The 71,492-nt window shown below is 45.9% G+C and overlaps 1 protein-coding gene and 1 long non-coding RNA gene across 4 annotated transcripts; both read right to left on the reverse strand.

Moving 5' to 3' along the window:
• Positions 1-18,648: 18,648 nt before the first annotated feature.
• LOC148006550 (uncharacterized) lies at positions 18,649-47,260 on the reverse strand. The gene is made up of 3 exons (XR_015684688.1): positions 47,153-47,260; positions 28,776-28,990; positions 18,649-21,080 (listed from the first exon to the last, which is right to left on the reverse strand). It is a non-coding gene; the product is annotated as an uncharacterized LOC148006550 (long non-coding RNA).
• On the reverse strand, positions 36,525-48,216 carry Nkx2-2 (NK2 homeobox 2). 3 transcript variants are annotated; one of them, XM_087653634.1, is made up of 3 exons: positions 48,038-48,216; positions 38,965-39,653; positions 36,525-37,992 (listed from the first exon to the last, which is right to left on the reverse strand). In XM_087653634.1, exons 2-3 carry the CDS (start codon positions 39,221-39,223, stop codon positions 37,430-37,432), a joined length of 822 nt encoding a protein of 273 aa, XP_087509760.1. In that variant the 5' UTR covers positions 39,224-39,653; positions 48,038-48,216; the 3' UTR covers positions 36,525-37,429.
• Positions 48,217-71,492: the final 23,276 nt, after the last annotated feature.

Consider the following 71,492-nt stretch of genomic DNA (forward strand, 5'->3'; position numbering starts at 1 on the left):
GTTTATTTAGGACCTTTGATATAAGCTTATTCTCTCTCTCCCTGGGGAACGCCCTGCATCAGCTTAAATACCTAACGCTAACCAACTTCAGCGTGCCATGTAGGTCATGCAGACAGGCTGTCACTATGCGGAAGCTAGCAGGCAAGGCAGGCATAGCCAAGTAAGGACTTGTTTATTACAAGGAGCGCTCACCGTCGGGAGGGTGGAAGACGGAAGCCAGCGCAGCTCCCTACAGATCACAAATATTATTCTGAAGGGTTTTTGCCCATATGCATAAGAACTGCCTAAAACATCCTCTTTATGGAATCTAGGCCTCACCACCACTATGCTTTGATGAATTCACAAATATGTTGTAACCTGTAGTTTCCCTGTTGCTTTCTGGCTCTTCTCATGATAGGCTCTGCATTCCTGACAAGAATTAGAACAGCTACTGCTGCTGGAACTACCATACCCACCTTGGTTTTGTGACTTAACAAATATTGGCCGTCACCAAAATAAGGGCTAGAACTTTTGCCTTCACAGTTTCTTCTCTTCATTGCTCCAAAAATTGAAAACTGTTAGTTGTAATTTCACAAATCACTAGTTTCTAACATCTCCAAAATCGCTTCCATTATTACCATTCATAATACCATCCTCATTGTCACAATATACTCTATCACCACAGCTGCAACCAAAGACATCATGGCCACTCAAGACCACTATGATCAAAATTGTCACTGCCACCAAAACCACTTGCAAGGCAACTACCAAAGTTTCTGGACCCACTTTGACCTCTTTGGCTGGATGAAGCGCTAGTTATCTCTTGCTTCAAAAGGCCATTTCTTACTTCATGGCTATAGCCATTTACAATATTGTATTTCTGAATGACAGTCTCATTCACTGAGCCATGGCCATGAAAAGTGCAACAATGTCAGAAGTCTCATGTTCTTTGGTGTCTTCTCCAGTACCAACAATGATCTTTTTCACAGTTAGGTTGACACCTGGTCTTTGAGAGTCTTTTCTTGTTACAGGCTCTCTCTCGTTCCACAACTCTTCATCCCATTTTGTGTGGTCTTGCATTCATATCTGCATCCACCCTCATTGTCACTGTGTAGGTGACAAATCCGAAGCCTCTGGAGTGCTTGGTATTTGAATCTCTCATTACTGCAGAGTTGGTGAGTTTCCCATTGCTTAAATGACTCCTCAGAGACTCACCAGTTGTTTTGAAGCTTGGCTCTCTGATGAAGAGCTTCAGCAGCTGTTCTGGTTCCTTAGGAGACTCTGACTTAGATGTGACAGCAGGAATGAGAGCCTTTAGTGATGCTTCTTCCCTCACCGTATCACAGGCAGAAAGCTGAATTGGTGATTTTCAAGTTATATTTATGTATACCTATTTTAATCCTCATTCAAAATAGAATCTCTAATTTCAAATTGTATAACCATTCTAACCCAGCCTGGTTTATGCTCCTTACAGGGAACTCACTCCAGCTTTCCTGTCACAAACTGGCACAGCTGCTTGAAAAGGCCTATTCCTAGAGGGCTCCACTAGCGGCAGAAGGGTGAAATTTGCAGCCATAATCTCATAATACTGTGATTCAACCTGATAGTGGGATATGCCCCAGCATCTTCACTGGCACCAGAATGCTAATGAAGGACACAAATCCCCATCCAGAGCAGGGCATAAGCAGCAGAACCTTGCTAAATGGCTGTAATGAATGTAAACTGTAGCATAGCAGCTGAACCTTGGGATATGCTTAATTGCATATTGGGTGGCTTAGTCTTCAGCCCTGCCAGTTGCAGGAGGATTACTTGTCTTTGGTGAACTCAGTGGAGAGTTGAAAGTAAATTTGCTCAAACGATAGTAGACTTTAGAATAAGCATAACAGAAGAATCATAAATAACCACCAAGGAGAGTAAACCACAACCTAGCCTAAGCCTGCTCTTTGCTAACCACGGACTGGGCTCTTAGTGAGGGAACCACTGTCTCTTGATTTATGGTTTTATTAAAGTTTAAATCATGAAGAGAACAATTGAGCTCTATTTAAGATAAGAGGTATGTTCAGTGTTCAGTGCTGTAGAATATAAGCATAGCAGGATGCTAAAATTGTACCTTCAGTGCCTCAATAGGTGCCCACCCCACACATCTTCAAAAGGTCAGGAATGAATGGGACAGACTACAGCTTTTAAGCTTTTACTGAGCCAAGTTTTCCAGTCCTGCTTCTTTCCCAGTGAATAGAAATGATGTAGCCTTAGTTCTTAATCAGATGACAGTTTTTTCTTTATAATATTTTGTTTAGGTTGGCAAGGTGGCTTAGTTAGGGCACTTGCCACCAAGCTTCAATGAGTTCAACCCCAGGAGCCACATGAAAGAAGGTAAATAACTCCCACAAGTTGTGCTCTGATCTCCACATGTGCACTGTAGTGCGCCTCCCAATAATTGTTTAAAAAATGTAAGAGGTTGGGGATGTAACCGGTTGGTAGACAGCTTGCCTGGCATGTGCAAAGCCCCGGGTTCTATTGTCAGGTGTGGTAGTATATGCCTGCAATCTTAGTACTAAGGATGTGGAGGCAGGAGGACCATAAGTTCAGAGTCATCCTCTACTGTATGTAAGTTTAATGTGGGCTGTTAGGACCCAATCTCAAAAAAGAGGTGACACAAAGAGATAGTAAACTTTATTGAAAATAATAGAATTTTCAAAAATAGGCCTGCTCTTGGGACTCCTCCTTGTATTTTCTTGCCCAACCTCAATATGAGGGGTTTTGCCTTATCTTGTTTTGTCTTGTTTGGTTGCTGTCTTTTGAAGGCCTGCTCTTTTCTGAAGGGAAGCAGAGGGGAAGTGGGTTGCGGGAAAGAAGGATGTGGGGAAAGCTGGGAGGCGTGGAGGGAGGGGAAACTGTGGCTGGAATGTACTATATGAGAGAAGAATCTATTTTCTTTTTTTAGAATTTCTTTATTTATTGTATATAAAGTGCACTGTAGCTGTCTTCAGACACAGCAGAAGAGGGCATCAGATCTCATTACAGACGGTTGTGAGCCACCACATGGTTGCTTGGAATTGAACTCAGGACCTCTGGAAGAGCAGTCAGTGCTCTTAATGGCTGAGCCATCTCTCCAGCTTGAGAAGAATCTATTTTCAATATAAATAAAATGATAGGAAAACAATGAAAATAAAGCTTTCCTTCCTCATGTGTGGTTTACCCTTAATTCCTCAACTCACCTAAAGTAACCAGGATGCTCTGCTTTTGTGATAAAAATTATCCAAAATTTTTTGAGAAATGGATAATTTTCTGCACTGTTTGATCTTTTTTCTTTTTAAATTATCTTTAATCTCTCTCTTTTTTTATTAACTTGAGTATTTCTTATATACATTTCGAGTGTTATTCCCTTTCCCGGTTTCCGGGCAAACATCCCCCTCCCCCCTCCCCTTCGTTATGGGTGTTCCCCTCCCAACCCTCCCCCCATTGCCGCCCTCCCCCCATAGTCTAGTTCACTGGGGGTTCAGTCTTAGCAGGACCCAGGGCTTCCCCTTCCACTGGTGCTCTTACTAGGATATTCATTGCTACCTATGAGGTCAGAGTCCAGGGTGAGTCCATGTATAGTCTTTAGGTAGTGGCTTAGTCCCTGGAAGCTCTGGTTGGTTAGCATTGTTGTACATATGGGGTCTCGAGCCCCTTCAAGCTCTTCCAGTTCTTTCTCTGATTCCATCAGTGGGGGTCCTGTTCTCAGTTCAGTGGTTTGCTGCTGGCATTCGCCTCTGTATTTGCTGTATTCTGGCTGTGTCTCTCAGGAGCGATCTACATCCGGCTCCTGTCGGCCTGCACTTCTTTGCTTCATCCATCTTGTCTAATTGGATGGCTGTATATCTGTGGGCCACATGTGGGGCAGGCTCTGAATGGGTGTTCCTTCTGTGTCTGTTTTAATCTTTGCCTCTCTATTCCCTGCCACGGGTATTCTTGTTCCCCTTTTAAAGAAGGAGTGAAGCATTCACATTTTGATCATACGTCTTGAGTTTCATTTGTTCTAGGGATCTAGGGTAATTCAAGCATTTGGGCTAATAGCCACTTATCAATGAGTGCATACCATGTGTGTTTTTCTGTGATTGGGTTACCTCACTTAGGATGATATTTTCCAGTTCCAACCATTTGCCTACGAATTTCATAAAGTCATTGTTTTTGATAGCTGAGTAATATTCCATTGTGTAGATGTACCACATTTTCTGTATCCATTCCTCTGTTGAAGGGCATCTGGGTTCTTTCCAGCTTCTGGCTATTATAAATAAGGCTGCGATGAACATAGTGGAGCACGTGTCTTTTTTATATGTTGGGGCATCTTGTGGGTATATGCCCAAGAGAGGTATAGCTGGATCCTCAGGCAGTTCAATGTCCAATTTTCTGAGGAACCTCCAGACTGTTTTCCAGAATGGTTGTACCAGTCTGCAATCCCACCAACAATGGAGGAGTATTCCTCTTTCTCCACATCCTCGCCAGCATCTGCTGTCACCTGAGTTTTTGATCTTAGCCATTCTCACTTGTGTGAGGTGAAATCTCAGGGTTGTTTTGATCTGCATTTCCCTTATGACTAAAGATGTTGAACATTTCTTTAGGTGTTTCTCAGCCATTCGGCATTCCTCAGCTGTGAATTCTTTGTTTAGCTCTGAACCCCATTTTTTAATAGGGTTATTTGTTTCCCTGCGGTCTAACTTCTTGAGTTCTTTGTATATTTTGGATATAAGGCCTCTATCTGTTGTAGGATTGGTAAAGATCTTTGCGCAATCTGTTGGTTGCCGTTTTGTCCTAACCACAGTGTCCTTTGCCTTACAGAAGCTTTGCAGTTTTATGAGATCCATTTGTCGATTCTTGATCTTAGAGCATAAGCCATTGGTGTTTTGTTCAGGAAATTTTTTCCAGTGCCCATGTGTTCCAGATGCTTCCCTAGTTTTTCTTCTATTAGTTTGAGTGTATCTGGTTTGATGTGGAGGTCCTTGATCCACTTGGACCTAAGCTTTGTACAGGGTGATAAGCATGGATCGATCTGCATTCTTCTACATGTTGACCTCCAGTTGAACCAGCACCATTTGCTGAAAATGCTGTCTTTTTTCCATTTGATGGTTTTGGCTCCTTTGTCAAAAATCAAGTGCCCATAGGTGTGTGGGTTCATTTCTGGGTCTTCAATTCTGTTCCATTGGTCTGTCTGTCTGTCTCTGTACCAATACCACGCAGTTTTTATCACTATTGCTTTGTAATACTGCTTGAGTTCAGGGATAGTGATTCCCCCTGAAGTCCTTTTATTGTTTGAGGATAGTTTTAGCTATCCTGGGTTTTTTTGTTATTCCAGATGAATTTGCAAATTGTTCTGTCTAGCTCTTTGAAGAATTGGATTGGTATTTTGATGGGGATTGCATTGAATCTGTAGATCGCTTTTGGTAAAATGGTCATTTTTACTATATTAATCCTGCCAATCCATGAGCAAGGGAGATCTTTCCATCTTCTGAGGTCTTCTTCAATTTCTTTCTTCAGAGTCTTGAAGTTCTTATTGTACAAATCTTTTACTTGCTTGGTTAAAGTCACACCGAGGTACTTTATATTATTTGGGTCTGTTATGAAGGGTGTCGTTTCCCTAATTTCTTTCTCGGCTTGTTTCTCTTTTGTGTAGAGGAAGGCTACTGATTTATTTGAGTTAATTTTATACCCAGCCACTTTGCTGAAGTTGTTTATCAGCTTTAGTAGTTCTCTGGTGGAACTTTTGGGATCACTTAAATATACTATCATATCATCTGCAAATAGTGATATTTTGACTTCTTCTTTTCCGATCTGTATCCCCTTGACCTCCTTTTGTTGTCTGATTGCTCTGGCTAGAACTTCAAGAACTATATTGAATAAGTAGGGAGAGAGTGGGCAGCCTTGTCTAGTCCCTGATTTTAGTGGGATTGCTTCAAGTTTCTCTCCATTTAGTTTAATGTTAGCAACTGGTTTGCTGTATATGGCTTTTACTATGTTTAGGTATGGGCCTTGAATTCCTATTCTTTCCAGGACTTTTATCATGAAGGGGTGTTGAATTTTGTCAAATGCTTTCTCAGCATCTAATGAAACGATCATGTGGTTTTGTTCTTTCACTTTGTTTATATAATGGATCACATTGATGGTTTTCCATATATTAAATCATCCCTGCATGCCTGGGATGAAGCCTACTTGACCATGGTGGATGATTGTTTTGATGTGCTCTTGGATTCGGTTTGCCAGAATTTTATTGAGTATTTTTGCGTCGATATTCATAAGGGAAATTGGTCTGAAGTTCTCTTTCTTTGTTGGGTCTTTGTGTGGTTTAGGTATAAGAGTAATTGTGGCTTCATAGAAGGAATTCGGTAGTGCTCCATCTGTTTCAATTTTGTGGAATAGTTTGGATAATATTGGTATGAGGCCTTCTATGAAGGTCTGATAGAATTCGGCACTAAACCCGTCTGGACCTGGGCTCTTTTTGGTTGGGAGACCTTTAATGACTGCTTCTATTTCCTTAGGAGTTATGGGGTTGTTTAACTGGTTTATCTGTTCCTGATTTAACTTCGGTACCTGGTATCTGTCTAGGAAATTGTCCATTTCCTGCAGATTTTCAAGTTTTGTTGAATATAGGCTTTTATAGTAAGATCTGATGATTTTTTGAATTTCCTCTGAATCTGTAATTATGTCTCCCTTTTCATTTCTGATTTTGTTAATTTGGACACACTCTCTGTGTCCTCTCGTTAGTCTGGCTAAGGGTTTATCTATCTTGTTGATTTTCTCAAAGAACCAACTTTTGGTTCTGTTGATTCTTTCTATGGTCCTTTTTGTTTCTACTTGGTTGATTTCAGCTCTGAGTTTGATTATTTCCTGCCTTCTACTCCTCCTGGGTGTATTTGCTTCCTTTTGCTCTAGAGCTTTTAGGTGTGCTGTCAAGCTGCTGACATATGCTCTTTCCTGTTTCTTTCTGCAGGCACTCAGCGCTATGAGTTTTCCTCTTAGCACAGCTTTCATTGTGTCCCATAAGTTTGGGTATGTTGTACCTTCATTTTCATTAAATTCTAAAAAGTCTTTAATTTCTTTCTTTATTTCTTTCTTGACCAGGTTATCATTGAGTAGAGCATTGTTCAATTTCCACGTATATGTGGGCATTCTTCCCTTATTATTATTGAAGACCAGTTTTAGGCCGTGGTGGTCTGATAGCACGCATGGGATTATTTCTATCTTTCTGTACCTGTTGAGGCCCGTTTTTTGACCAATTATATGGTCAATTTTGGAGAAAGTACCATGAGGAGCTGAGAAGAAGGTATATCCTTTTGCTTTAGGATAGAATGTTCTATAAATATCTGTTAAGTCCATTTGGCTCATGACTTCTCTTAGTCTGTCTACGTCTTCGTTTAATTTCTGTTTCCATGATCTGTCCATTGATGAGAGTGGGGTGTTGAAATCTCCTACTATTATTGTGTGAGGTGCAATGTGTGTTTTGAGCTTTAGTAAGGTTTCTTTTACGTATGTAGGTGCCCTTGTATTTGGGGCATAGATATTTAGGATTGAGAGTTCATCTTGGTGGATTTTTCCTTTGATGAATATGAAGTGTCCTTCCTTATCTTTTGTGATGAATTTTAGTTGAAAATTGATTTTATTTGATATTAGAATGGCTACTCCAGCTTGCTTATTCCGACCATTTGTTTTCTGACCTTCCGACCAAGGTTGTTTTCCAGCCTTTCACTCTGAGGTCGTGTCTGGCTTTGTCTCTGAGGTGTGTTTCCTGTAGGCAGCAGCATTTAGGGTCCTCGTTGCGTATCCAGTTTGTTAATCTATGTCTTTTTATTGGGGAGTTGAGGCCATTGATGTTGAGAGATATTAAGGAATAGTGATTATTGCTTCCCGTTATATTCATATTTGGATGTGAGGTTATGTTTGTGTGCTTTCATTCTCTTTGTTTTGTTGCCAAGACGATTAGTTTCTTGCTTCTTCTAGGGTATAGCTTGCCTCCTTATGTTGGGCTTTACCATTTATTATCCTTTGTAGTGCTGGACTTGTAGAAAGATATTGTGTAAATTTGGTTTTGTCATGGAATATCTTGGTTTCTCCATCTTTGTTAATTGAGAGTTTTGCAGGATACAGTAACCTGGGCTGGCATTTGTGTTCTCTTAGGGTCTGTATGACATCAGTCCAGGATCTTCTGGCCTTCATAGTTTCTGGCGAGAAGTCTGGTGTGATTCTGATAGGTCTGCCTTTATATGTTACTTGACCTTTTTCCCTTACTGCTTTTAATATTCTTTCTTTATTTTGTGCGTTTGGTGTTTTGACAATTATGTGACGGGAGGTGTTTCTTTTCTGGTCCAATCTATTTGGAGTTCTGTACGTTTCTTGTATGCCTATGGGTATCTCTTTTTTTAGGTTAGGGAAGTTTTCTTCTATGATTTTGTTGAAGATATTTACTGGTCCTTTGAGCTGGGAGTCTTCACTCTCTTCTATACCTATTATCCTTAGGTTTGGTCTTCTCATTGAGTCCTGGATTTCCTGTATGTTTTGGACCAGTAGCTTTTTCCGCTTTACATTATCTTTGACAGTTGAGTCAATGATTTCTATGGAATCTTCTGCTCCTGAGATTCTCTCTTCCATCTCTTGTATTCTGTTGGTGAAGCTTGTATCTACAGCTCCTTGTCTCTTCTTTTGGTTTTCTATATCCAGGGTTGTTTCCATGTGTTCTTTCTTGATTGCTTCTATTTCCATTTTTAATTCCTTCAACTGTTTGATTGTGTTTTCCTGGAATTCTTTCAGGGATTTTTGTCACTCCTCTTTATGGGCTTCTACTTGTTTATTTATGTTTTCCTGGAATCCTTTCAGGGATTTTTGCGATTCCTCTCTGTAGGCTTCTACTTGTTCTCTAAGGGAGTTCTTCACGTCTTTCTTGAAGTCCTCCAGCATCATGATCAAATATGATTTTGAAACTAGATCTTGCTTTTCTGGTGTGTTTGGATATTCTGTGTTTGCTTTGGTGGGAGAATTGGGCTCCGATGATGCCATGTAGTCTTGGTTTCTGTTGCTTGGGTTCCTGCGCTTGCCTCTCGCCATCAGATTATCTCTAGTGTTACTTTGTTCTGCTATTTCTGACAGTGGCTTGACTGTACTATAAGCCTGTGTGTCAGGAGTGCTGTATACCTGTTTTCCTGTTTTCTTTCAGCCAGTTATGGGGACAGAGTGTTCTGCTTTCGGGCGTGTAGTTTTTCCTATCTACAGGTCTTCAGCTGTTCCTGTGGGCCTGTGTCTTGAGTTCACCAGGCAGGTCACTTGCAGCAGAAAAGTTGGTCTTACCTGTGGTCCCGAGGCTCAAGTTTGCTCGTGGGGTGCTGCCTACGAGCTCTCCGCGGCGGCAGCAACCAGGAAGATCTGCACCGCCCTTTCCGGGAGCTTCCGTGCACCTGGGTTCCAGATGGCATTTGGTGTTTTCCTCTGGCGTCAGAGATGTGTGCAAAGTGCAGTCTCTTCTGGTTTCCCAGGCGTGTCTGCCTCTCTGAAGGTTTAGCTCTCCCTCCCACGGGATTTGGGCGCAGAGAACTGTCCTTTAATCTCTTTTTATGGTCCAGTTATTACCCCTCCCGCTCTGCCCTCCAACAGGTCCTCATCCTACTCTTTCTCCTCAGTTTCCAAGAGGATGTCCCCACACCCACAATCCCACACATACCCCAGCAGGCCTCTCCATTCCTTGGAGCCTCAAGTTTCTCAAGGGTCAGGTGCATCTTGTCTCATTTAGGCCAGACCAGGCAGACCTTTGCTGTATATTTGTCGGGAGCCTTGGACCAGCTCGTGTATGCTGCCTGGTTGGTGGCTTAGTGTCTGAGAAATCTTGGGGGTCCAGGTTTCTTGAGACTCCTGGTCTTCCTCTATGGTTACCTTACTCTTTAATTTCTTCCAGCCTTTCCCTAATTCCACCAGAGGGGTCCCCGACTTCAGACCATTGGTTGGGTGCAAGTATCTGCTTTTGTCTCAGTCAGCTGCTTATTGGGCTTCTCAGATGGTAGCCATTCTAGACTTCAGTCTGTAAGTATATCATAGAATCAGTAATAGTGTCAGACCTTGGAGCATCCCCTTGAGATGTGTCCCAAGATGGACAGGTCACTGGACCTCCTTTCCCTGAGTCTCTTCTCCATTTTTGTCCTTGCAGTTCTTTTAGACAGGAACAATTCTGGGTCAGAGTTTTTGACCGTGGGATGGCAAGCCCTCCCCACTTTCTACTGGAGGTAGATTCTACATGTTCCCTCTCCCCACTGTTGGGAATTTCATCTAAGGTTCCTCCCTTTGAGTCTTGAGATTCTCTCACCTCCCAGGTCTCTGGTACATTCTAGAGGGTTCTCTCACTTCCCACCTCTTGAGATTATATATTTCCATTCATTCTGCTGGCCTTTGGGGCTTTACTCCTGGTCCTCACCCCCAATATCTGATCATGTTCCCTCTTTCCCATGCCCCTTCTTTTTCCCTCTCCCACCCAGTTCCCTCCCTCTCTCTGCCTTCTGGTTTCTTCTCCCTCCCAAGTGGGACTGAAGAATTCTCACTTGGGTCCTTTGGCTTGTTAAGCTTTCTGAGTTCTGTGGATTGTATCCTGGATATTATGTACTTTTTGGCTAATATCCACTTATTAGTGAGAACATACATGCATGTTCTTTTGGATTTGAGATACCTCATTCAGGATATTTTCTAGTTCCATCCATTTGCCTGCAAAACTCATGATGTCCTCGTTCTTAATAGCTGAATAGTATTCCACCATGTAAATGAACCACATTTTCTGTATCTATTCTTTCATTGTAGGACATCTGGGTTGTTTGCAGCTTCTGGCTATCACAAATAATAGTGGAGCATATGCCCTTGTGGCATGATGGGGCATCTTTTGTGTATAGTTGGTTCTTCAGGTGGATCTATTTCCTATTTTCTGAGGAACCTCCAGATTGAGTTCCAGGGTGGTTGTATGAGCTTGCAGTACCACCAGCAATGGGGGAGTGACCCTCTTTCTCTGCATTCTCAACAACCTGTACAGTCACCTGAGTTTTTGAACTTAGCCATTCTGATTGGTATAAGGTAGAATCTCAGGGTTGTTTTGGTTTGCATTTCCCTGATCACTACAAATTTTGAACATTTCTTTATGTGCTTCTTGGCCATCGGAGAGTCCTCTCCGATGTTGTGAATTCTCTGTTTAGTTCTTAACCCATTTTTTATTGGGTTGTTTGGCTTTGGGAGGTTAGCTTCTTGAGTTCTTTATACATTTTTGGATATTAGCCCTCTATCAGATGTAGGGTTAGTGAAGTTTTTTCCCAATATGTAGATTGCCGATTTGTCCTATTGACTATGTCCTTTGTCTTACAGAAGCTTTTCAGTTTCACGAGGTCCCATTTATCAATTCTTGATCTTAGAGCCTGGGCCATTGGCATTCTAGCATAAAGAGCCAGTCACTTTCTTGATAATAAAGATCGTTGTCTTTATTATCTGCCTAGCTTCAATTCTACAGAGTGGAAAAAAATACCTTTTCCAAATGTAAATGACCACAAAGACCTTTATAAGTTATATGCAACTTTCCATTAATAATAAATCTGTCATGTAGAGGAAATGGATAAAGGTTTGTCTAGTGGTGGCAGAACAGATGGCTTCAGAGATCCAGATTCCTGGTGAGTTTATAGAACTATTTTGCTGTTTCTAGACTGTCTACCTTCAAATATATGTTGTAAGAATGAAAATAAGTTTCAAGTTTCTCTAATGTATTAACAATCTGAGAGAAGGAAGTAGTCCTACAATCTGTCACATGTAATCTGGAGTCATAACTATAAGTCCTGGTCAAAGGCTATTCCTGAAAACCAGGAAAGCCAATATTCTAGGGCAGGAGAAAGTCAGCATTCTAAGTCAGACAGAAGCAAATTTCTCCCCCTTGTTCTGTGCTGTCCCTCTACAGATTGGATGATACTCAAAAGTTCAAGTGCTGCCAATTGACAGGCAGGATTGAGAAGTGAAGTGTTTAAAGAAGTGGTCAGACCTTGAGGCTTCATTCCTTTTTGATGGAATTAAATCTCTTAAAATAGCTTTGTGTTGCTATTTTGTTCTCTTGCCTATTTATTTTCTGCCATGTCTGGGGATGCAGCTAGATGTATAGCAAGTCAAACACCACACCCTGGTACCTGGATCTTGGATTGTCTCCAAAATGGTAAGAAAATGAACTCCTCTTCTTTCTAAGATACTGTATACTGCCTTGAGTATTCTGTAATAGCATGAAATGGACACACCCTTCATTCCATCACTGTGTCCTTCCAGGCAACCAACACCTCACATCTCTGAGAATTAGAGTTTACACTTGTAGCTGTTCTCATAGACAAAACTCTTTTCTTACTCACTTTCAGAATTTTGATTTAAGACTTATTTATTCAGCCTAAGAATAAGTATGCCACCATATCCATACAACAGGGTGGAGAGTACTGTAAAACAACCCTTTAATTTTCTAAATTGTGTGGGGATAGTAAGAGTGTTTGTGCAATGTAAAGTGCAGGTATGTGCATAACTTTCTCTTTAAACATGCCTTGGCTGTGGAGTGACATCACATCACATTACTGCAAGTTTGATATGGCAAATACACAGACATTGTACAGACACTGCACAAATAGCAGTGTTTATTTATGTGATCTGTAACTTTGTTTTTTAAAAGTAGTTATGTGTTTTAATAGAAAATAGTGTATCATGAATAGGAATAGAAAACCTGTCTTGCAAACCATATGAAATCTTGGATGTTTTGCAAATTGATTCTAAAGGAATCTCTTATTTTATTTTAAAACAGCATTCTCATACCTGGCACTATTCATCTGCTTAGTCTCTGTGGTGGACACTCTGGTTGCTCTTACCCACACTCCTATTCAGAACATCGTCACACATGTTATGTGTAGGATGATCAAGCTAAGTATGGGAACACACACCACTAGCTGTTCGGGGGTCTGCGGCAAGATTAGATTTTGACACTGGCGTAGGCTATATAGTATGACCTCTGATTCAAACACTGACAGCCCTCAGCCCCAGTAAGGTGCACAAATATCAAATGAATGTCAAATGAATATCTAGAACTCAGGAAACTCCTGAGTCAAGAGGCAAAGACTTTGGTAATGAGGTAGATTATCTGTGCAAAATGCCAGGTTCTTGGTCTTTAATGGACCAAAAAGTTTGTCATATAAAAGTTTAAATAATATTTGAACTGAATTTTAAATTTTGGTTGGGCAGAGAGCTCTTTCCAACTCAGCTATGTCCCTGTATCAAGTAATTACAAAACAAACTGAAAGTCAAAACCAAGGTTTGAAGGGACAGATAGAGCATTAAAGTAAAGCTTCAGTCTATTGAGATGTCAGAATTACCAGATCAGGAATCCAAGCAGCTATGATTAATAAATTAAAGGCTCTAGTGAGGTAGGTAAAAATATAAGAGTAGACAATATAAAATAGAGAAGGAAAATCTCAAAAGAGGGCAGAAAGGGATGTTTGTGCTAGAAGGTTTTTAAAAAAGTAACAGAATAAACTTTTTGGTGGTTCAATGCATAAACTGCATATGACTAAGTAAAGAATGTTTGAACTTGAAGATATTTAAATAGAAATATCCAAAACTAAAGAAAACAATGTTAGATGATGCCTAAAGAAATGTAAAAACTTGGGGTTGGGGATTTAGCTCAGTGGTAGAGCGCTTGCCTAGCAAGCACAAGGCCCTGGGTTCAGTCCCCAGCTCCAAAAAAAAAAAAAAAAAAAAAAAGAAAAAAAAAGAAAAAGAAAAAAAAACAGTATACCTAAGAACTAGAAAACAGCTACAAATGGTGTCACACACATGGGATGCATGAAACGGAAAGACAGAGAGAATAGACAGTCTTGAGAATATTACATCTGGGATTTTATGCAAATTAACACCAGACACCAAACCATAGATTCTGGAAGTTCAGATGATGCCAAGTTTGACATACTAGAGTACCAACAGACATAATTTATTACTTTTAAATTATAGAAAAATCAGGCTGGAGAGATGAATCAGTGGTTAAGAGCACTGGCTGCTCTTCCAGAGGTCCTGAGTTCAATTCCCAGCAGCCACGTGGTGCTCACAACTGTCTAAACCTGTATAACTGTAGTACCCCTGTAGGACCCAATTTCGTCTTCTGGTGTGCAGACACACGTGCAAACAAAACACCCATATACATAAAACAAATCTTTTGTTAAAAAAATTAAAAGAAAAATCAAAGATAAATGAGTCTTGATACAAGCGTAACAGGGGTGAAGAACACAGTACTTATAAAGGAGTAATGATAAAATCACACATGATGTTTCAGGGACCATATCCGCTGTCAGAAAGAGGAATGAAACATTTAAAGTTTTGATTCTCAAATTTCCACCAGTATACAATTCCGTACCTCATGAAACTATATTTAAAAGTTAAAAGAGCAATACTCTGTCAGAAAAACAAAAATTGAGGGAATTTGTTACAACTAGACATGCCTTGTAAGGAATATTAAAAGATGTCCTTTAAAGAGAAGGAGCAGTGGTATGGAAACTCAGACCTGCAGAAAAAGAGAGCACCAAGGAGGAGCGAGCAGGGGATGGAGACTTTGTTTTATCTTCAGCATCAACATACGCCCAATTAGAATAACAGTAGTAATAATGTAGTCAATTATGTATGTCTCCCTATGTCTACCCACACTTACACATGTTTATATACAAAATGAAAGGGAACAATAGTAGTAAAGTGTGTGGGGGGGTTAGGATCCCTCGCTCCTGTAGATAGACTAACTAGGAAGCCATGGAGTGTTTTATGAAAATGGACTTGGATCATTATTGACGTATATATATATTATAAACTTATATACATTATAAACAGTATAGAGCAGCCCCCGACAAAAGCAAAGAAGAACTAAAACTGATTATTAATTAGAGAAAATAGAATTATCTGGGATGTTCAATAAAGAGCAAAAGAGGCAGAAAAAGAGCAGAAAACAAAAATGACAAAGAACAAGAACAGTGTTTTAGTCAGTATTCTGTGAAGAAATAGCCAGTAGGCTGTCGGGCAGACAGACAGGCAGGCATAAGTATGGCAATTGGTCCATGTGATTATAAACTGGGAATTTCCAGCATGTGCCATCTTTAAACTAGAGAACCAGAGAAACTGGTAATTGAACCTGAGACCCAAGTCCTCAGGAACTAGGGTTTAGTGGCATAGTCCTGGTATTCAAAGACCTAGAGTTTTCATGTCTGAGGGGAGGGGAAAATAGGTATTCTCATTCCAGAAGGAAGTAAATCTACCTTTCTTCTGCTGTTTGCTTTTTTGTTAAAAAAAAAAAGCATTTGGGCTGTCAGTATATTAGTAAGGTCACATCTGGCTTAATCTATAGACTAGTGCCAATTTCTTTAGAAATACCCAAACAGAAATACCTAGAACTGATGCTTTACCAGAGAGTTATTCCTTAAAGAAGTTAACACTTAAATTAACCATCACAGACAATACAAGAGTGAAAGTATGTAGATATTAATTCAATTATATCAGTCAACTTTGGATATTAATGGGCCACATGCAGCAGTTGGAAGATAGAATCGGAGTGGATCAGAAGAATACGCCACATGTAAGAAACCAACCTTGAATGTAAAGACACATGTAGATTAAAACTGAAGAGCTGAAAGAGAAACACCATGCTAACTCTGACAGAAAGAAACTGACAATAGTTACACGGATTTCAGACAGAGAAATTTCAGAATAAGAAATGTTATGTAATTTGCACCAATTTGTAATCCCACCAGCAATGGAGGGGTGTTCCTCTTTTTCCACACCCTTGCCAACATGTGCTGTCACCTGAGGTTTTGATCTTAGCCATTTTGACTGGTGTGAGGTGGAATCTCAGGGTTGTTTTGATTTGCATTTCCCTGATCACTAAGGACTTTGAACATTTCTTTGGGTGCTTATCAGCCACTGGAGATTCCTCTGTTGTGAATTCTCGGTTTAGTTCTTCACCCCATTTTTCGATTGGGTTGTTTAGTTTTTTTTGGTGGTAAGCTTCTTGAGTTCTTTATATATTTTGGATATTAGCCCTCTAGGAGATATAGGGTTAGTGAAGATTTTTTTCCCAATCTGTAGGATGCTGATTTGTCTTATTGACTATGTCTTTCACCTTACAGAGACTTTGCAGTTTCATGAGGTCCCACTTACAAATTCTTGATCTTAGAGCGTGAGCCATTGGAGTTCTGTTTAGGAAATTTCCCCGTGTCAATGAGTTCAAAGCTCTTTCCCACTTTCTCTTCTATTAGATTCAGTGTATCTGACTTTATGTTGAGGTCCTTGATCCACTTGTACTTGAGTTTTGTGCATGGTGAAAAATATGGGTCTATTTTCATTTTTCTACATACAGACAACCAGTTAGACCAGCACCATTTATTGAAGATGCTTTCTTTTTTCCATTGTATATTTTGGCTCCTTTGTCAAAGATCAAGTGTGCATAAGTGTGTGGTTCTATTTCTGGGTCTTCAATTCTATTCCACTGGTCTACCTGCCTGTCTCTGTACCATGCAGTGTTTATGACTATTGCTCTGTAGTAAAGCTTGAGGTCAGGGATGGTGATTCCCCCAGAAGTTCTTTTCTTGCTAAGAATTGTTTTCATTATTCTGGGTTTTAGCCACCCTGGAAATCAATTTGGAGGTTCGACCGGAAATTGGAAATAGACCTACCTAAAGATCCAGAAATACCTCTCTTGGGAATAAACCCCAAAGATGCCCCACCATGCCACAGGGGCACATGTTCCACTATGTTCATAGAGACCTTATTTATGATAGCCAGAAGCTGGAAACAAACCAGATGTCCCACTACAGAAGAATGGATTCAGAAAATGTGGTTCACTTACATAATTACTCAGCTGTTAATCATGAGGACATTCTGAGTTTTGCAGGCCAAATGGATGGAACTAGAAAGTGTCATCCTGAGTGAGGTAACTTGGACCCAAAAGGACATGCACGGTATGGTCTCACTAATAAGTGGATATTAGCCACAGATCTCAAAAAGGTCAACAAGCTGAAGGGCCCAAGTGAGGACGCCTCAGTTCCACTTGGGAGAGAGAAGAAAGCTACCACAAGGGGAGGAGGGAGGGGAGGACAGGGGAGGGAATGGGAATAGGTTGGGGGGAAGAGGAGAACATGATCTGGTATTAGGTGGGGGTAAAGGACTGAAGCCCTGAGGGCCAGCAGAAAGAATGGAAACAGGTGACCTCGGGAGGAAGGAGGTTGGGAAGACCCTCTAGAATGTACTAGAGACCTGGGGAGTGAGAGACTCTCAGGACTCAAAGGGGGAAATCCTAGATGAAAGGCCCTACAGTGGGGAGAGGGAACTTATTGAATCCACCTCCAGCAGAAAGACAGGGCATCATGTGAGGGATGGGGTTGCTCTCCCACAGCCAAAACTCTGACCCATAATTCTTCCTGTCTGAAAGAAATGCAGGGATGAAATGGAGAAGAGCCTGAGGAAAAGAAGGTCCAGTGAGAGACCCAAAGTGGGATCCAGCTCAAGAGGAGGCCTCAAGACTTGACATCATTACTGAAGTTATGGGGTGTTCACAAAAAGGGACCTACCATGACTGCTCTCCAAAAGACCCAACAAGCAGCTGAAAGAGTCAGATGCAGATATGTGCACCCAACCAATGAACAGAAGCTGCTGACCCCTCTGGTTGAATTAGAGAAAAGCTGGAGGAAGCTAAGGAGGAGGGCAACCCTGTAGAAGGACCAGCAGTCTCAATAAGCCTGGACCCCTGAGATCTCTTAGACACTGGATCACCAGTCAGGCAGCAGACCCTCTGAACTGGTCCGGGTTCACAGAAGATGTACCTAACTCTCAAGAGACTGGAGGCCCCAGGAAGTTTAGAGGTCTGGTGGGGTGGGCACTTCCTTGTGGAGACAGGGGTGTGGGGGGAGTGCAGGGGAGTGGGGAGGAGGTATGAGATGTGGAACCCTTGGCGGTGGGTGGACCAGGAGGGGAATAAAATCTGGAGTATAAAAATAAATGAATGAATATTATCTAGGATTTGGACTGGGGAGGTGGCTCAGTGATTAAGAGCACTGGCTGACCCTCTCAAGGATGGGTTTGGTTCCCAGTATCTACATGGTATCTCACAACTGTCTGAAACTCCAGTTTCCAGTACCTTACACCTTTCTGGTCTCCATGGGCACCAGGCATGCCATGTGGTACAGTTCTACATGAAAACAAACACATAAAGTAAGAATAAACCTTTGAAGAAGAAGAACATTATGAAATTACATAGAGGTCAATTCCGTAAGCAGACATAGGAATCCTTAGCATACATGTGCCTCACAAGGTTGTCAAATGCCGTGGAACAACAGCTAGTAAGTTTGCAGAAACAGAGGAGCACACCAGCATAGCTGGGTACTTCAGGAGTTATCTCAGAACTGGACGGCTTTAATGGACAGAAAACCAATAGGATATAGCTGAACTAAACATGTCAACCAGCTGGGTCTAATGGACATAACTGGTCACTCCAACCTCAACCGAATATGCACATTCCTCTCAAGCTCACATGCAATGCTCACTAAGACAGGTCACATTCTTGTCCATAAAACATAGACTGCTCCCAAACTCCCAAAGTTAGTGAAAGTAAAATTTGCACATAAAGTAGACAGGCAACCCAGAAGAAACTTCAGGCTTTAATTTAGAAATCTGTTTGCTTTTTTTGAGAAAAATGATGTGAATGTCATAAACCATATTTGGCACAATGGCTAATGTTTTAGGAACTTTATATTTTTAAAGCAACCTTTTTTTTCTGAGATAGGATCTCACGCTGTAGGTCACAGTAGCCTGGAATACACAGCAATTCCCCCTGCTCAAGCTAAAATTTAAAATATATTCTATTGCATATGTGACATTTTAATCACTCACAAATTCCTCTGGAATTTTAGAAATGTAGCAGCTCCACTCACATATATACCACCTGAATTATGCACTGTCTAACAAAGCACATAAGCTAGACTATTCACAAAGTGATGATATTCATAGTAGATTTGAGATATAACAAATAAGTATTTTGTACTTGTATGTAGTTCCTGGCATAGAGTTTAGTTTAAAACTTTGGAATTTGCAGAGTGGCAGGGGTGAGAGGTGCATTTTTTGTTATCCACAATGAACCTCTTTCCTCCATACCCAAGTTGGTGTGAATCTTAAGGAACCCAGAGAGCTTCAGAATGAGAGTCAGTTGTTTGCTCTGTGTCTTCCGGTCCCTTCAGGAGTCATTCTCTTCAGAAATATTGACAAATGTGTCCAAGACCCTTATAAAACATTCTTTCCTCTCATTGTTTTCCTTCACACTCCTTGGAGATTTGTACGTTATACAAAACTCTCTCTGGTGATCATTTGACGTTGCTTGCATGGAGTTTCATTAATCCTCTCTACCTCATTTTTGTTTCTCCATATATGACAAGTCTGCTTTTTTCTAAAGACGGGGCCCAGAATAATTAATTTCTTCTCCAAAGCAACACAACTAACTTAAATCCTTACCAAGTATTTGGGATGAAACTCAAGCAAACTTCTGCATGCTAGGTAACCTCTCTACCACTGAGCCACCTGCCCAGGTGCACTGAGAGAAAAACCTTTGTGAAGGAGAGAAGTTGAAGATACGAATGAGGTTAAGCGCCTTCCAGGACACCAGACCATTAACCTTCCACATGTAGTTATCTGGCATTAATTCTAACGATCCTTACATCTCACTCTCTACCAATGATGGATCCTCATTTCTATGTTTTCAGAGTCCCAAGTTCCAGGACGTGAAAGACTAACGTCAGCCTTAATAATCTTAGGGGCAGCATCTCTAGTGCTGGATTACTTTTGTGTTGTTGTGATGAAGTTGCAACAGGAACCATTTAAGGAGGGAAGAGTGTATTCGGGCTCGTGGCTTGAGGTACAGTTGATTATTGTGCAGAAGTCATGCCGGTAGTGAGGTGGCTAGTAGCACTGTGCCTAGGAAGGGAGATGAGTACTGGTACCCCACTTGTTTTCTCATCAAACCTCTCTAGCGATGTCCCCAGAGACACGTTCAAATCCTTGTCTCCTAGGTGATTCTACGTTCTCTCTAGTTGACAATTAAGAATAACCATTAGAAGCCTACCCCTTGTCAACTTGGCACCAATTATATCATTTTATATGATAACATTACACTCCTGGTCCCAAAGCCTTATTTTCATTTCATAATGAAAAATACACTTAGTCCATCTCTGAAAGTCCTCAGAATGTTAACAGCTCCAAATTGTTCAGAAATGTAAGTACTGGTTCAAAAATGTAAAACGATCTGGAGTTAAGAGTTAAGAGCACTTTTTGTTCTTGTGTAGGACCCAGGTTCAATTCCTAACAGCCACATAGTGCCTCACAATCATCTGTAACTCCAGGATCCAACACCCTCTTCTGACCTCCACAGGCACCAGGCACATGCACGATACATATGCATGCATACAGGCACACACTCATACACACAAAATAATGCAAAGCTTTAAAATTTTAAGTGTTTTAAGTTATAGAGTATCTTCTGAGACTCAAAACTCTCAACTGTGAATCTAACCCATTTTAAACAAAAAAAAAAAACAAGTTATATGCTTCCAGTGTGAAATGGTCCAGATGGAGCACTCCTTTCCAATAGTGAAACCAAGGACATTGCAAGGAAAGACCAGATTTGAGCAAGACTGAACCCATAAAGGGCAACTACAAAGTTCCATAGAATGTCTCTGTCTAGGTGACTTGATGGGATCCTGTAGGCTCCAATGGCCATGGGATGTCCATCTTTCCACTGGTGCTACCTGTAGTGGATATTACTTTCTCTTCATCTGGCTCCACTTTGTGACTGGAGCTTTCTTCTGCAGAAACCCCATGGTTCCATCATCTCCAACATCCTGGTCTCTTGTTGTAACTCAAACGCCACTTTTGGTGGCTGGAGAGATGGTTCAGAGGTTAAGAATACTGACTGCTCTTCCGGAAGTCCTGAGTTCAATTCTCAGCAACCACATGGTGATTCACAACCATCCATGAGATCCGGTGCCCTCTTCTGACCCGCTGGCACACATGCAGGCAGAACACTGTATATATAATAAATAAGTAAATAAATCTTTTTTTTTTAAAGACTTCACTTTCACAGTTCTATGAAAGACCTCTTGGGACCTCTATGCAAGGAATCTGACTCTGAGAGACACTGCCTGGTGTGATGGCTAGATTTTTGTAAACTTGACACAAGCTAGAGTCATCCAGGAAGAACGAGCCTCAACTGAGAAAGTGCTTCCATCGGACTGATCTGTAGAAATTTCTGTGAGAAATTTTCTTTTTAAAAATACTTTTATGTATTTTTGTATTATGTATTTTATGTATATGAGTGTTTTGCATATGTGTGTGTGTGTGTGTGTGTGTGTGTGTGTGTGTGTGTGTGTACCACTGAAGGGCTAGAGTTTGGATTCCAGGCACCCACAAGAATGCTGGTGAGTATGGCAGCCTGCTTACAAGGCTTAGAAGACAGGCAGTGGATCACCAGAGCAAGCTTGTGAGCTAGTCTAGCTGTATTGGCGAGGTTTGGGTTCAACTGGGAGGCCCTGCCTCAATAAGGTGGAGAGATGTTCAAGACTCCCTCTGTCAACCTCAGCCCTCCATGTACATGACAGAAGCATGCATACACATATTTATTATGTACATACATTTACAAGTATATGCACACACATTTATTGTGCACACACACACATACACACACACACACACACACACAGTAAAGGAAACTAATAACAAACACACTGAGCTGGGGGTAGAGGACTGGCAGTCACTAGGTCAGGAGAGAGATGTGTGGGCAGAGGGGTGGGGTGGTGTGTGTGTGTGTGTGTGTGTGTGTGTGTGTGTGTGTTACAAGCTCTCCAGTGGGTCCTAAGTACCCTAGGTTTAAGAACAATTTGAATATATCCAGAGCATCATCTACATGGCTATCTGGAAAATTGTCATGGGAAATAAACATGTGGCAGAAGTAGGCTTCAGTTTCTGGAAAGCAACCCATTATGGCTGCTTTATAAGTGACCAGAAATCACTTATATATCCTTCAGTTTGGATTCTGTAACCAAGCCCATGACTGAGTCATTTTTACGAAGAATCAATTAGTTTCTCTCCGTTCTAGCTGGGAAGTCCAAAGTGAAGACATTCTAAAGTTAGTATCTGCACTTGTCTATGCTTGTAAGATGGAGTTTTGTTGCTGTGTCCTCCAGACGTTAACAGTAACCATGTCCCCTGACGTGGAAGAGTATAAAACTTTATAAAGCCCTCTTGTGAGGACCAATCACAGAGGCCTCGTGGCTTAGTCAACTCCTAAAATGCCACACCTTAATACTGTCATGTGGCATGTTTTATTCCAAGATACAAAATTTGGGGGACATATTCAGACTGTGAAATGTGGGCCTGTCATGTACCCTTGAGTCAGGACAAACTCTGGCTTCTTTGATAGAGTGTGACAGAAGCAGTGCATTGTGGCCTGCAAGGCAGAATGCCCACTCACAAAGCACCATCTTCCCACACTGCCCACTCACAAAGCACCATCTTCCCACACTGCCCACTCATAAAGCATCATCTTCTCTTGCGAATACTTGATCTTGTACCCCTAAACTTACCATTAGAAGTCTAATTCTGACGTTACCATGAGGGCAAAGCCACACTTGGGCAGGCATTTAGTTGATGTTTTGTTGATAGGCTGAGTGTTTTACAGATAATATACGACCCAAATCAACATGGTGAGTGGTGTAATAAAGCCCCTAAAACAGTAGTGTCCAGAGACACAGAGCTTGCTCTGTTGTGTGATGTTATGGTCTAACATATTACAACCTTGAATAGAATCCATCAAAATTAAACTCTTCATTTTCTCTCTGAAATGCCAAGACCTCGGAGGGTTGATATCACAGATTCTTACATTTAAATTAACTAAATGACACCATTCTTCCTGACATCTCAGAGATTTCTTGGGGAAATGAGAAATATGAAAGAAACAGGAGTAGAAATCTAGATGAGAATTTTATGTGCTTTAAAGGACATGATAAGTCATTCGGTCCCCCATATTGGCTCTCTAGTCCTCTCCTTTTTTAGTTTTTGTTTTGTTTTGTTTTGTTTTGTTTGTGTAACTCTGTGTTCTGAAATCTGCTCTGCAGACCAGACTGCCTCAAACTCAGAGATCTGCCTGCTTCTGTGTCCCAAATGTTGGAATTAAAGGTGTATGTCACCACACCAAGCTCCCTCTCTCAAAAACATTTGCCTTCTCTCAAGGAAGAGTCCAGTCCCAATTCTTCCTTTCTTGTAAATTCTAGTGGCTCTTCATGAAATGTTGGTGGGCCTTTCTTTTTTAAAAAAGTTTAGCACATGGGGGCAGCACAGTGTTAGTGGGGCATGTGGTGAGGACCACCCTCCCCTTTCAACTGCAACAGTGATGCCACGGCTTGGAGCATCTACCCAGGCTGAGAGCTGTCTGTTCACTTCACTTATTGACAGGCAGCTTTCTGGGTGTTTGATGTTGGTAGTTCTTTCTATACACTGTACATTAATTCCCTGCCTGAAGTCCAGTTGGCAGAGACTTTCTTCTGTTTTGAAGGTTGTCGCTTCACTCTATCAGTAGTTTTCATTCTGTTTTTGCTTTGCAGAGGCTTTTGAAATTACAATCAGGTCAGTTTGTCAGTTCTTGGGGCCTATTTCCTTTGCTACTTAATCCTATTCAGAAAGTTCTGACCTGAACTTTCACTGTGAGGTATACTCTCTCTTTTCCCTTGGAATGTTCAACATTTTGCATTAAGCTATCTGATCCACTTTGTATATATTTTTATGGAGGATGGAGATATGGGTCTAATTTCACTATGCAGGTAGGTATTCAGGTTGGTCAGCACTGTTGGCTAAGTTGTCTAGTGTGTGGTTTTGATACCTTTGTCAAAAGTTAGGTGGCCATCACTGTATAGTGTTACTTCTGGGCCTTATGTTCTGTTGGTCCCAATGTCTTCTTTTGTGCTCATACATGCGGTAGGCCACTGTGGTTCTGCAGAAGTTCAAGGTCAGTGCTCTCCTGCTTAGGACTGCCTTGCCAGAATATCCGTGGTCTTTTGGGCTTTCATAAGTAAGTTAGGGGTGCTTTCCTCTAGTTCTGTGAAGAACATCACAGGAACTTAATGGAGATGGAGTTGACCTGTAGATTCTTTTGGTAGTATAGCCACTTTCACAAGATCAGTTCTGACTGGGGACATGAGAGATCTTTCCATCTCCTGTGTCTTCTTAAATTTCTGTTTTCAATGTCTTAAAACTCATTGCGGAATCTTTCACTTCCCTGGTTAGATTTCCTTTAAGTAATTTTTTGAAGCTGTTGCAAACAGATGCTTTCTTTTTGTTAACAAATGGCTCAAGGTCAACTATTTAGATGGGTGCTGGAGATTAGAACTCAGGTCCTCACAGTCGCACAGCAAGTGCTCTTTCCCATGGAAGCAACACTACAGCCCCTGCTCCAATCACCAGGAAACCATTGGGCAGCTCTGCCTTCACTGCTTTCCCTCCTCATAGGTCAGAGCAGAAGCCTCCAACTTTGCCATCATTAAAAGAGAGGTGCAGAGGGGTGCAAATCACCTTCCGCAGTTCGCATCCCCTGCATTTGAACTTGCTGGGCTTTTGCTGCAAGGTGGATTTTTTTTATCATGTTTGCCCGTTTGATTAATTAACCCAGCGGTGGTAATTGTTTCAACATCCACTCCCCAACACCCCCACACAGGCTGCCTCTCCAGCCTGAGGGACCAAGTCTCCATTAGAGCTTTTCATTGTATCAGCAGGGCGAGGAAGGGCGCTTGATGATGGCGTTCATAATTGCTTTGTCTAATTGCATGAGATCAGGGTGGGAAACTTTAAAAGCATGTCTGCATCGAGTGGCGTTTCAATTTGTCTTGTTAAATTATTTTCTCCTGTTGCTGATATCATGCCTGATTTTATGAAATGTCATTCTGCCCACAGAAGGGAATGAACGGGGAGTAGGGAAGGGTTAATCTAAGAGCAAATGCTGTAGTCCATCTTTGCCCCTAATCCTGGCCCGTATGCCCATTAAACTAATGCACTACCTCAGGCAAACACTGTTCTACTGTTTCACCATGCTGCATGCAGCCTACAGGGACTTCTGATATTATAGCTCCTCGAACGTAGAAGGCATCCTTGCCTTCCAAAATCATGCCTTCTAAGGAGATCCTAGGACATACCCAGTGAAGTTTCTTTTCTAAATCATTCCTGAGTTGGCAGAAGGGGTAGGAAGCAGGAGAGAGTCTGGTCTGGGCCTATTTCTCTGGCTGTCTCTTGCCTTCTGCTCTAACTTATGTCTAAGTGTTAGACCTAGCGCACATTCATCTCATCCAATTAATGGCCACAAAGGGTGGATCTCTCCTTCTCTGTTTGAGTCGGGTGGGGGTGTCTCACTACCCAGCTTAGCCTTTGTGTGGTTTGAATGTGCTTGGCTCATGGAAAGTGTGCCTTATTGGAGAAGTATGTCACTGTAGGGGTGGGTTTTGAGGTCTCCTCCTACACTCAGGCTCTGCCCAGTGTGGAGAAGAGCCTCCTTCCGGATGCCTGAGGAAGACAGAGGCTCCTGGCTGCCTTTGGATGTAGAACTCTTAGTTCCTGTTCCAGCACCATGTCTCCCTGCATACCGCCATGCTTCCTGCCATGATGATAATGGACTGAACCTCCGAACTATAAGACAGCCCCCAATTAAATGTCTTCCCTTGTGTTAATGTTGCCTTGGTCAGGATGTCTCTTCACAGCAATAAAACCCTAAGTTAGACAGCCTTGCACTCACAATTCTCCTGCCTTGGTCTCCCGAGTGCTGAGATAACAGGTACATGCCACCATATCACAGAGCCTTAGGTTTTGTTTGTGAACCAGAGGGGCCCTAGTTTCAGAGTGTAACTAACTAACTTGTCCAAAGTTACACATGGATGGTGGCATCTTCTGTTGTCAGAATGGGCTTCTGGTGCTTTGTGCTCTCTTAAGTATTCATGACAGTGACCTGTTCTTAGTGTTGGGGACGCCAAGGTAACTCATGTGGTGTGCCTGGCAGATATCCCTGTGAGAACGTCATTGAGAGGAGAGCAAAGAAGCCCAGCTATCAGACTCCCCTCTCCTGGGCACAGATGGTTTCCCTCTCAAGGCTTCAGTCTCTCATCTGAAAAATCAAAGAAAGTCATTATAAACGATGCTACAACCCCTAGATTTACTTCAAGTTGGCAGGTTTGAGATTACTTTTCACTCATATGGTTCTCAGCTTACTTCCCAACTGGAGGGAGGGTTGTAGTTAAGCACCTGAGCAGACGTCCTACTGATAGCTTCACAAGAGGCTGCCCTGACAAGAACCCCAGAGTTGAGTCTAGGCCCTTGACCTAGAGTCCAGCTCTACCTACGCGCCAGCAGCACCAGCACTCTGCAGGATCAGAATAAACACAGGATTTGAGAGCTATAAACATGGAATCTTCCCTGTAAGAATGCCAAGTGATTATTGATACTCTCAAGTTTGAGAAACTGTGATTTGGGGCCCGGAGAGGCAAGAATGGATACAGACTCACCTATGTGTAAACTAGTAGCCCAAAGGAGGCTCTTCTCCACACTGGGCAGAGCCTGAGTGTAGGAGGAGACCTCAAAGCCCGCCCCCACAGTGACATACTTCTCCAACAAGGCACACTTCCCATGAGCCAAACACATCCAAACCAACACAAAGGCTAAGCTGGGTAGTGAGACCACGACTCAAACAGAGAAAGAAGACCCACCCGTGTGGCCACTAATTGGATGAGGTAAGGTGTGGGTAGGTCTAACACTTAGACATAAGTTAGAACAGAAGGCAAAAGAGAGAGCCAGAGAAATAGGAGGAGGATGTCACAGATGGGGTGATAGCACAGCCTACTCCCCGCCCCCAGCCATCAGGGACACACCTGTGCCTCCAGGCTTTTCCAGTTGGAATTTAATCTCCTTCCATGGGCACAGTTTCATTCTTTCCTGTCTCAAAAGCATGAGGTTTTGAGGAGAACACCTGACTCTGGAGTACACCAGATACCTGATGATAGACTTAGGGACTCATGGAAGCCTCTTCCTCCGCCTCTCCAGTTGCAACCCTTGGCTCACAGCAGCTGCTTCATGGAATACCCAAGGCACATACTGTTAGGAGCTAGCACTGGGATTCTGAGAATACCTGGGCTAGATGGGCTTTGGGCAGGGTGGCTGAATGACTCAAAGGGATGCTAGCTTGTTATCTCCAGAGTCCATGGTGTGGAGAAACGCTGAAGTGAGAAGGAAGAAGAGGACATCAGAGAACTTGGGAAGCGATCGTTTCCCAAGAAGTCAGGGGAAGGAACAGGGAATCCTGGTGTGAAAGCCTAAGGCACCTGTTCCCAAGGCACAAAATCAAGCTACCCAGGTGGACTGGGATGTTCGACAGGTTTCTGTGTGCTCCCATCTGCTCCTGAAGTCCACTGATGCGTCCCAGCCCTGGGGAAAGAAAAGGTGTGGGGAGCTCTTACAGTAGGATGGAAGCTGGTGGCTGGGCCTGGACTTTGCCATAATCTCACAGGCAAACTCACCGGAGTAGGCGGACTGGTGCCGCACTGCTCAGAAATGCTCTTCACAGTGAGGGCAACGGTTCCATACTTAGCAGAGCCCAAAACAGGGTTTCTGCAGGCGAAGCCCTGGTGCCCTGAAGAGCCACCTGGGCAGCTGAAGTGGCCCACCTCCATCTTGGCAAGCTTCTCAAGGTCGCTGGCAAGAGCTCTCAATGGACTTCCTCCGTGTGGTATTTTGGAGCTGTACATTTGAGCAGAACTGCTTGACTGAGCCCCCAAATCGGTAGGCTTTCCTGGTGCTTTGGGAGTTCTGGAGAGAAGAGATAACCTGCTTCTTCTGGATGCCCAGAAGCAGCAGGCTAGCCCTGCAGCAGTAAGAGCATGTGTTCCTTGGGTACAAAGGAGGGAGGATATAGACGGGGAGAGAGGTCATGGAGGAGGCAAGTCAATAGGGCAGAGGTGAGAGAATATGGAGGAAGTGTCAAAGATTATGTAGAAAATAAGATATGGACGAGGCCAGGGGCTAAGTAGGGCAGCAGGTATGGAGGAAGTGAGGATTTGGAGGCAGTCAGAAGATTCAGACAGACAACCTTGCTCTGTGGGTCTCAGTCCATGTTTCCTCCACCAGGCTACCGCCTCTCCCTTTCCAACAAACAGTGTGCAGGTAAAGAAAAAAAAACATCTAAGGTACTAAGTTGCCCGTGACCCAGTAAATAATCCCACACCCACGAACATGCAAGCCACCCTAATGAAACTCACCCTAATGAATCCTTTTTTTTAAAACTGTGAAAGTAAATGAGAGATGTGTTGAGGAGGTTTCTGAAGGCAGGGAAAGGGGGTGGGAGGAAAAGAGGTGTGTGTAAATAAGACCATATGTATCATATAGGTTATAAAATCATCGAAGATAAGTGCAAAATTATTTTAAAAACAAAAACAACACAAGGAAGTCTGAGGTAGATAAGGCAGATCCATGGGCAGGGCAGATCTGCAGGAACTCCCGTGTAGGGTTCATGAGGGCTGGAGCATGAAGACCAGGTGCTTTTGTGAAGAAAATGATTTCTCGCTCTGTGGAGGCTGCAAGCCTGGGATCAAAGTCCCAGGGACTTTCCCAAGCTGGTAGATAGTGTCTCCTCTCCTGGGCTCCCTCCTGCCCATGCGACCTCATGCCCAACAGATGACCAGTCTTAGCCAACTTACCTCATCAAGGTCTCTCTTTCCAGGGCCTGGAGATATTTTCAGTGGTTAGGAGCGCTTGTCGCTCTTGCAGAGGACCCAGATTCAGTTCCCAGGGCCCACGTGGTAGGTCACAAGCATCCTCAACTCCAGTTCCAGGGATACTTGAAGAACTCTTCTGACTTCTGTGAGCACTGGGCATGCACACAGTGCACAAACACACACGCACAGGCAAAACACTAACACAGATGAGACAAAATAAATACTTAAAAGATTATACACACCCTTTCTATGTCTTTTTATAGTCCCCCCTCTCTCTTTTTTTTATAGTCACTCACATTGTTAAGATTCCATAGGTTAATTCTTCAAGACCTTACTAATGTGGAGTGCACAGCTCTTCTGAGGAGCGAAGTTGCCTTTCTGGTTGCTATCAAAAGTGACCACCCAGGGCAGTCTTAGAGATGTCACCTGCACATCAGGTGTTCTGATGACCAGTGGTGCGTGCCCTGCAGACTAGAGGGTGCCTGCAGACCCACTCACAGCCTCTCTCTTGGGAGAAAGGTATAGGAGCTGAGGGCATTGGAGAAGCCGGGAGCTGATGACTGAACAAACAGGTCACTGGTCTCGAGGGAACAAGACCCTGATTTTACATCTGCACAAGACTGGCTGAGTGCAGGACACTAGAGAGACCAACCAGCAGCTTGTCTCTATTCCCCTCATCACATTTGCCTGGGATTACCATTCCCTCACTTCCCAGCCTCTAACACATGTGGTGGATGCCCACTCCGCAGGAGAATATGGCAATAGGCTACAATGAGTTACAGCTAGCTAATGGCCCCTGAGAGGCCAGCATCAAGCCCACAGTGAAGGTAAAAGAGACAAGGAAGCAGACCATGGAAGGAAGAGTATAAGTTTATACACACAGCGTCACAAACAGACTGCCTCTGCTGCTGGGGTCCATGCCACTCGGGACTTCTGTGGCACATGGCTCACAGTCATTTACAAGGGACAAGAATGCTGGGCTTTTGATTCAATACTAGTACCTGCAATTGGCTGGAATTGGTGCACTTTTTGGCACTGGCCCGTGCCCCGGAGATAGATAGCCCCCTTTGCTCTTTTGTAAGGCACAGACTTAGAGGTGCTGGTAGTGGGAAGCTAATCCTCCCCCCCTCCCGGGATGTGGCAGACACTTGTTCTCATCCAGAACATTCTCCCTGTGCCTCTCAGAGTTTTAGGTACCTGGGGTACCTCTACAAAACTCTTCCTTACAAACCTCGCTCCCCTATGATGTCCATTCTACAGAAATGATCCAGCTTCTGGCATATACAGATGGGGCCATTCCTCTGATGTATGGTCAGCACAATTATACCCCAAAGAACATGTTACCTTTTCTCTTTACCTCACTAAATAAAAGATAAGCATTTAATTAGAGAGAGAGAGAGAGAGAGAGAGAGAGAGAGAGAGAGAGAGAGAAGGAGGAGGAGGAAGAGAAGAAGGAGGAGGAGGAGGAGAGAGAGAGAGAAGAAGAAGGAGGAGGAGGAGAAAGAGAGAGAGGGAGGAGGAGGAGAGAGAGAAGAAGAAGGAGGAGGAGGAGGAAGAGAGAGAGAGAGGAGGAGGAGGAAGAGGAGGAGGAGGAGGAAGAGAGAGAGAAGAAGAAGGAGGAGGAGGAGGAGCAAGAGAGAGAGAGGAGGAGAGGGGGGGGAGACCTTGCTGGTGTTGAAAAGTCTGTTTATGATACTTCTGTTACTCTGGGAATGAAGATGAGGAGGTTGTTAGTGTCAAAGACAGCAAGATGGAAGGTCATGGGACCAAAACAGCTCAGGGTGTGACCCTTGGAGAGAGCCCTTAGCCCCTCCTCCGTTAAAGTTTGGTGTCCGTGTTTTGGGGACTGACGTCCATCCGCCTTTACTGGTCCAGATTGTGCTACCCACACCCCATTAATGGGGCTTGAGAAATTGTTCCAGATGATATCCAAAGGACTCTGGGACCTGTGTGTGTCTGCTAGCAAGAGTCTGGCTGATGACTCTAAGACAATTCTGCAGAACAGAAGGAGCTTTTCTCCCCAGTCTTGCCCAGGCTTCACTGGAAATGGGGTGGAAAGCTTCTGAAGTTGTGTCCTCCGCCCCCAGGGCTTTTTTTCTTGGTTCATGTGTGTTGGAAGCATAACCTCTCTGAAACCCAGTGCTCACATCAGATGAGGTGATGTCGGAGAGGTACCTGGGGGGTTGGCTTCGCAAGAGGTAGACGGTGGTGACACCAGAGACCTGCTGTTTGCTCTTAGCACTTTATGAAGGCTCCAAATCACCACAGATAAAGAAAAACGGAGAGGAAGAGATCCCTTCTATTGGCTTCCAGTTGATTACCAACAAGTGTCAGGTTATTTTTTATTAGAATAAATTACATTTTCCCGGCACAGGAAACATTTTGGAGAGGTGGGAATATATGTCTTCATTGTGGTGGTGAGAGTAACAAGAGACGTTTGACATCCACAAAGCGGATGAAAGAAAAAGGCTGGATGCCATCAGCCTCTAAATCACACTCCAGGGGACAAGCATAAAGCCAAAGAATTGCAATTCTTTCTTTGGCACTGCAGTCCTACTGTAAAGGGACTCTACCCAGACATCCCTCAAATCCACAGATGTCCAAATTGTGCTCCCAGGACTGAGTCTGTCGGCCGACCCGAAAGTCTTTTCTTATCCAATTGCGCCACCCTGCGGACACTACGGGTACCGCAGCCTCGATAAGAGATCAGTGTCTGGAGCTACAAGGTGGGTTGATTTCATGTTTGTTTGTTTGTTCGCTTGTTTTGTTTTGTTTTGTTTGTTTGAGGGGGCAGTGATTTTCAATGATTGGGGAGAAGCTGAGGAATATAATCTTCTTGGCTCCCAGTCTACTGCTGTACTTCCAACTTCTTGGAAAGGCACCCGGGTGTGGGCGAAGGTGGAAGGCATCCAGACTCCTTCCTAGACCTCTTTAATTTTGAATTCCCCCTCCCACCGCTGCCTCTGTGAAATTTAGGTCCTGGCACGGAGTTGGAGTACTTTTAGAGGATGGGGTGTTCCTGCCTCCCGTTTAAAACCCCCCCTAAGCGTCCATGAGGCGTGTCCCCCTGGTGGTAAAACCCGCTCCTGTAGTATGCAAGGCCAGGCTTTGACCAAGGAGCGTCTCTAAAAGCCTTTCTGGACTGTAAGATGCGCCACAACTTAACTGGATTTGAAAGATGAACAGGAGCAGCTGGAGGGCAAATTATACGCTGGCCAAAAGATGGTTTCTTCGTTCTAATACCTCCCGCGAAAGGGGTAAGGTTGGACCGAAGTCAGAATTTCTCTGGACTCTCCAAAAACTTGGACACCATCCATTACACTCTTAATGAGCCGCCTTCCCCGCAGTCATCTAAAATGGCCCGAGACAGTTCAGGATCGTGGGGATGGCGCCTGGGTGGTATAAATGGGAATTCCTAAGGCTCAGCACACTCCTGGCTCAAGGGACCACTTTGCTGAGGTCTGTGAGGGTGGGGACTGCAAAGAGCGCGGAAATGGAGGGACAGGAGGACAATAACCTAGGAAAAGCAGGGTGCTCAATGGTGCTGTTCCCTCAATGGTGAGGACGCCAGACCACCCGGATATGCAGTAGATAGAACACCTGCTCCCATGGTCGGACACTAACCCTAGTTTCGAGCCTGACTTCCCGTAGTAGCTGGCAGACGGAGGCCTATGGGAATATCACTGCATCCGGGTGCGTTCCAGGGACAGAGGGACTCGGTGGGTCGCTTAAAGAGAAAAGCGCTCGGGCGCCTCCTAGCGGCCTCACACAAAAAATTCTAGTTTTCCCCACCCCACGTGGTTCGCTAAGCAGAGGAAACGTTCACTTGCAAGACCGCTTTTCCGCATTTGCTCTGATGGCGGCGCTGAGACCTATTCGCCTCTTTTAATAATGATGTCCTGGGAGGGAAAAAATAGAGGCTTTTAAAATCCAGAGTCCGTGCTCCGTGTGTGTGTGTGTGTGTGTGTGTGTGTGTGTGTGTGTGTGTGTGTGTGTGTTGGGGTGATGGTGAAAGCAATAAAACTCAGATCGCTTCCTCAGCGAGATAGCAGCTATAATGCTCCGAGGAGATCAGGGTTTATTTGCAGATCCTGGATAAAAGATGATATATCGACGAGGTTTAGAGTGTCACTGTGCCTGGCCTCTCGGGAAGCCACAAGTACATATTTCCTGAAATACCACCCAACACAACGTCTAATCCAATGCCACTTAAGACTGGGAAAGGGACGCCAGCAGCCCTCAAGTTTGCACCCAGCTCTAAGTTCAAAGTGGAGAGGAACCAGCCCTCCCTGGAGGGGGTCTAGGACACCTTAAGGTTCCTTCCGGGAACACCCTTGCCTTCCGTCCAAGTGATCACTCAACGATGAGCCCTAATAAATACGTTTGAGAAATGTCCTTACTCTTGGCAAATATTGGATTAGCTTTTCAATGACCAGGCTCTTGAAAGGGCTGGAGAAATCCATGCCAGGTCTCAACTAAGCCCAACAGTCAATAGGTAAGGAAAATAAGTTATTTCCCTGGCCGGCATGGGGACTATTGGAAGGGAGTGTTCACTCTATGGAGTCATCTACATGATGGCATTTCAAAACACCAAAGGGGACAGAATTGGAGGTAACTGGACATTTTCACCAGTTTGGCGGCGCTCGCTCACAGTGGTCCCGCTTTCTGTAGAGAACCAGATCTAGCTTCTATTTCATTTCCACAAGGCAGTCTGAACACTTTTTGGTTAGAAAACGTGTTGCTTGCATGGGTGGTGTTTGGAGAGGTTGCACTCAGACTGCTTAGGGAGGGCCACACCGGGTGCATTCTAAGCATTACTCTCTGAAGGAGACATTGAGAATTATGGAAGAAGTCTCTTCAGGTGAAGGGTGAGGGCTGTGGGATAAGTTTCTGAACTGGTTTTCCCTGGCACTAAGATGCCAGCTGTAGTTCAAGTAAGGATTGCCCCCCCTCGCCCCCAGCTAGCTTTGGTAATCAAGTGATTCTCTGCCTGGTGCAAGGTGCCTGAGACTGGCTGTGGCTACAGTCTAGCTAGGCTGAGCAGCCCGCTGGTTTCTTATCCTCTTGGGCCTTTCCAGAAGTATATAGACGGTCCCTTTGACTATCGGTTCATGGGTGCATGAGCATATATGGTTTACATATATCCCGAAGCCCATAAGCCCTAGAAGAACCAGGGTATCAACCAGCTCCTGAGCACCCCGGGGCCTGTCCAGTGGCTTCAGCACCGGACACCCTGGCAGCAGAACCTAGCCCAGGAACCTAAACCGTGTGTGTGTGTGTGTGTGGAGAGAGAGAGAGAGAGAGAGAGAGAGAGAGAGAGAGAGAGAGAGAGAGAGAGAGACTGACTCTGTGTCATGGGGCCTAGGCGGGGCAAGCGCCCTCTGAAACCATCAAAGACAGGGTGGCTTTTTTCCCCCTCCTCCATCCTCCTCCCCAATAGATATAGCACGAATTTTTAATGCGTCTTCCTTTCACAGACAACAATACAGGGTTTGAAAGCCGGACACAATTTGGGTTTTGTGCGGGTCCCTCCTCGCGCTCCCTCGGCCCAGCTGGCCATATGGAATCCAGCATGGAGTCCGCGGATCACAAAGGGACCCAGTGACAGGCTCAACAAAACCCCAAGGAGACTTCTGCCTGACTCCGGGATTCACTGCCCGTGATAAGCGCGCTGAATGGTGCGGGTGGGGGGCTGGGGGGGGCTTCTCTCTCTTCCCCTCTCTGTCCCCTGCGATCTTTTCTCTGTCCCTTTTTAATATGCACGCCTCTAACATCTCCAGCTCCCAGCTTTCCCATTGTGCGGTTTTGTGCGGCCCTCTGTAGATTGGGCGAAGATAGACTGCCTAAGCGGACCCTGCGCGGGGTGCGCTCCCAGGGCGCTAGGGTTAGGGCCACACAGGGCTCCACGGGCGCTTTTATTGACTCCTTGGGGACCCGAGGACAGAGAAGGGCAGGCGCACAGCCCACCTCCAAGGACTCCTGAGCAGACATACTGAGAGTGCGGTCCTGTGCACAGGCCTCAACCTGCCAGGCAGTGGAAACCTGCAAGAGTTTGGGCCTTAACACTCCCGTAAAGGTCTGAGATCTCTTGTGATTGTTTGTGGCAGGAAGCCTGAACCCTGAACACCGGACACTCATCCTTCCTGGGCTGCCTAACAGACCTCCCGACAGCCACAGAGGCCTGGGGCTTAGGAGAAGTTGCACATAGGATAGAGAGTGGTTGGTTCCAGGGCAGGTTGGGCATCTGCCTTTTGTATTGCACAGCAAACATAGGCAGTGAATTCTCTGGCTTTTACAAACAGCAAAACAAAAACCCACAGTTTCCAAGCTTGTGGGCAGAACAAAGGGAGACTTTTCAGTATTTAGGGAAAACTGTCCCCTTCCCAGAGTTGATGGGAAAGGACCTGTAGGGGGGCATTAGAAAGACTCAGTGCCCTCAGTGATGGGGTGTGTGTGCAAAGGTTAATCACGGTCCTGGGTGTGTTGTCCCAATTTGGTCACAAGGATAATCATGTTTGCTTTAGATATTGAATTAAATCTGATCACTAACTGGATGGGAGAGAAAATCAACTGGAATGGCTCCTTTTGCCCGGCCAGCTGCCTCCTTACCTTCTATCCTCAATGCTGGACCTCTGGAGGACACAGACATTAGATACAAATAGACTGGCTTCCAACCTCCTGGCATCTTAGAGATTGCTGGGCTCTGACTCACTAAGCAACGGTGAGACGGAATAGAAAGGCCTGTGCCCCCTGAGATGCTAGCCCGCAGGACCGACCTGTGTGCTCCAGCTTCAAGCCACAAGTCAGATCTCAGTGGAGGAGGGAAAGATTGCAATCTCTGTGGACTGTGTGCCTTTGCCTGTCCTCCTACCTGGGCCCTGGTGGCGGGAGTTACACTGGACTCCCAGCTTCTACTTTCTAAACATTCACCCAGAGCCATGACCAAGAAACCAAGAACTGTACAGCTCCACAGGACCCACTGCCAGGCCAGAGGGGTGGAAAAGATGGGGCATCAGTAATGGGAAGGCTGGCTTGCCTAGGATAACCAGTACCTCTACTTCCTGACCCCTGGAGGAAGGACCAGCAAAATCTGCTTCTGTGCCCAGGACCCAGCTAGTTTCTATCGACAGGCAAACCCCCAGAAACCCTAATGTTAGCTCTCCCACCCTTCATCCTGGCGCTCAGGCCTTGAAAGAGATCAACTAGGCCTCAACTTGGTACGCAGATATTGAGAAAGTGGTGCAAAGAGAAAGCCATCAGACTCAACCTCAGACGACGCGTCCCCCACCCCCCAATCCCCTCAGCCAGAGGTAAATTAAGTGATAGCTATCAAGTGTAGTGGTTTCAACAGCTTTTCAGACTGAAGGAGCCACTCGTAGATTTGGGCGAGTGAGGGGGGCTTGCTCTCCTTGTTTGGAGTTACCCAAAGTCACTTTCCCTCCCCCTGTTGAGGATTCAGAGAGCTCACAGAAGCCCGAGAACTCCAGGGCCAACAAGGACCTCTGACTGGCAGGCTGAAGGCCAAGCTGCCCCTGCTCCTGCACTGACTCTGACAGGTCTGCCCGCCTGAGGCCTATCCCGTGCGCTCCTCCACGGACCGGTAACCCGTGGCCACTGGGCTGAGAGAGGAAACGCCAGCACTAGCCCCGAGTACAGGCGGCCCAGGCTCCAAACTTAAAGTTGACCGACCCCGGCAGGGAGATAAAGTAACAAACGGAAGAACTGGGCTTGTTTTTGTGTTTGTTTGTTTGTTTTTTTAAACACAGGATTTTTATTAAAATTCTTATTTAAAAAAATCGAAAGCTTTCAGCGCCCGGCGCTCTTGGGGAAACCACACGGAACTGCTGAGTTCCAAGCTCCGGGGCCCAGAATACGGAAGGGGGTCCGGGGGTCCTTTCCCTACACATATTTCCCTTTTTCATAGTGGAAAAAATGTTTGCACTGAACAAATTAAAAATAAAATAAAAATTAAAAAACCGATGCAACTCAAACATAACCCACCCAAAACAAACGACAGAGAGAGTCAGGCCGGACGGCGACACAGGCCCATCCAGAACGTCATTTGGCAACGATGATCACTAGCGATATTTACAACGAAGAGCGAGATTTGCCACCAGTTGTCAGAACGTGTACATGGCCATAAATATTTAGCATTTTCTTATAAAAAAAGAAATCCTCTATATTTTAAAGTGTTCTCCACTTGCTTTAGAAGGCTGACAATATCGCTACTCACACAAACATAGTTTACAAAATTCACGAAAGCAGTGCGGGGTGGGTGAGGGTGGGGGCTGGCTGGTCCTTTCTCTTTTCAAGTGACAACGTTAACGTTGGGATGGTTTGGTCCCCTCAGGGAGAGGCAAAGAAGCGAAGCTGCACAAACATTCTGTAAACACGGCTTAGAGTTCTACCCTCTCCAAAAGTTCAAAGGAGAGAGCGGTGGGGCAGAGTCGATGGAATCTGCCACTCGAGGAGGCACAGGCAACCTCCCGGTGCCTCCTCAACCGAGCCGAGAGTCCGACTCTATAATAATTATAATAATAATAATAACAACCGTGGTAAGGATCGAGTCCTCCTCGCCACCGCCGCCGCTGGGGTGGGGCCAGGGCCTAAGGCCTCCAGTCTTGGAGGGGCGGCGCTCACCAAGTCCACTGCTGGGCCTGGACCAGGGGGTGTGCTGTCGGGTACTGGGGGGTGCTGGCCGAGCTGTACTGGGCGTTGTATTGCATGTGCTGCAGCGACTGCGCGCTGTAGGCGGAAAAGGGGATGCCTGCCTGGAAGGTGGCAGCTGCCAGGTCCTGGGCTTTGAGCGCGTGGCACGGTTTGCCGTCCCTGACCAAGACCGGCACTGCCACACGGCGCGGCGAGGGTAGAGGCGTCACCTCCATACCTTTCTCAGCCCGGGCACGTTTCATCTTGTAGCGATGGTTTTGGAACCAGATCTTGACCTGCGTGGGCGTGAGGCGGATGAGGCTGGCCAGGTGCTCGCGCTCGGGCGCCGACAGGTACCGCTGCTGCCGGAAGCGCCGCTCCAGCTCGTAGGTCTGCGCTTTGGAGAAGAGCACTCGGCGCTTCCGCTTCTTGCCTGCGTCCCCCCCGCCGCCCTGGGTCTCCTTGTCATTGTCCGGTGACTCGTCAGCCGAGGGCTCTGGGGACTTGGAGCTCGAGTCTTGGGGGGGAGCGCTCGCCGCCAGTCCGTGCACTGAGTAGAGGGGGTGAGGGGAGAGAAGCGCATCAGGCGCCTGGAGGCCAAGTGCCACCTGGGCCACCCGGAGTCCCAGGGATCTTCCGTGGGCCCTTGGCCCGCTGGACCAGCCCAGACCCTCTGCCTTTGCAGTAATCCCCGCCCGAGTTCGCCGCCGGGGTCCTCTAGGGTTCAGAGGAGAGTCTGCACAGCGGGGGCTCCGAGGCACAAGTTTCTAGGGGTTCCCACTATTCGGGAGAATTTAGTGAGAAGAAGAGTGTGGACGGTCATTGAGGGTTAAGGGCGCTGGCCCCCTTAAACCGTTTCCTCTCTGGAGAGACGTGGGCAGATTTTTAAAAGGAAAACCTCACAATCCCAGCATTGATGGGCTTGGCGGGGTAAAGCAGGTTTGGGGGGCTTTCGCTTTTGCTTTCGGGCTTTCTGGCCGGACACACACACACACACACACACACACACACACACGCACACACGCACACTCACAGGCGCCGCGAACAGCACACACAGTTATGTTGTTGTTGTTGTTGTTGTTTACAATCATGCAGGGGCAGGGATCAACTATTATTATACCCAAAGCCTCCTCCACCCTCTACTGCTAGCCGAACTCTGACCGGGGATCCCTGCTCCAGGGAGCAAAGCTAATTCCTCTGGGCCATCCAAGTCCAGGGTACTCTGCCCGGAGCCGTAAGTCCGGTTGACATCTCTAACCAGCTTTTGGAAAGCGTCTCTCTTGTTCTTTCCTTTAATTTCTCCCGTGGAAAATACATGACATCAAGTATTTTTCAGGGACTGGGGAGGGATATCTATCGAGGAGGGGAAAGGACATGCTAAGCAAATGTTTCAAAATCTAGGGATCCGGAGTGGGATTTGGACATTAAATGGCTTCTTCCCCTTAACTCCCAGCGTCCACCCGGGTTACGGCCTCAGCAATGAACGCAGCCACAACCGTTGTGGCCAAGTTTCGCTACTTACGGGAGTATTGGAGGCCCTCGGTGCTGGCCAGCCAGCGAGTGTAGGGGTTGTCGCTGCTGTCGTAGAAAGGACTCTTAAGGGGCAGGCTCTGCACAGCATCCAAGGCGCTCTGCCCTAGCGGCCCGGCCCTCTTGGCCGGCTCCGGCCCTTCGTTCTCCTCCTCCGGCCCTTCGGCCACCGAGCCTTCTTCATCGTTGGTGTCCGGAAGGTCCAAGATGTCCTTGACTGAAAACCCCGTCTTTGTGTTGGTCAGCGACATGGTTCCGGACCCCGCAATTTATGCCACAAAGTTGTAGCCTCACTTGGTCAATTCGTGGCTCTCCCCAGCCCCGGCGGGGGGGGGGAGGGGTTAAGGGAAGGAATAGGGGAGGGAGGGGGATGGGTTTTAATTATTGGGATAATTATTATTTAAAATGAGAGGACACTGTGGGAAAAGGGAAGAGGGAAAAATAATAAAGCCCACCCGGCGCCTCTCTCTTCTCGGAAAGCACGCAGAAATGTAGGCTGTGACTGGCGGCCTGCGGGCCCAGCGCCGCGCGGCCTCAGTTTGTAACTCCAGGAGAGGTGCCAAGGTGCCGTCAGCTCCGGCTCCGGCGGCCGCTCCGCGCGCGGTGGCGGCTGGTGGCGAGGAAAAAATGGGCCATTGCCCGAGCGATCAGTCCATATAAGGCTGGGCTCCACTCACGAACCTGGGGAGGGGGGAGGGGGAGAAAGAGGGAGGGAGGAAAAGAGGGAGGGGATCGAGGGAGCGAGAGAGGGGTGAAAAAAAAGGGGGGGGGAAGAGACATTAAAACCGCAAAGGTTGGCCACGTGTGGGCGGGTCTTGGGAGTCAAGTGGATGAAGACAGTATTTGCAGATGTGAAATTGTGGGTTTTGGGGAGCTCTGCGCTCCCAGCCAACGGCCCTCTAGAGCAAGATGAGAGGTGTAACGTGTCAATTAATTGCAAAGATGGGGAGAGCTTTTTTTTCCTCCCTCAGTATTTACATACAAAGGACCACCGCGTCGCTCGCGAGTCCACACACTTGAAAGAGCATCTTGGGGGGGGGTGTTGAGAAAGAAAACAAAACAGAAAGGAGGGGGCAAAGACTCCTTTTTAGCATTCATTCACAGTTTCCTACCTCTCTACGCCCCGTGCACAAGTGCCCCCCCAGCCCCCCAGCTAGTCAGAAATTAGCGATTTGTGGTGCCTTTGGAAAGGGGGGAGGGGGTGAAGGCTGAGCCGCTGAAATCTCTCCTTCCCATCGCTGGTGGTTCCCTAAACAAGATCCGGTTCAAATGGCAAGAGCCCAACTTCTGTAAGCCTCCTAGGTCAATATTTTGGTTGAAGCTTAAGGATGAGTACTAGAAATGACAAGTCAAGTAATTGATTCTAGTTAACGGCGAAAGAGCTGGAAACCCAGGAGAGGAATAGGCTTGGACTTGCCAGAGCTACCACTGAGGACCACCCCCCTCCGGTCGCCTTTTATTTGCTAAAGACTCATTTACACCCCCCCAGCCCCCAATTTCCAAGCGGAGGAAGGAGACGGGCCCTCCACTTTCTGCTCTGCGGGCGGTCTAGGGAAGGGAGGGGCGGGAGCCTGCGACTCTAGCAGTGCAGGGTTCGGACCTGCGCCTGAGCGCCTCTGGCCTCAGCTTAGTTCCAGCTGGCGAAGGGAAGAGCCTGGTCCCCTGCTACCTTTTTATTATCCTAACCTCCCAGGCCTTCTACCCTTCCAACCTTCAGCTAAAGGTGGACCGGCGGGAGGAGAGAGAGGCGGTATTTTGTGTGTGTGTGTGTGTGTGTGTGTGTGTGTGTGTGTGTGTGTGTGTGTGTGTGTGTGTGCGCGCGCGCGGCGCGCCTGCTCCTATCCCGGTGAAGACCCAGAAAGCCACGGAGAAGAGGTTGAAGGGCTAGCGGATGTTGTTGCGTTGTCTTTGAGTTTGTCTCTTTCGTGCAAACGTTTTAGTTTCTCTAGTTTTTGTTCTTCTCCGGGAGTGCGCTGGAAGGGCGAGCTCCAGGCTTCCAGTTGATATTAGGTTAGTGTGAACTTTCCAACAACCTTTTTCAAACCTAGCAACTGAACTTCTCGCTGAGACGGGAAGGAAAACGCTGTATCTTACACACCCGTCATCCTATTTAACTTAAGAGGTACGAGGCTGCAAGTTTGCTAGCCTCACTTGTTAGCCCCGACTTAGCGTCAGGAGTGGACTTTGCCTGGAGTGGGGCGTGGGGGCGGCAGAGAAAGCCAGGCTGGTTCTTTTCACTTTTCTCTCTAACTGTCCTTGTTTGGGTTGCCTCAGTCCAGTCGAAGCAGAGCGCTCAGGCGCCCAGTCCTCCAAGCGCACAGCTGCTTGGGCCGCGGCGGCGCCCCCACCACCCCCGGGTTTCTAGAGCCTTGTGACAGCGCCTCACTCCGAGCTGCTCAGCGGCTTTCTGCAACTCTCTGCTGCCTCGCCCCCAGTATGTGACGTGGGTGACAATGGCCCAGGTTGGAGCGAGCCCCACGTCGGCGCGTCCTGGGTGGTCGGACCCGGGCAAACACAAATACAAACCGATTGCTAAGCTGCGGACAATGAGGGAAATGTAGACAAATGTCCCGCTCCCGTTGGAAGCCTTTGTCCAGGCCCGGTTTTTGCATTTATTTCAGTGGCGAAATAATACATGATTGACGCTCTCTTTCAATGTGTCCTAACTGTTTGGAATAAATCTAAGGTTGTCCCTAGTTGTCATGGCATTCAACCCCTTTCAATGGACTATCTCTTCATTCATTTCTGAATCCGTCCACAATATTAAGGAAACCCCTTCATGTCGAGGTTCCCCATTCCTCTCTCTCCTACTTTTCTTTTCTCCTTTCTTCCTCCTTTTCCCCCCTGCAAGAATTAGTATCTGGTTTGAAACGTGTTTCTCAAACTCATTACTTTCTGTCTCTTTTCCCCCCTTCTATTTTTCCAGCTTCTTTCTCAGCTTTAGTGCCTGTTGCCTCCCCCTCCCTCCTTTCAGGCTGGGGCTCCCTGCCTGGCAGTGTGTATGTGTGTGGGGAGTCAGCTTTCCAGAAGTGGGGGGTGGCACCCAATTTGGATCCAGGGGCAAATGGGGCTTGCTACACCATTATTACTTGGTGGCTAAATAAATACTGAGGAGAAATAGTTTCTCAACTCAAGCATTGCAGGAAGATTTTTTTTTCTCCCTTTGTTCCTCCTATTCTCCATTTTAGAGGAGGGAACTTCTTTAAGGATCAGGGGAGCCTCTATGGGGGTGTGATGTGGGGCCAGAGGACAGCTTGGTTGTCGAAGGCCAATTCTTGAAGTGGGTGGAAAAGGGGCTGCTTGTTATCAATCTCCGAGTCACCTTTAAGTCTTTGATGTGTGGGTGTTCCTCTGGGAGCTACATAGAGCCTGCCTATTTCCTTGTTAGAACTACCTAGCACTCCATAGTTTCCAACTTTACTCTCTGGCTTTCCCTAGACACAGTGGGCCTTTCTTCTTGGAAGCAATCAGGGGCTATTGATCATGCCCCCTTCCCAGCACAGTGCACTAGAGAATTGTTTGTTTTCCTCAGGGAATTCTGGGAATTAATGGTGGGAAGGGAGTGCTTGCCTGGGTGCTTTGAGACAGATGCCCCTCAGCCCCAGTTCACTGAGGCCGGGGCTGTCAGGACACTTACTGTTGGGTCTCAACTAAAGCAGACCATAAGGTAGCTCAGCCCACAGGCTCTTTTTCTGGATTACCTGAGGGCCCATCCTTGCCCTGCGGACCCAGGAAGCCACCTGGCTCTTGTCCAGCTCCACCCTCACCTCTTATACCACCTTTGAAAGTCTGGGGACACTGGGAAGTTGGGCTAGGAGGGCAAGAGAAACTCAGGCCTAGCCTTCCGCAGCAAGGCACCACAGCAATACGCTCATTCGAGGACCGGGGAGTTCTGTTAGTCACCCTTTCGTGGCCCCTGGGGTTTCCTCATCTGCTTCCAAAGCGTTAACATTTGCAATTGAAAAGACGAAGGAAGCCCGCTGGGACGCTCGTAATTGATGGGGAGAAACCGGACTTGTTAGGAGATCATAAAATGTAAGTCCCTCAGGGGTAGCTTGCAGAGGTGGGAAGGCCGGCACATGCACAGCTGGAGGCAAAGACTAGTCTCCGGCCTAGATAGAGCACCAGCGTCCTCTAGACTTCACGGGCTGGGCTTGGAGTCAAAAAAAAAAAAAAAAAAAAAAAAAAAAAAAGGACCGGTCAGAGGCAAAGGAATTTCTAACCAAATTAAACAAGCAGTTGTATTCTAAGGACACCAAAAAGGCCTGAGAGAGAGAGAGAGAGAGAGAGAGAGAGAGAGAGAGAGAGAGTCACAACTAGGCCTTTGGACCATCTTCCTGGCGAAATCTTACACGTCCACCAGGATGAGAGGACCCAGTCTCATGCTCCTTCCCTCTTAGAAGAGTCTGGTATCAATGCCCCGCCATGCTGATTCTGCCAGTTCAGGGTATGTGAGTGCCTGCTTGTGCTGGCAGCAGTTTCGTCTCTGCAAGGTCCTGAGCTAGTATTGTCCACGCGGAATTCTTTAGTAAGCTCTTTCCAGGCTCTGTCTCGAGGCCAGGAGAAGACAGCGTTTTGAGTGCCGCCAAGTTTGTGTTTGGGCTCAGCTGCAGTAGTAGTAGTAGGTCGGCCTGGGAGTCTCGCTCCAATGGGCCTTCTCCAGATGTTACAAACTTAGGGAGCTGAAGTGGGCGCTAAAGTTCTACACGGAGCTACCCTGGGCTAGAGGGAGACCTGTTTGACATCACTGGTGGAACTGCATACACGTCCCCTGAGTCAACCTGACATCTGGAGCTCTGCTTCAACAGTCCCTTGGTCTTTATATTCAGCCTTTCAGCTTCCCAACCCTTAGAAGGGACGCGGTGAGTTACCAGCGGGCGACAGGAGGAAGGCCCCCCTCTCCCTGGAAGCTACTGAAGAACCTTCCTTGGGTTGTTTGGGGGCGCGAGGCGGGGGGAGGGGTGTGGAGTGGGGGGGTGAGGGCTCATCCGGCTTCTGTTGCTGAGCCCTGGAACAGACTGAAGCACCAGGCTCAGGCGGCTGGAGAGCGCGGCCGCAGAGCTGAACAATCGCTGGAGGCCCAGAAGGGGAGGAGAATGTACACAGGCTAAGTGGCCCCACTCCAGGACAAGTGGTCCTCTAAGTTGGCCGCTGTTTACCTGTTTACTTTCCAGGTAGCTCAAACACTTGTGCCCTTTTCTGCGCTCGGGAGCAAGGGGCCGCCTACCTGTGACCTGCTTTCAGGGCCTCTCTCATTTCCGCTCCGTGGCTTTACGCCCCCTGTTGGGGAGGGGGTGAGTTCTAAACTGGAGCAAACACTCTAAGGAAAGTCCAAAGAGGCTTCGGCACTTTCTTCCTTTTGGCACGAGCCTCCGTGTACCTATGGATGAAACAGCCATCCTTGCGTGACATTCTACCCCTACTGCTCCATTTCGGCTGGGCCTGGTTGGCCTCTCGGGATTTTTGAGTTCACATCTCCTCCCCTTTTCAACTGGTGAAAGCTTTCTAGGTAGGTGCATTCTTCAGGGGAAGAAAAAGACAGATGAAGTCCTAGGGGGCGGGGATGAGGGTGGGAATCTTGAGCGCAGGATCCAAAGGGAGCAGGCGACCTTGAAGAGTCCAAAAGCCTCAGCTATCCTCGGGCACCCTTCATCCTCCACACCTACAAAGCACTTCCAATCATGGAAAATACAAGGTCTCTTCCCTTTATTTGGAAACACTATTTCTTTGACTTCATTTCTTTTATTATTTTTCTTCCTTTTTCTTTCTTTCTTTCTTTCTTTCTTCTCTTTTGGAATGAAAGGGGTTGAAAAGAACCCCCCTCGCTGGTAAAGTATGTCAGGCCCCCCGCACACCCCAGCTCAGACAACAACCTTCAAGTGGATTAGTTTATTGTCTGGTTAGTGCAAAGGTACAAGCGTTTGTCTTCTTTCACTCTCGAAACAAAGCGCCGCACCTTACTGTTCCAGTGAGGATTTACGGCGCCCACACAAAGGTTTTGTCGGAGAAAGGTTTATTTTATCCTCTGTTTGGAGGCGGAGAGTAGTATGCACTCTAAATAGAGGGACATGGAAAATGGCTCCCATTCTGATTCCTGTGAGCGGTCATAAAGATCATCCTTTAAAAAAAAAAAAGACATCCTCCCAAACAGGCCCCAGGGAGGTTTGGCAAGAGCTGGGGTTACAAGAGGTTGGGGTGTCAGCTCTGCCATCCCACATGAAAGAAATTCAGACACTGTAGCCCAATACCACCCAGTTCCCTTCCAAACCCAGAAAATGAAGTTGGGGTGGGGGCGGGGGAGTCGTGGATCATGGAAAGTCCGCTCTAGCTTCAGTTGGTTGACTTGTACCTTTGCCCCTGGGACCAGTGCACAGATAGAAGCTCTGTGGACACTGCAGGGAGGCCAGACGTCTAGCAGGGAAGAACCTGACCTCATCAGTCATATAGAGAGAAGGGCCAGTCATAGAGACTGGTTTAAAGAAAACAGTCTACTTGGGTTCAAACTTGAGGTGAATTTTCCTTCCTTCCTTCCTTCCTTCCTTCCTTCCTTCCTTCCTTCCTTCCTTCCTTCCTTCCTTCCTTCCTTCCTGTCTTTGACACATCCCATGGCATTAATTCTTTAGCAGCAGGAACAGAAGGATGAAGAGTACTAACCAGAGTCCCATAAGTCATCAAGAAGGTGGAATCGAGTTTTCCAAGCCCAGGAACTGAGCTCCAATTATGTTGTAGGAAGTGCTGGACTCCTTCCCCTTAGAGTGGCAGTGAGAAAAAAGATCAACCTGGGATCCCCAAGCAGGTAAATGTGGTTGCAGGAGAATATAGCTAAGAGATGCAGCCCTCCTTTTCGTTTTCGAGGCAAAATATACAACACTTTACCAGTTATCTGCCCCCACCAAAGGGAGTATTTCCCTAAGATGTAAATTGTCACAGAAATTGGAATTTCTTGTATTAATCAGCCTCATTGTGTGGGCGTAAGACCCCGAGGGTATATGTTAGGACTTTGATAAATGCACTTTAATGAGATCTTTGAAAATGCATCCAATAAACTAAGAGGCGAGAAAAGCCGTTTAACTTTCATGGATGTTAAATTGAACACGAAATGTGGCTCCGGGCAGACTACAAAATGGAACGGGCCTCCCTCCAATATTTTCTTTAAAAGCGTAGCTTTAAGCCCCCCTCCGGCCAAAGGCGCCTCGTTCCAGCCAACCCATTACCATCGCTTATTAGGAAACCAAACGACACGTCCCCGCGGGCGAACCCCTTTGCTTTATTCGTTAGCACAGCTCTAATGATTAAATATGGCACAATGAGATTACGCGTCATCACTATTGCCTTCAGGAACGTTCTTCCAGCCAAACCCGACCTGCCCTTGATAAAGGCGACTCCAATGCGGGAGATTCGGGTTTCTCAGGGAAGCAAGGCGCTGAAAGCACTTTCTAATCTGAATTTACTTCTCTTAACACGTGACAGAATCATTACCACAGACTTTGGGGACCAAGCTGCTTCTCACAACCGGTTAGCATTCAGCACTTCAAGGCAGACCAGGCAGGTTGATGGGCAACGCAGTCACCCGTGCGAGAGGAAGGCACGCTCTCAGTCGGAGCTAAGTGCTGGATAAGACAGGCACGCACCCGCGGAGGCCTCCGGCACAGAGCACAGAAAGGGAGTCTGAGTCACTGTCTTATCCCCCCCACCCCCAACCTGGGTACCAAAGGTTTCCTAGGAAGCACTCCCCTCTCCATCCCGAGTGCCACCAAAGTGGAGGAGGCGCGAGAGGCTTAGAAAGGCCTGTTTGTGAGTCTGCGTGCTGGAGAGGGGAGGGCTTGGTAGGATCAGTGGAGGGGTCTTCCAGCAGACACCCTGACTTTAACAGGCCCCACCAAGGTTCATTTCTGATCCTCTGGCGATCTCTACTGTCTCAAATGAGAATTGTCCAGAGACCGGTGAGGCCCAGGAGACACAAATGTTTCAAGCAGCAGGTTTTCGTCGCCTCCCCCGGTGATCACGGTCTACAGCTCCAGCCCCCAGCCCTGCGGGTCATTGACTCTGACTCCCGCCGCTCACCCTCCAGCTCCTTGCGGCTCCCAGAGCCACTCGCGTGCCAGTTCCGCCCCAGAAGGAACCTTCCTTTCTCATTAGGCGCCATCTCCAAATTCCTTGGGATTCTGGTCTCTGCTTACCAAGCTGAATCGTGAGTCACCAGCGGCGCACACGGGGAGACTCACCCCTCAAAGGTGGGGGCCCGCGGCGCGTCCTTCCTTACTGCAGCCAGCAAAGTCGAAGAGCCCCGGGGGGTGGGGAGGAGGTTGGCCAGGCGCTGGACGCGCCCGCTCCGCCTCCCACTCCCTGCGCTGCAGGGACAGCACCGCGGCGATTCAACACCCGCCTTTATCTAGTCCTCCACCTACCGGGACGCCCCCTCCCGCTGCGCCCTTCCCCCTACAGCAGACCTCCCGGGCGGGGCCCGAGGGTCTGCTGGGCTCGACGTGGGCGGGGGTGGCTGTGTGCTCCGCTCCTGCCCACGAAGCTGGGGGGTCTCCTGCAGCGGCCCAGGTACCCCCAGCCCCCAAGGCAACCCCACGTGCTGTCTGGTGCGGCTGCGGGAACACCTGGAGTCTGTGGCAGGTAAAACTTTTCTCAACGACAGATGCGACCGGGGTGGGGGGTGGGGGTATAGGAGGCTGTCCCTTCCCGAGATCCTCCTTCCCCTGGTGACCAGCCAAGTCCTTGGAAGGCTAAGATGCCTGGATCTGCCCACCTGCTGCTTTCCGTCTCCGAGACTCGGGGACAGAGCCAGGTCTCGAGTCCACAGATGGACGAGTGGGTCGCCTAGTAGTTCAGAGGCTTGGTTCAGAGGCGTAGCAAGGTCCCTGCCCTGGATGTGGTCCCGTCCCGGCGGTAGCAAAGACCGGCCCCAGCGCCCGTCAGCCCCAGAAGACCATAGTGGGTCCCGGAAGGGGAAGGGGGCTCCCGGCATCGTCCGCAGCCGGGTCGCTGCTAGATCGCCTCTGCGGTCGCCCCAGGAGCATGCATGCATGCAGGACGTTCGCGAGCAGGAGGCTCACCTGGAGAGCGGCGGCGCGGTCTCGCCGCCTCGGCTAGCTTGCTGTTCCCGGCTTCGGGTACTGTGGCCTGCCGCTGAGGAGCCCGGGTTGTGGCGCTGCGGGCGAGCGCCCTCCTCCCAGCTTCGGGCTGGGGCTCCAGCCGCGCTCACTCGCCCGCTCCGGGCCCCGCGGCCCTTCGCAGCCTCAGCGGAGGGGCCGCTCCCCCGCGCAGCGCTCTGTTTGTTTTTCTAGCCCGACTGACGTGAGTCAAAATATTGGCCATATGTTCAGCGGTAATAAATTGGGTATGAGCGCAAACACACTTGGGCTTCGATGGCTCTTTCAGCTGCCACATGGCCGGTTTGGGAGGGAGGGGGTTTCCACCTTCCACCCTGCGATGGCCCCTTCTACCCCAATCCGAGGTGGGATTTCTCCGTGGCGTCCTTCTGGAGACCCGGGCCCACAGTCTTTCCTTGTACTCGCCCCTCCTCTGTACCCATCAGTGCCCGGCGCGGTGTAGCTCCTGGCGAGCCCTGGCTGCTGGTTAACAATCTATAAATTGCTTGGTCGCTAAGACGCCATAAAACCAAAGAGCCAGATGTGGCACGTTATTTATGTGTGAAAGCGCATTTACTCTAGATACGCGGGTCCAAGGCAGATAGCACTTCGTAGGAGGTCACAGACCTCTGGCCCTCCGCTCCTGTCTCCTCCCCTGGTGCACTACCCTGCCCAGATTAAGGAGTGTTAAGTCTTCCCGGGAAAGGTGTTCAGCTCTCTGCAGCCCAGGAAGTATTTGTGCCAAGGTGCCACCTGTGCAGGATTAGTCAATCTCACTCCCCAACCCTCCTCAGAAACCCCCTTCTGTTTCCTCTCTCTTGTCCCCCTCCCCATCCCTCAAGTCTGGGAGTTTTTCTGTTTTTTTGTTTTTTTGTTTTTTTTCCTTCCAGAAAGTCCATGACACCTAGGTCTGACTTAGGAAAGTTGGGCTTGCTCACTCCCTCACGTAGATGGAATAAGTGTGAGGGTCCCAGACCTAGGGAGAAATTGGTTAGGGGGTGGGAATCAGGATCTGAAGCCTAGGAAGGGGCAGCTCACCTGGAGGGAGAACTGAGACTCCTCCTTCCTCATGGACTGCAGTGTCTCAAGTCCAGGCTGTATTTAAAGTCCAGGCAGCTAAGGCCCTCCTAGGAAGCCACACAGGCAGCTGCAGGTGAAATCCAGCCAGCTTCGTGTGCTTCAGGAAAGGCAAGAATATATTGTACTATTGGACCATAATAGAAAACAATTGTCTTGCTTTTCTCCTTCAGGAGGCAGTTTGCAGACTGCTGTCCCCGAGCTGGTCACCTCACACTTCCCTCACATGGATTCATTAAGAGTCATTGTCTCTCCTGGCCATTATTTGAATCTTTCTTGAGGTGAACCCAGCTCTCTCTGTGGTTAATAAGCACTGAGCCAGGCCTCCCACCTTCCTTCTCATCTTCAAAACACCTGGGGTTCTCTGAATGGCATCTTCCTCCTGGCCACAGAAAATAAGAGATGAGAAATGTTACCCTACTGCAGGGAAAAACATAAACATCTGACTTCACTATTACAAGGTACCCCGCCATTGTGTTCCCCGATAACTATCCTTAGGTGGCTGTTAAGGGTGGGAAATGATGCTACTGAAAGGGGGTGGGAGGGAGAGAAAGAAAGGGTGTGTGTGTGTGTGTGTGTGTGTGTGTGTGTGTGTATCATTCAACAGGTCACAAGGGAACTAGAAAACCCACCTGGACACAAACATTGATAATACCCTTGGGCCTTAGCATCCTGAAGTCTCTAGTTACTGTAGAAAAAAATCTAAATGGACTGTCAGGCCCTCAGGGATGGTTGAGGTTAGAAAATTAGTACTGTGATTAATTTTTAAATTTTAAAAAATCATTTTGAGTGTCTAATCCAGGTCTTGCCTAAACTAGGAGGCCAGCACTGTACCACTGGGATGTAGTCAGTCTCCTTGGATTTGAAGTTGCTACTCATGTTTAAAAACTGAAATACAGAATCTTTGTTTTTTTCACCACCTTCCAGCATATAGACCCTAGAATTTGTGATGAATTATTTCTTTGGGTGAACTTCCTGCGGTATGTCCAACATTTGATAAAAGGGGTTGACAGCAGGCCTTTTCATCAGATGCCTTGTGGGGATGGGTGTGTGCTGTGATAAGTCTCTCCCACCAGTATCATCTGTGAGGCTGTCTTCCGAGGCTGTGTACAGGGGAACTTAGAAGCTTGGTGTTTGTTGGGCTCCGTGAAGAAGTCAGGCTGAGAGACATGCGGCACCAAGTTTATCAGCCAGGCTTCATCTTATCCCCACAGTGGCAAGCCCCATTTAGAAATAGCCAATGCACCAAAGCACCACCCACGTAATTGTTGACAAAGAGTTTGCTACAGAAAAGATGCGGCGAGGGGTGGGCTGCAGATGAAATACCACTGCTTCCTTGCTTCCCCCTCAAGGGTCCTGTGCTTCTTCAGAAACCATTGAAAGCATAGCTTCACTAAGCAGGATTCACCCACTTCTGATCCCCTTCCCTGCCCCCTGAGACAGGGTTTCTATCTGTAGCCATAGCCATCTCAGAACTCATTCTGTAGACTAGGCTGGCCTCCAATTCATAGAAAACCTCCTGCCTGTGTCTCCCGAGTGTTGGGATTAAAGGCATGGACCACCAGAAACTTTGGCCAAAGTCTGAACTTTCTAATGCTCTTATTATTTTGGAAATGTTCCTGTCTGATCCAAGGACTTGAACTTCACAGAATTTTCATATTGGAGAAGTTCTTTCCCACAAAATTCTCTAAAGTGTCAGTCCTGAGACCTCATATAGTTCTCTGGGAGGGAACAGTTCTCAGAATTTACAAGAGAACATTCACCCGTTGTGCATCCTTGACTTTGCAGGTACATCTGTTGTACCTCCTGACTCCTGAGTCTTTCTCAGACCCTTCACCTCCATGAGAGCATCTCTGGACACCATTTCTGTTGCCCACACAAGGCACCCTTCCTTGGTGAGACTGGCGGTGTAGCAATTCAATGCCTGGGAAGAGCAAACATATCTCACTGAGAGAACCATGGTTAGTAATATTTGGCTGGCTGGTTGGTTCTGTGGGTTTTGTTTCTTCTTGAGGCATAGTCTGATGTAGCCCAGGGTGGACTTGAGCCTCCTGTGGGAATCACACCACCACATTTAGCTATACAATTGTCGTTTTTTTTTCTTTATTTTAAGTCCAAAGGTATTATCTCAGTTCACAAACACACTGGAGTTCTCTGAGGGCATACCTGCTTCTTTTCCTCCCACAGATCTTTTAGCAGAGTTAGGAAGCAGAAGGCAGAAGTCATTCTTAGGAGGCTCCTAGGCTCCAGAGGTCAAGCAGGGTCCCGGCTCTCCCTTATTTCCTGCAGAGAACCATAGGAATCAAACGCAGCACAAAATGGGTTGTTGAGTGAAAGAGTTGGGAGCATGTGCCAAGTTTTCGAAAAGTAAAATTCCAGTGCATTTGGAAATGGAGCTAGGTTAGTGGTGAGCTATAATGGGATGGAGAATTGTAGATGTGACCTAACATTCCTAAAATGGACTCTGGTGATGGGTGCAGAATGCTGCAAATCTATCACAGCTGACAAACTGCACACACAGCACAGATAGAATGTAGGGTTCACGAATTTTGTCTTAACAAAGATGCTTAAAAAGGTCAACATCTCTTTTCTTCACCTGGGATAGAAAATACGAGGAGCCGGTAGAGGCTGGGGGAGAACAAGGGATTCTGAACATAGTTTATCATCTTCCCACCTTTATTCTGACTAGTTTTGAAACAAAGTTTCACCATGTGGCCCATGATGATCCCGGAGTTATAATCTTCCTGCCTCAAAGCCTCCTAGTCCACTTATTCCAAATGCTTTCAAGAACACAGGAAGTTGAAACTCTAGCAGGATGCCCACCTGTCTGCTTCCCTGCTGGAGTCAACCTCTATTAAAATGTTGCCATAAACACTTACTATCCTAAATGCACCTTATCTTTGCAGAACTACTCAGCATTAAAATTTCAGGTGTCCTGCATATTCCCCACTGGATCCCAAAAATGGATCTTCTTCAAGAGAAAGCCACAGTAGTAGTACCACACTTCAGAACATCAATAGTATCAACGGCATAGTATTGTCTGATATTTATTCCTTATTTACAGCGCCTACATTTTACTGAAAACAAAATCTATTTTTATAACAGTCAAGTTTTCTCAGATCTAGGACTTACTCCAGGGTTGTGTACTGTAGTGGAGCCTTTCCTGGTGCTGGGCATTGAACCATCCACCACATCTACCACAGAGCTCAATTTTGAGCTCTTGTTTTTAACTTTTGTTAAAACTTCTTGTGTTTGAGCTTTTGTTTTTAACTGATACTAGGTATTGACCATAGGACGTTGTGCTTCTAGGCTATATAGTAGGTTTACAGCCCCGAGCTATGTACCAGGCCTGAAAGCTTTGTTAATGTCTTTATTCTTTTTAAACGTGTTACACTATTTCCTTGCCGACTGCTTTTCTCCTATCCAACTTGTCATTGACTTTGGAGAACCCAGGGCATTGGTAGACTATGCTATACTCTGGCCTTGTTAGATTGCTTCTCCCAGTTGTATTACTATGCTCCCTCTGTACAGCCACAAGCTGAGCGTCAGTCCCAAAGCATGAATACAAGCATGCTCCACATATGGTGTAAGGACACCTCAGGTGGGGCACCACAATGTCTCGAAAGGAGGCAAGTCACTTCTATCTATAGCTGGCTGCCACGCCAGCCCATGGGAGTTAGTGATCCCTGAGTAATTCATTTAAGTGAATGACTCCATGCTGTTGGGCCAGTGCTCTTTGCCTCTGTGTAGATGTTCTAGAACCATCAACTGCTTCCACACTGCTTTTCAGCATGCCTCCATTCCTGTTTCTTTACCTCTCCCTACCCTCCACCACTCACATCTCTCCCTTTCCCTACCTCTTAAAAAGAGATCTATGTAGCCTAGGCTGGCCTTGAACTACTGATCAGCCTTCTTTATGATGTGATCGCAGGCTTGTCGAGCTATACTAAACTCCTCACCCCCCAGACCCCCTCTCATTTGAAACAGGGTTTCCGTGTGTAACAGCCATGGCTATCCTGGAATTCACTTTCTGGACCAGGGTGCCCCGAAGCTCCCAGAACTCCCCTTGCCCCTCCCTATCTCCTGAGTGCTGGGATTAAAGCTGTGGACCACCATGCCCGGCTATCTCCCGTTCCTTTTCATTTTGTTTTCTCCTGTAGTTTTCTTCAATGCATTCTTTTGACAGCAGTGGGGGACATTGTCTCAGCATTCAGGACTAAAGAAAGTCCTGTTCCATGAGACACTTTATTGTTTTCTAGTAAAAAGGTGCATGGAGTAGGAATGTGAGCTCTAAAACGGGCAGTCACATCATTTTCAGTGCCTCTGGCTTACAGGGTTATCGCAACTGAACACCATGTTCGTACTTAGCACATGCTCTACCTTTGAGCCATCCCCTCAGCCGTAGAAGCATTGCATATTTAATATTTGCATACTAAAGACCAGCCTTATTCCTTGGTTTCTGCTCAGAAATTTCTGTCTGGATAGCATAGTTCTCTGACAGACAAGAGGTAACAGGGCAGGAGTCCCACAGTTAGGTGTTCTAGGCTCAGAGTAGTCTAGAGATTGGGTCTTGTTTCTTACAACAATGGTTGCCCTCAGGTGCACTGTGTACCTTCCTCACTTCATGAACCATAAACAACACCCTGCTCACTCCTCTGTCATTTGTTCATCTTGTGGCAATGAGGTGAGGGAAGGTGAGGGTGGGTGGGGCCTGGGGAGTGTTCCCCACCAAGGGAGACCTTACCAAAGGAAGGCATATTGCCTGGCATTTATAAATCAGAGAGAAAGAAGCAGCCTATGTTCCTTTGAAGGCATCTGGCCATCCTTGTATCATTGGAAGCAAAATACAGAAAGGCACAGGGACCAAGTGCAATGGGTGTTTTCTGAAACAATCATCTGTTTACAGCCCCTGATCCTTTTATATGTAAGGGATGAGGGGAAGAAGGTAGGAAATTAAACATCATTACACTTCATCCAGAGAGCTTCCCACAGGTGATGGGCAATCTACTGGTTGAATTATAAGTTAGCTTTTGAGCCCCCTAGGGTTTTCTTGGTGAAGTTATATTTATCTGACCCTAGTGAGTTTAGCGTTTTGAGTGATATTTTTTTGGGTGTGTGTATGTGGGAATATCATAGCTGATATCACAATAAAGGAAATGATAAGGTCTGAGCAATTACAGCATCAGAGGAAGAAAAAAAATTACATTTGGGACCAATCACAAAATTGTCATCTAGATCATGGTTGTCAAATTGTAGCTGGTGCTGATGCTGCTGTTGGGGGGGAAGAACCCTCATCATAAATCTCAGTGATTCTTTGACAGTTTTCAATTTCAATGGGAAACCATGGAGGCGAATTTGATAAAAGGCTTGGCAGTGAAGAAAAGGTTTCTTCCGCCACTCTCGTCTCTTGTCGATTTAGAGATCATCAGAACATTTGTAAATCTTGTTGAGTTTAAGACTTTAAATTGTTTGGACTGTTTTTCTTTACTGCAGGGCGGCGTGTTGATACAGCAACCATATGCACGTTCTACCACTGAGCCACACTACTGGCATCATGGATGAAGTGTTTGTATGGTTAAGGACTTTGCCTGTGAAGAAATAGGTCATTTGAACAGTTGTAGAGGAACGACAGTGTCTTTGATCTTGTCTCTTGAAAAGATAACCCAGTCATTAGCTTCAGAAATTATTTTTACTAAGGTTTTGTGCTTACTTGGTCTATGAGTTTGCTAGAACTGAGTAACGTATACCATAAATTGAGCGGCTTAAACAATCATTTATAGTCTGAAGGCCGAAAGCCCCAAACCCATATGCTAGCAGGTTGGTTCCTTCTGAATGCAAGAAGGGAAGAGTCTGTTTCAGGATTCTGTCTTTAGCTTACAAATGACTGTGTTCTTCCCATGTCTCTTCCACTTGGCACATCTGAATGGTCCCCTTTCCCAGACCCTGGAATTGAGGCACTGGTGATCAAACCCAGGGCCTTCTGCATGCTAACCAGGTGCTCCAGAGCTAAGCTTCAGCTCGGCCCTTCTGCTTTTCCAAGTAAAGAGATCCATCACACTCATCTTGGTAACATCCCACTTGTTTACCTCTGTAAACATCTCCAAATAAGGTTGTGTCCCAAAGCTCAGGGATAGGGACTCCAGCCTATCTCTCTCTAGGGGCCACAGTTCAACCTAAAATGCTTTGGATGGGATGAAAGTGTTAAGGATCATGGAGTGTAAAATGTCATATTTAGTCTAATGTCAGTGCTGGCCTCTGAGTGTAAAGGTTTTGGGTTTGTCTGTACAGTATTCCATATGCATTTAGAAAGCTACAACTTTTAAGTGGATGAAAGAATTTGCATATTAATTATGGTGTTTTGGGTATGCTTGTCACAGGGAGTGGCACTGTTAGGAAATGTAGCTTTGTTGGAGAAGGTGTGGCTTTGTCTAAGAAAGCGTGCCACTGTGGGGATGAACTTTGAGATCCTTCTCCAAGCTGCCTGGAAGACAGTCTTCTTCCTGGCTGCCTTTAGATCAAGATGTAGATCTTTTGGCTTCTTCCCCAGCACCATATCTGCCTGGACACTGTCATGCTTCCTGCCATGATGATAATGGACTGAACCTCTGAACCTGTGAGCCAACCCCCAATTAAATGTGTCCTTTATAAGAGTTGCCTTGGTCATGGTGTCTCTCCTTAGTAATGGAAGATGGTAATCTTACTGTTGTTTGGATCATCGATTCTCAACCTTCCTAATGCTGCGACACTTTCATATCTTAAGTTGTGGTGACCTCCCAACCATAAAATTATGTGACCCCAAAGTGGTTATGACCCACAGATTGAGAACCACTGATTTGGATTTTCTGTTTTTTAAGTTGTGTCTTTTTGAGACAGCACCACATTATGTAGTCTATGGTAGTCTTGAATTCACCATCTTCGTATCTCAGCCTCCCAAGTGCTGGCATTACAGATGTGCATCACCATGCTTGACCTGTTTTGGATCTTCATTGTCCCCCAGATGTTCAGGTGCTGAAGATTTGTTCCCTGTAGTGGCACCATTGAGAAGTGGATCTTTAAGGTAATGGGGCTTGGAATCAGTATGTTGGTTCCTCAAAAAACTAATAGGAATTAGACTCCTGGTATGTACCCTAAGTATCTGACCTTAGTATACCACAGAGACACTTACAAAATATGCTTATAGCTTACTAGTCATAACAGCAAAACTATGGACTTCAGCCTAGATTTCCAACAAGAGCTGGAGGATAAGGACAGTGTGGTGCACATGCACAACAGACTTTCATTCATTTGCACAGAAGAGTGAAGTTTTGACATTTGCAAAAAAAAAAAAACAAAACAAAAAAACAAAAAAAAAAACAAAACCAAACATAGAAATCATGTCAATCAAATAGGCCAAGTTCAGAAAGAAAAACAGTCACATGTTTTTCTCATATGTGAAGACATCTGATGTTGACTTCTGTTCTGCACCCCCTGAAAGTTAAACATGGAGCTTCAGGAGGGGAAGAAAACATTTAAAGGGAGACATGAGGGATAAAAGTGGGTATGGAATATGAGTGTTATGAAAGCAGGGGGATTGCTTGGGAGAGAGAAGGGGACAGAGGAGATGGGTAGAGGTGGAATGGTGGGGAAAGAGCAGAACAAATAACAGTGTAACAATATATATGAAAATATTACAACAAAAACTCATCCTATGGGCTGAGCAAAATAACTATAACAAGAAGATGAAATGAGATAGAAGAAAAGAGGCAGGGCCTGTGGAGAAGTCTTCAGGCCATTGCAGTGTGTCCTGGAAGGGGTTGGTGGGAACATAGCCCCTTCCTCTTCTTCCATTTTGCCTACAATTACTTCACAGCCATTAGGTGAGCAGTTGACTTCTGTTTCCAACATGGCCATCCAGTGCCCTGCCCAGCAATGGGTCTGTCTGTGGGACCACAGTTGGCAACTTCTAAAACTTTTCTCTCTGTAAGATCATTTTTCTTGGGTATTAGTTAAACTGACAGACAGCTGAGTCAGACAAATTCCATCAGGAAAATAGGCACATGTTTAGCGACAGCTTGGAGACAACAACAAAGTTGCCTGGTACTGTGCTCCCAGCTGTGGACTGGGCCTGTTAGAGCTCTGCCCACACTGTGATAGATATATAATTCTCACTGAATTAATGGAAAATTTTAGGCTTACTAGTAACCTCCAATTGAATATTGAGATGTAATTACAAAGCTCTGTCTTCGTCTTGATAGGCTCGTAGCTCTCAGGAGCTCATAGCATACCAAGCAAGGGCTCATTACAGTAATCCTCTTAGCAACACTTGGACCAGAGTTACAAGTGTCATTACTCTCATCGTGTGGGAGGAAAACCTGAGGGACAGAAGAGGAAGGACTATTGTCTAATGCCACAATGGGGGACAGAAGGGGCCTCACTGTCCCTTTATGATGCCGTTTATTCTGGAGAGTTCTATATTTATCTAGAGCATCCCCCAAAGCAGCCCTTCTTTTCTATTTTGGCATCCTCAGTCACTGTTTGTGTATGCTGGCTGGTGTCTGGCCCAGGCACAGTTCTGGCTGAATCGAGAAGAAAAACGACAGACCTTCCATTATAATGCAGTGTTTATTATTGGATCAATATGATCGATGGCCACCTGTCAGATCTGTAACATTATCTGGGAACCAGCAGATGGAGCTGTTACAGATAGCATTCAGAGGTTTGTTTATTCTCCAGAGCACGTGTTTCCATTCTGGGGGAAATACCACTTCATTGTCAGAGCCCTGCAGTTGTCTGCAGCCAGATGTTGAACACACCTCTTCCCTTGGCCCACGTCTATGGAATCAAGAGGTCTAGGTTTAGGTGCGAGCCAATGGTGTTTACACGAAAGCAGTCTCGTGACAGTCACTGACTTCCCACAGGCACTTGTGGCCAAGAACAGATGAGCCCTATGTACAACAAGAGCATGACACACACCATTATCTAGAATTCTTCTACTTGGACTCCCAGAAGTGGTTACATATGGTGTGCTGGAGGGGACAAGAATGCTGCTGGGTTTTGTGAATGCAGTATCTATCCCTACTGATAGACTCACGCTCTGGTCCTTAACTGAACTGGAGAGTTTGTTTTACTTGTACTAAGAAGGATGGTGCTAGTTGACTCTATCTTGAGCTTTTGAAGACGCTTGAAATGCATTTACTTTCCCCTTTCCCTGTGGGTGGTTTTTTTTGTGTGTGTGGGGGGGGTAGGGTAGGGTAACTAGTAAGTTTTGAGTGCTTTTTTTTAGTAAGTATAAGCAGGAAGAGAGTACGACTTAGTTGCTCCTTCAGGTGAGGTTAGAAGGAAAGGCCACTCATTTGAGGGCTGCTTGACAGACACTGATCCTTCTGCTTCCAGATCCTGTGTGCTAGGATTATGGGCATCAGTTACTGTGCCTGGTTTGTGCAGTGCTGGGAATTGAACCCGGGGCCTTGTGCATGCTATGCAAGCTATATTCCTTTTTCCCCCCTTTCCTCATCTCTGATTTTCTTTCTTTCCTTCTTTCTTCCTTCTTCCCTACCCAGCTCCCCTTTTCTTTCTTCATCATTCCCTTCCTTCTCTGCCCATTCCTTTTGCAGATTGGTCTCAAGAGAAGTTGGCCTTGAACTTCTGATCTTCCTGTCTCTGCCTCCCAAGTCTTAGGCTTGATTACAGGTATCTGTGCCTAATTTGGATAGTCTTTTAAAATCTATTTATTGTCAGTAACTGGGAGTCCCGGTTTCTCAGGAGATTGAAGTGGGAGGACTCCAAGTTATGCCTAGCCTGGGCAATTTAAGGAGATCCCATCTTAAAAACAAAACATTAATAAGTAAAAAATTAAATGTCATCCTTGTATTTTCTGAAGCTTATGAGCATAAACTAGCTTTAAATGTTCAGCATCTTGAAAATTTTTCCTTTATCAATCAGGACCACAAAAGAAGAGGGCTAAAATGATGGTTTGGTAGTTATGAGAGCTTCCTCCTTTTCCAGAGGACCAGAGTTCACTTCTCAGCACCCACATTGGACAGCCCATAAATGCTATAATATTAGCTGGCATTTATGATTGCCCACGTACAGGGTATACGCTTACATAGACATATACACATAAACAAATAATATTTTAAAAACCCACAAATAATAACTATTGTGAAATTTTGGATTAAAAATTCACTTTATTCCATTTTGGTAATATTCTTTTAGTATTTATTTATTTATTTTACATTACCGTGTGTGTGTATGTGTGTGTGTGTGTGTGTGTGTGTGTGTGTGTGTGTGTGTGTACTAAAAAACCTAGAACATTGTTGGGGATTTAGCTCAGTGGTAGAGCGCTTGCCTAGGAAGCGCAAGGCCCTGGGTTCGGTCCCCAGCTCTGAAAAAAAAAAACCTAGAACATTTAGAGAAGTAGTCTAGGAGCTGAGTGATGGTGCACTTCTGTAATCCTAGGAGCTGGGAGGCTGTTAGTACAAGTTCAAGACCAGCATGAGCTGCAAGTGAGTCCCGATCTGGAAGACAATGAAGGAAGAGGGCAGAAAAAGAGGAGTGGGTACAGAAGAAAAGGAAGAAGGAGTAGGAAGGGGAACAGGAGTGGGGGTAAGAGGTGCCAGTTGCTTACAATTTCTGCAGTGACTGTAGGCTCCATGGATAAGAAGAACATGGCACCTGCAGTATCCTGATGTCAGGGAGGGGCCTGGGTTTTCCCCAAAGGGTACAAGTGCAGCTTTATGGCAGGACCTTTGCTGTCCTCTTAGAGATGGTGTCCTGGAACTGGATGGACTTCTGGTTAGTTTAGTTACAGTTGGTTAGAGTCCTGCTGGAGCCAGACATACCTAGGATGTCTCTTCCCAATTGGTCTTTGGAAGAAATAAAATTGTCTGTTTAGATATTTTCAGACTTTTTTTATCTATTACTTTCCCTCCCCAAATCGATAGCTGTAAGGGGAGTTTCTGATACTAAGGTCTAGTTCCCTAACTGGTCCTTGATTTGTCAATAAAGAAGGCCAGGAGCCCATTGTTGGGTGGAAAGTACAGGAAGGACTTCCAGGTCCCAAGAGGAAAGGGAGACATAGGGAAAGAGAAGTGCCTTTTTCTGCTACGTTTTGCAGGAAGGAGAAGGCAGCAATCATGTAAGGCCTTGGGGGCAGCTAGGGCCTGAGGCCTTCACTACAGGTCAATGGCAGGGGATAGCTGATATAAGCCACTAAGTTTAGGGCGAAGGGAGATGAAGATAATAAATTGGTAAGAGCACGAATTTCCAGGCAGGAGAGATCTGCGCCCAGCAATTGTGCCTAGCAGGCAAGTTACAGTAACAAAGCTGTCTGTGTGTTTTTTATCCACAGAGTCAAAGGGAAACCGGGTTAGGGCTGGTGGCTATCGATCCGGAGCTAAGCCGAGTGGAACAAAAGGGAGCTGGAAATGGGTTGTGGTGCGGCTGAGGTCCTGGGCTAAGGTGGAAGCTTTTAAAACTACACGCAACAGATCGCTTTCCTCTTTCTGCAAAATCCTGCATGAATAACATTGAATCTATAACTAAACACATAATGTATATATGTTCATATACATTGACTATATAATATATTCTCTCTATATGATAGACTTATCATACTGTACACATGTTGTATGATACCCTTTCTTCCCTCTTTTCTTCCTTCTTTCTTAACTTCTCTCCTCCTCCCTCTCCCTTCCTCCTCTTCCCTCTCTCGGTGTTGACTCTAAGCCCCTTGCTCATGCACCGCAGAGCTGTCCCCAGTTCTTGGATGGCTCTTTCATTTAGGGCTAGATGAAGATCGTGAAGATCTTTCTGTGGCTTTTACCTTCTTATTGTCCCTCTCCTCCTCCTCCCATTCTTCTTCTCAATGCACCATAACCTTTCTTCTTTTTTTGTAATTGTAATTAATTGACTTTTTTTTGAGGTGAGTTTTCTCTATGTAGCCCTGATTACCCTGGAAATCCCTATGCAGATTGGGCTGGCCTTGAACTAGAAGGTCTCTGCTTCCTGAGTTCTGAGTGCCACCGTGACTGGACTTTAAATTTTCTTGACTTCTGATAATGGCCATTAAGTTGTTCCCCAAATTTTATCCCAATAAATACTGTACTAGCAAAGTACCCAAGTTCCAATTTCTGAACCCTTAGGAGAGTTCTTCTTTGTTTCTCAGAAGAGCTACGGGATTAAAATCCTTTGCTTATAGCACTTCCACACAAAAGTACAGAGCCTTTGGGTTTACCCACTGCTGGTCAGCCCCGCACTTTGAAAGTGATCTTCCAAGAGGTGAACCAGCATGTCTTACAGAGTTCCAAAGCCTTTTCATAGCCTTTGCAACAGCTGCCTCCCACAGCCGGCAATCCCTGGCCTCGCACTGAGTCCACACTTAGAACCACAGGCATCTGCAGAAGAGGAAGGTTGACCACTCTCTCTCTGCCTTCTGCCAGTGCCTGCTTGGCACTGTCTCACAACAGCTAGGCTCATTAGAGTTTTACAGGGGGAGCCTTTTTTTTATCATCAGCATTAGTATGCCATTTCTCTGAATTTTTCTCAAAAGAACAGCATCGTGTGTGTGTGTGTGTGTGTGTGTGTGTGTGTGTGTGTGTGTGTGTGTGTTTATTGTGGACACAGGCCCCTCAGGATTAAGCTCAAGTGGGGATACTTTGACCATGGGATACAGGAGGGAATTTACATTTAGATGAGGCAAGAGCTGGCCTGGGTACTGTAAGATCTGGGGAGGCCCCGTGATATAAGACAGAGCTGTGGACCTGAAGGAGAAGAGCTGATTTGAAAGCAGGGAATCTGTAGAAGAACTAAGCAGGTGGGGCAGTTCACAGAAGAGGAATCCCAAGAGACAGTAGGAATGACCACGCCCGGAGCTGAGTGACAGCATGCGACCTGAGAGCCATTTCATCTGTTTGCTCTGAGTTCATGGGTCCTCTGCTCAATGCTGCTCTCTCAGGTCACTGATGGCCAGTCTCAGACTTTCCAGAAGTGTGCTGTGTGCCCATGTGTCCCCACCAAGGGGTTTTCTCGGAAAGCTAATGCAGTACGGCGTATTTAACTCACTTGTAAGGCGTATGCCCCGCCGCTAAGCTAGCCCACAGCATCATTTGTGAATTTGGATCCTCACACTGCGGCAGCTCCCAAACACACAAAAGAAACTGCTTATTGCCCAGGGGATGCCTGATGGCAGCTTTCCCTACCAGGGACCAAGTGTTTACAATTTCATGGATGTAGGTACAGCTTCTCACCAGCCACGCTCCAAGCCAGCCAAGGGTGTCTCTTCTGTCTGTTAAAAGGTCTCATGAGAACACTATTTTTGATGGCAGCCATCCATATTCGTCAGAGGGTAAGGATCAAAATGTGAGCAGTCAAGGGAATGTACACCTTGCTGGTTCTAGTCACCGAGACCAAGATGTTTACGGTCATGTGCTTCATATGTCTTTCATTCTCATTTCTACATGGGGGCTGAGGACTCCCTTTCTTTAATGGCTTAACAGTCAACTGACATACCCATCTTGGCCATTATAAGATGAAGAATGTGATCTGTTGGTCTCAAATTCAACCACGTCGGTCATCCGCTGCCCAGACAGGCTTCAGGTGAAAATCCTGCTCGAGACCCTTGGAGATTTTCTGGTTTCCAAATGGTTTCTCAAACTGGCTGGAAGTTCACTAGCCTGATGAAGACCTGGCTTTTTTGCAAGGTGGGTTCATATTGTCAAGGCCATATGTTCTAGAGATGAATGGCATTTCTGAATTCTCTGACTCTTTTTTTAATCCATGTGCTGACTAAACCATCGTCAGCCCCAAACTCAGAAATTTCAGCTGAAACTGGTGCTTGTTTCAGGCATGGACAACACAGATGTGCAAAATGGGACGGTACACAGCAGAAACAGGCAGGAGGATTGGGACATAGATCAGTTGGCAAAGTGAAAATAAAGACTTGAATTCAGATCTCCAGCACCCATGTAGACTGGGCCTAGTGGTGTGTGCCTATAATCTCTGAGCTGGAACAGAACTTGAAGGCAAGCCAGCCCAGCCAAACAGTTAAACTCTGGGTATACACAAACACACACACACACACACACATACACACACACACATACACACACACACACACACACACACAGAGAGAGAGAGAGAGAGACAGACAGACAGACAGACAGACAGACACAGACACAGACACAGACACAGACACAGACACAGACACAGACAGACACAGGGAGAAGCAGGAAATCTCATTGTTCTCAAACTTCTCAGAAGGCACTGTGCACACAACACCAGTTGTAAGCTGGGCCACCAGCCCTTTATACCCACCCTGAGCAGAGCAGAGCAGAGCCCAGAGCACACAGGTCTGGGTGGCACCGATGGTGCCCAGGGACTGTTGTTACTTTCCAATCTGGCTGAATGGCACACACCATTGTCAGGGATGGCCTATGGACTACTGCAGTTCCAAGAAAGCACTTCACCATCTTGGTGGAGTTGAGAGAAGTCCCAAGTTTTTCCAGAAGGCTCGGTTCCCACAGTGACCTTCAGTGATGAGTTCCTGGGTAGGCAGCAGCAGAGACAATGACTGGGCTTCCTGTGAGGAGCTCCCCGAAGCTTGCCTGAATTTCACTTCCTGTTGCTTGCAGCAGCCATGAAGAACATCCTTTCTTTCTTCAAGTTGGCATTTCTAAAATATGACTACGACGTGGAATTATTTGGATGAAGTGCGGCTGATTGACAGGCACCTAAGCCTGTGCATGAGAACTTGGGAGGCGAACAAACGAGAGGCTCCTGGTGGTTGTATTAATTCTCAACATGCAAAGACAGCCACATGTTGGAAGCTAATACTCTAGCAAGGCTGAAATCTGTTATTATTTCAGAGTATTAGCTGTTGGGTGTAGAATAACTTAACCGCAATGACACATGGAGAAATCAGTCTGACACAAGAGCCAGTGTGCATTTTCTTAAAGATGAGCTGGCTGATGGTTTTCTGCAATGTCTTAACAGAAGGAATAAGCAAATTTTGAAAGTAAATGAATCAGAAACTAATATGCGAGTAATACATTTGTGGCGCGTGAACGGTGGTGCTTTAGCCCGCGGTTATTGCTGTATTGTTCTAGAAATGCATATTACGCTCTCTGGCTCTACTTTGCCGGATTCCACGTGTCCCAAAGCTCTGTGCCTTTTAAGTTTCTGGACTTGTCACTCATCAGCAGGCAACTCAAATTTTCTTTTCCCAAAAGACATTCAATTTAGTATTATTAGACAAGGGGGCGTGAAATGTTTTTTTTTCCCCTTGCTATGAAAAGTTGAAGATGGAGAGAAAAAGGATTGCAGTGCCATTTTAATGACAGAAAGAGAAAATGTCTTCCTTTAAGGTCCCCTACTCTTTTCTTTCTAGGTGCTCCGGTTGAGCCTAGAGCCCAAAGCCTGATTGAAAGACGCTCAACTGATGGGCTCTGCTCTGGGCTTCCCTGCTCTTTCTCAAAGCATAAGGAAGATAATATTCTGCAAGTCATTAGAAGACAATTAAATGTTGGAAGTAATTAGAACACTGTGGTGAAGGTACCTACCTCTATAATACTTGCCCAGAGAGATCTAAACCAGCGACGGCTTGACCTGTGCAGCTTTGGCATTTTAAATGCACGGGTATACTTATTTATAATTTAAATATAACGAAGGGAGGCCATTCCGTAGCATTGCACTGTAGCCACTTTTCTGTCTGACTATAGGGTGCCTTTCTGTGTAAGCAATACAGGTCTAGCATTACACGTAACTTAACTCTGTAACTTACTCCCCCACTTCCCTAAATGTGAGGTGTTTAGTTGGTCTTGAATTTTATGATTGGCATTGCAGACATTACCCATTATGTATATATCAGCATGTAGTTTTTAAATATATATTCTTGAGACAAATGTCTGAAAATCCTGTTGCTGTTTTCAATTGTTTAAATGCATTTTAAGCAACAGATTAAAGTTTTGGAGCATAGGTCACTCTCATTGTCTATACTGGGGTTATCCATAGCAGGACTGAATTCTTCCTGTCATCCCGGTGGTGGTAGCAGCATCACAGTGGCTGCCACATTGTATGTGACTGTGGGGAGGGTTGTGAACTCCTGTGATTCACTCTCCAGTTGTCTAACCTTGACGTTATCATTGGCAGATTATGTGAGCAGGTCTGACCTACTCACATGATCTGAGAGTGAGTGGTACATTTGGAAATACTCTGGAGCTGGTCAGGAGCGGCTGGTACAAGCATATGGAGGACCATGTAGCCAGGAACCAAGAGCTTCCAGAAGGAGTGGAGGCCTCCGTGGAAGACCCTGGTTGGAGGCTTCAATCCTATAACCACAAGGAATCCCTATTGCCCAGTGCTAGTGAGCCCAGAAGACCATGAGCTCTTGGGGAATGGCGTCCTGTGTTGACCCTAAGTGGAGGATCCACTCACTTGCACCCGGATTATCTGTCTTATTCCTTCACTCACTGGTGACCGACCAGTCAGCAGCAGAAAACTGACAGGCATGGTGTGCAGAGACAACACACTCTGGGCTTGCCTCTTTTTTGTTCCCAGGCAATGGATCCTGGTATCCTCTGTACCAGAAATGAGGCAGGCTGTAGTGTGAACCCTGGTCTCAGGCTGTACACTGTGGTTCTCCATCCTGTCCCACACGGGACCCATTGGGAAAGAAAAGCTTTTGCTGTTCCTCACAGCTTAGGGAAGTCTTCTACCTGAAGGGCCCTTCTGTAGGGACTTGTGGGCTATTTTATTGACAGCACCTTTTCTAAGATGTAATTAACCAGTGTGTATGTGAGCTCATGAATCCTAATTTATCTGAGGGATTAGAACCTAACACGGACATTGTCACTTCAATTGCCTGAGATTGTTTTCAGGAATATGCCTTTTGGCATTGACCAGTCATTCCTCTCCCCAATCCTTGACTTAAAAAAAAATAAAAAGACTTATTATTAAACATGTGTGTGTGTGTGTGTGTGTGTGTGTGTGTGTGTGTGTGTGTGTGTATGTTGTGGTGTGTGTGTGTGTGTATGTGTGTGTGTGCATGCTAGAGGCACTGGATTCTCTGGAGCTGGGATTACATGATGTTGTGGGTGCTGGATATTAACTTAGGTCCTCCAGAAGAGCAATGTGCTCTCGTAATCACTGAGACATCTCTCTAGCCCCACCCCCAATATTTTTTGAGCATTCCTTTGTGTGTCCTGGCATAGTACTCACAACCCTTTCATACTTTCCCAGGAGAGGACAGCATATACAAGTCCCTGTGTTTTCCTGCACAAAGGCATCTATCTAGACAGTCCTAGGCACTGGAAACCTGTAGCTTCTAGGTCCTTTCAAGCAGTAAACTCCCTCCTCCCCATCCATCCATCCATGAAAAGAGTGAAGTTCATTCTGGATGGCGCATCCTCTTTCTGACACCACCACCCGAGCTGACTGTTTCTCACTTCACCCTCTGTTCTGCTCTTGGGCCTCAAGACAGCAGTGCACACCGCCACCCAAGGCCTTCGTCGTGAGGCTAAGGGCATGCCTACACCCTCAGCCTCCCTGTTGTGCCGCTTTCAGCCTAAGAATGAAACACTGCATGTGGCTCCTGGGTTTAATTCATTTGCATGTCTGCTTTTAGAAGTAGAGTCTGATAACATATTCTCGGCTTCCACAAACTCTTTTTTTAAAGGTCTTAAAATTACATTTTTAATTAGTTAGCTGATCCATTTTGTATGTCTGCACAGGCACACATGTGCATGTGAGTACATCTGCACCACAGTGCATGTGTGGAGGTTAGAGGACGTCTTTCTGGAGTGAGTTCTCTTCTTCCACCTATTTCTCCCAGGGATTAAACTTAGTTTGTCAAGCTTGGCAGTTCTATCCTCTGAACTGTCTCCAGGGTCCTGGCCTCAAATTCATTATCTTCTTGCCTGAGTCTCCTGAGTACCAGGGTTTCAGGTGTGTGCCACCATGCCTGGCTTTATTTACTTGCTTATTTTTTTTTTAATTTGAGGATTTTCTTTTCTCCAGTGTGATTCTGTTATTCATTTGAAATCCAATTAGCTGCCTTTGTTTCTGTTTGATTTATCTTGCTTTAATTTACTTTTTTAATCGTTTAAACAGGATCTTTTTTATCCTACTAAGCAGGAAATAGCTTACTAAGAATTTATCCCAAGAAGTCATTTCTGCTCCAGAATCGAAGCTCAAGGCCCCGGGATCTCTGGGATCCTCTAAGGGAGGGCGATGAGCTCAGTCACCACGGAGCAGGCTTCCTAGTCTGGGTGCTACTTGGAACTGGCTTTATCCCCAGGGTCCTTAAGGCAGGAGATGAGCCCTCTGGGATACTTTTCATTGCCAAGGAAGGTCCGGTGCAGTGTGTTGGTGGGGCCGTGGAGCAGAGAGGACAAGGCACAGGGAGAGTGCAAGAACACTCAAGGGGCACAGCCCCACACAAGGCATCCTACGCTCTCAGTTGTCCAGATTAACATGGACAAAAATACAATCCTGGATTCAAAAAAATATTACTTTGGGAAAGAGTGTTGGGCAACTGGTGGAGGGTGAAGAGAATATTAGATATATTTAATATTGTTACACAGAACACTACTCTATCAATATTCAATTTTCTAAATCGAAGATTTGTTTCCTGTATTACTGTGATGATTCTTGAGCTTAGGGAACACACAGTGGACACTCTAGGGGCCAAAGGTCATTATAGTTATGTCTTCCTCTGAAATGATATTCTCATATGTATGAACACATACATGCAAGCAACATCCACACACATGCACACATGTATAACATATACACATGCATACATATCCATCATACACTAACACAGTGATGTGCAAATGTATACACACATCCATACATGCATATCTCCATCTATGTGTACATTCATGGCATAAACATGTGCATACACATGCATGCACTCACATATCCACAAACAAGTATATTCAGATATGTACACATGCATGGCATATACACATACATGCATATACTCATGCATGCACATGCAGGTATACATGCATGCACACAAATATGCAAGCCCACGTATGCACACATGCATGGTTTAATATATGTATACATGTATATGCACTAGCAAAATATCAAATTGAGAGTACCTGGAAGTTTGTTGATACCATTCTTTCAAATTTGTGTAGTTTTGTTCTTAAAAATAAAAGTATAAGTTTTGCTAGTGACTGACTTGAGGTGACTTCATGTATGGCAAGTGCAGTGAACTGCATTCGTTCTATGTGCCCATCAAAATTCATTTCTCTTCAGCCACTTGCATAGTTACAATAAAACATATACCGCATTTTAAAATCATGAACGAAACCTCAACACACAAATTCCCTAGTACACAAGGTAAACACTCATTATTTACAAAAAGTCCAGATTGTATAGCAGGACATTAAACACTAGTGAATAACGGGGTGAATCTATGAACAGAGCCGTCTCATCGGAAGGTTAGCCCAGGGGCCATGTCACCAAATTAGCAGCCTTAATTAAAATCTTTTTTAATCTTAAAAAATATTATAGGGAAACCCTGTTTTGTGGAGGGTAATTCAAAAATCCTGATAGGAAAATTTCCTAGCCTATCAAGGTGCTAAAAACCATTTACTAAATTTAATGTTTTGTGAAAAGGAGAACTCAGAGGCTAAGTCTTCATTAAGCTCATACAGGAATCGTTCCACCCACCTCTGGCTTTGTAAGGGAGGAGCCACACACCCTAGTCCTCCTCTCACTCCCTGCCCTCTTCTCTCATTTTGCTAGAAGCAGGAAGAGACTGAGTGCTACCTTCCTCCATGCTAGAAAGTCTCTGGAGATGACCACGTTCATCTATGCATACACCTCACTTTCTGTACAACTTCACCACTGACAGCTGAACTAGACTTTCTGCCACCACCTAAGAATGCCATGCTCCAGCTTCCCGGAGCACCTTCCCAAGCTGCCGGGAGCACCTTCTTCCCTCCTTCCTTCCTTTCTTTGTGTCAGTTCTTACTGGCACAGTCCTCAGAGTCAACATTTCTACGACTCACTTGTTTGAGTTCTTTCTATTTTGTTTCTGTTTCTGTTCACTCACTAGCCGGCTCCAAAGCCACTCCTATGGTTAATGTATTGATTAGTATTTAATTATTATCTATTTCTGTGGAAGTGGAGTTTAAAACTGGGGTTCAAACATACCAGGCTCTCTATTACTGAATTACAAAGTTAGCAGACTAAGTGAATGCACATCTGTTTGTTTGTTTGTTTGTTTGGCTGCAGAAACAAATGAATGAGTACAAGTTTATGTAATCTCTATAAACCTGCAAAATAACATGCCCAATTTTATAGTTCTTGATTTCCCATGGTTCACTTGTACTGCACGTATCTAACAGTGATGTTCTGCTTGATCAATCCAAAACTAAAACTTTAATCGGGCTGGAGAGTTGATGCATCTGTTAAAAGCACTTGCTACTCGTGAAGAGGACTGGGGTTCAATTCCCAGCATTCACATGGTGGCTCACAACTATCAAACTTCTTTGGCCTCTGAGGGCGCCAAGCACACAGGCAATGTATTTACACATGTGTAGGCAAAACACTAATCCTGCCTCCTGCATGGCCTGAGACCTGGAGACATGACTGAGGTTGCAAGAGAAGGAAGAAAGGACAGACACAGAGACACGCATACAGAAACACTGGAAGAAGTTGGGCTGTGCACAGTCTGATGGGGCAGCACCAACTACACAACACCCTGGAACCTCAGCCAGACTTTTATGTATAGCACAGGGAGAAGGGTTAGCTAGTCTGCTACAGGACAGAGTAGCTAGCTAGTCATAGCAGGAAGTCTTTGTGGGAGACCAGGCTGTAAGGATCTGGGAGGAAGAGGCTGCTAATTGTTAGATTTTTTTTACACATTGGCCAATCATTTGCAAAAAAACTTGTTCTTATGCTATAGGCATTTGCATTTAGACAGAAGGCTTTGCCAACCCTCTGAGCTTCATCCCAGTTGAAGGCTTTGTTTCTCCTGTAGGCTTCAAACATCAGTCCTTGATACGGCTGGGTCCATTGAAACAATACACATCCACTGAAGACTTCATCTACTATGTACTCATTAACTCATATCCCCACAAATGCATACAGATAAAAATATACACACACATATGTACACAATGGAGTACCACTCAGCTGTTAAAAAAGTGACATCATGACATTTGCAGGTAAATGGATGGAACTAATCATGAGTGAGGTAACCCAGACCCAGGAAGACAAACACGGTATGTACTCACTGATAAGTGGATAGTAGCTGAAAGTAAGGGATCGCCATGCTACAACCCACAGACCCAGAGAAGCTAAGTAACAAGGAGGGACCAAACAGGGAAATGCATGAATCTCCCTGGGAAGGGGAAATAGAATAGATACTGTGGGTGGACTGGGGGCAGGCAGGTGGGGATGGGAGCAGGAGGGATCATGTGGGGCTGGGGAAGATGGAGGGAGAGAGTATTTACTAGGAGACACAACTGGAATTGGGGGGTATTTTGGGGGTGAGGTAGAAAACTAGTCAAAGTGGCCAAGCAATGAGTGGTTCATCTTGAGACCTATGCCACCAGAGGGATCCCACCTCTGACACTGCCTAGAGGGCCAGGAACCAGAGGCTGGATAGCCCAGAGATGTAGGGTATACACAATCAGAAATCAATCAATCAATCAATCAAGCCAATGAAATGATTCCTAATGTTATTCTGCTAAACCTGTAGGCAGGAGCTTCATCAAGCAACTGATAGAAGCAAATACCGGAAGCAAGGAGCCGGAAGTCATGGACACAAGGACACCCACACAATTAACTAACCTGGCATCACAGGGGCCTCACAGAGACTCAGCCTGCATGGGTCTGACCTAAGTCCTCTGCATATTCATTATGGTTGTGTAGCTTGGTCTTCTTGTGGGGTTCCTAACAGTGAAGGGGGGGCATCTCTGATTATTTTGCCTGCTTTTGAGACCCTTTCCTCCTATTGGGTTGCCTTGTCTAGCCTTATTATGAGGGGAGGTGCCTAGTTTTACTGGAACTTGATATGACATGTTTGGATGATATCTCTGGGAAGCCTGCCCTTCTCTAACAGGACACAGGAGTGGATTGTTGGGAGAGGGGATGGGGGTGTGGCTGGAAGGAGTGGAATTGTGGTTGGGATGTAACGTATGGGAGAATAAGTGAAAAATACAAGTAGAAAACTTTTGTCATTTTCACTGTGTTTTTCTGATAATTATTTTTATTCTCTTACAGGCAGACTGGAATGATGAAGAACCCAGACCTTCATCTTAGGTAGTTTCCCACGTGCTGCATAGAAGACGCCATTGTCCTACCAGGTGGGGTTTCAGATGACTTGGAATCCTAAGGTGCTGGC

Source organism: Rattus norvegicus, chromosome 3, assembly GCF_021556685.1.
Source record: "Rattus norvegicus strain SHRSP/BbbUtx chromosome 3, alternate assembly SHRSP_T2T, whole genome shotgun sequence".
Lineage (NCBI taxonomy): Eukaryota > Metazoa > Chordata > Mammalia > Rodentia > Muridae > Rattus > Rattus norvegicus.

Excerpts from the sequence above, each read along its gene's own strand:
- Nkx2-2 (XM_087653634.1), bottom strand. The coding sequence starts at position 39,223 with ATGTCGCTGACCAACACAAAGACGGGGTTTTCAGTCAAGGACATCTTG. Across the intron at positions 37,993-38,964 it reads CGAGGGCCTCCAATACTCCC|TGCACGGACTGGCGGCGAGC; the intron begins GTAAGTAGCGAA and ends CCCTCTACTCAG.